This window comes from Centrocercus urophasianus, unplaced genomic scaffold, assembly GCF_019232065.1.
Source record: "Centrocercus urophasianus isolate 14NV4802_14NV808 unplaced genomic scaffold, USGS_Curo_1.0 seq_36, whole genome shotgun sequence".
NCBI lineage: Eukaryota > Metazoa > Chordata > Aves > Galliformes > Phasianidae > Centrocercus > Centrocercus urophasianus.
The window spans coordinates 28,179-97,204 of NW_024884933.1; the positions used below are offsets into that span (position 1 = coordinate 28,179).

General features: G+C 48.4%; 4 protein-coding genes and 1 long non-coding RNA gene across 8 annotated transcripts in view; all 5 read right to left on the reverse strand.

Moving 5' to 3' along the window:
• Positions 1-5,457: 5,457 nt before the first annotated feature.
• Positions 5,458-24,925, reverse strand: LOC122167166 (protein DDI1 homolog 2). 2 transcript variants are annotated; one of them, XM_042831560.1, is made up of 10 exons: positions 24,768-24,925; positions 20,780-20,909; positions 19,214-19,444; positions 16,765-16,891; positions 14,610-14,737; positions 13,872-14,000; positions 13,128-13,231; positions 12,521-12,710; positions 8,946-9,008; positions 7,460-7,546 (listed from the first exon to the last, which is right to left on the reverse strand). In XM_042831560.1, exons 1-9 carry the CDS (start codon positions 24,903-24,905, stop codon positions 8,992-8,994), a joined length of 1,194 nt encoding a protein of 397 aa, XP_042687494.1. In that variant the 5' UTR covers positions 24,906-24,925; the 3' UTR covers positions 7,460-7,546; positions 8,946-8,991. The 2 variants fall into 2 exon arrangements, with proteins under 2 accessions (XP_042687493.1, XP_042687494.1); XM_042831559.1 differs by lacking the exons at positions 12,521-12,710; positions 13,128-13,231; positions 13,872-14,000; ... (3 more) ...; positions 20,780-20,909; positions 24,768-24,925 and having other exon boundaries at positions 5,458-7,546.
• A 1,343-nt stretch (positions 24,926-26,268) lies between these two features.
• On the reverse strand, positions 26,269-33,163 carry DDOST (dolichyl-diphosphooligosaccharide--protein glycosyltransferase non-catalytic subunit). The gene is made up of 11 exons (XM_042831791.1): positions 33,007-33,163; positions 32,390-32,500; positions 32,182-32,268; positions 31,586-31,689; positions 30,620-30,714; positions 28,945-29,038; positions 28,338-28,486; positions 27,913-28,060; positions 27,470-27,590; positions 27,218-27,324; positions 26,269-26,750 (listed from the first exon to the last, which is right to left on the reverse strand). The coding sequence occupies exons 1-11, from the start codon at positions 33,161-33,163 to the stop codon at positions 26,601-26,603; spliced, it is 1,323 nt and encodes a 440-aa protein (XP_042687725.1). The 3' UTR covers positions 26,269-26,600.
• A 2,412-nt stretch (positions 33,164-35,575) lies between these two features.
• SH2D5 (SH2 domain containing 5) lies at positions 35,576-53,240 on the reverse strand. 3 transcript variants are annotated; one of them, XM_042831680.1, is made up of 9 exons: positions 53,154-53,240; positions 52,967-53,047; positions 52,797-52,871; positions 52,469-52,612; positions 52,187-52,381; positions 51,275-51,464; positions 49,356-49,458; positions 49,130-49,289; positions 48,385-48,543 (listed from the first exon to the last, which is right to left on the reverse strand). In XM_042831680.1, the coding sequence occupies exons 1-9, from the start codon at positions 53,238-53,240 to the stop codon at positions 48,385-48,387; spliced, it is 1,194 nt and encodes a 397-aa protein (XP_042687614.1). The 3 variants fall into 3 exon arrangements, 1 of the variants encoding a protein (XP_042687614.1); XR_006170990.1 differs by lacking the exons at positions 48,385-48,543; positions 49,356-49,458; positions 51,275-51,464; ... (3 more) ...; positions 52,967-53,047; positions 53,154-53,240 and adding exons at positions 35,576-38,499; positions 38,584-38,714; positions 40,554-40,638; positions 41,683-41,847 and having other exon boundaries at positions 49,130-49,194; XR_006170991.1 differs by lacking the exons at positions 48,385-48,543; positions 49,130-49,289; positions 49,356-49,458; ... (4 more) ...; positions 52,967-53,047; positions 53,154-53,240 and adding exons at positions 35,576-38,499; positions 38,584-38,714; positions 39,797-39,979.
• Positions 53,241-54,559: 1,319 nt separating this feature from the next.
• LOC122167172 lies at positions 54,560-55,997 on the reverse strand. Its single transcript, XR_006170977.1, has 3 exons — positions 55,881-55,997; positions 55,561-55,741; positions 54,560-54,623 (listed from the first exon to the last, which is right to left on the reverse strand). It is a non-coding gene; the product is annotated as an uncharacterized LOC122167172 (long non-coding RNA).
• A 45-nt stretch (positions 55,998-56,042) lies between these two features.
• Positions 56,043-69,026, reverse strand: part of HP1BP3 (heterochromatin protein 1 binding protein 3) — a 20,494-nt gene continuing 7,510 nt past the window's right edge. The window contains exons 4-14 of the mRNA XM_042831572.1: positions 68,487-68,640; positions 68,089-68,248; positions 66,554-66,697; positions 65,923-66,003; positions 64,190-64,344; positions 63,339-63,429; positions 62,507-62,666; positions 59,211-59,322; positions 58,329-58,466; positions 56,937-57,218; positions 56,043-56,582 (exon numbers count right to left, since the gene is read on the reverse strand). Coding sequence (XP_042687506.1) covers positions 56,543-56,582; positions 56,937-57,218; positions 58,329-58,466; positions 59,211-59,322; positions 62,507-62,666; positions 63,339-63,429; positions 64,190-64,344; positions 65,923-66,003; positions 66,554-66,697; positions 68,089-68,248; positions 68,487-68,640 — 1,517 coding nt within the window. The 3' untranslated portion in view covers positions 56,043-56,542. The remainder of the gene's footprint in view (positions 56,583-56,936; positions 57,219-58,328; positions 58,467-59,210; positions 59,323-62,506; positions 62,667-63,338; positions 63,430-64,189; positions 64,345-65,922; positions 66,004-66,553; positions 66,698-68,088; positions 68,249-68,486; positions 68,641-69,026) is intronic.

The following is a 69,026-nucleotide window of genomic DNA, read 5'->3' on the forward strand; positions in this document are numbered from 1 at the left end:
ATACCAGGCCTGGCAACGACAGCCTGGGCGCCTCTGGGCAGCTCAAGCAAAGGGGCTGAGAAGCAGTTTGCTGTTTGAGAACCAGTCTGAGGCTACAGAAGCAAAGGTCATCACCTTGGGAACAGAAAGATCCTCTTCCAAGGCATTTTCAACAGTTGTCCCACTGGGAAGCTGTCATAGGGATGGAGGAGTAGAATAGAGCTGGCAGCTCTTACAGGATGCCTTTCTGTTCCCACATATAAGAAACGAAGCAGAGGAGAGAGGAAACCAGCATGGCTGGTTTGACCTGCTGATCAAATGGGGGGAAGGAAGAAACATATCATCAGTGGAAACAGGGATGGATGGCCTGAGAAGAATATGGGGGTGCTATCTGGACATGTAGAGATGGGACCAGGAAAGCCAAGGCTGAAATGGAGCTGAACTCTGCGAGGGATGTGGATAATAACAAGAAGGGTTGCTTTAGATAGATTGATCAGAAGAGCCTGGCAAAGGAGGCTGGCAGATAGTGACAGCACAGGGAGGAGTGGCTGCAACTGAAAGAGGGGAGGTCTGGGTTAGAGGTTAGGATGAAATTCTTTAGTCAGAGGGCAGTGTCCCCTGGTGCTGCTGCCCAGAGCTGTGGGTGCTCCATCTCTGGGGGTGCCCAAGGCCATGGCTGGGGCCCTGGGCAGCCTGAGCTGGTGGGGGGCAGCAAGCCCACAGCAGAGCTTGGGACTGGTCCCTTCTAACCCAGCCATTCTATGGTTCTGTGTGGCCCTGCTGTCTGGCCATGGCATGGCATGCAGTGGGGGGGGGACAGGGGGAATGGCTGACTGGGAGCAGGGCAGCAGTCAGCTCTTGTCTGAAGGTGTGCAAGGGAAGGGGAGCAGGAAGGAGGGGGAAGGGGAATGTCCACACCTCTCCTGTTCTCCTTAAATCTGTCCCCTACTCTCTGGATGGAGTCACACTGTGCTCTGAGTGCCGCAAGGAATGCGTGCAGCTGTGAGGGGACGGAGTTGTGTGTGTGACAGGGAGTGCAGCTCCCAGAGCCAGGCTGGGGGGCAGCCCATGTCCCGTGGGGCAGCTCCTGAGGCTGCCGGGGGTCCTGGTGTCACTGGTTGGAGGGATAAAGCCCGTGCTCATCATCTGAGTCACAGAACACGCAGAGTTGGAAGTTAGGTCCACACGGATCCCTGAGCTCAACCCCTGGCTGCACACAACACTGCTCAACCCCAAACCTTATGGTTCCAGTGTGGGGCTGTGCTGTGCCTGCTGCCCTCTGGGGCACAGCCTGCCCCTAACCCCCCACCTCTCCCCCTCCTCACTCCTCCAAGCAGCCCCATGCAGTCCCCTCGGGCCCTGTTGTCGCTGCCAGCAGAGAGCAGAGCTCAGAACTGCCCCTCCACTCCTCCACTCCCTGTGAGGGGCAGTGGGACGGCATGGGGCTTCCCCTCACCCTCCTCTGCTCTGTGCCAAACCTCCCAAGGGACCTCAAGCTGCTCCTCACACCCTTTGCCAACTTACAGACCAATCAGACAACATTATCATAAAGTGTTTATTTTTTTAAATATCAAATTTATTTTACACATCAATTTTGTTGATAAACAGACCCTCAATATTTAAAAAAAAAAAAAAAAATCAAAAAAAGAATCAAGTGTGTATTACTTTGGGCAGAACCACATCCCATTTCTTGATGACACAAGCATGCTCCCCTTCAGCCACCTGCAAGGACAACTGCAGTACGTTCAGCCCAGAACAGTAAATGACACAAATGCAACCAGCTGTAGGATTCCTGAGAATTGATTCCCTCAAGTTCCTTACGTGAGTTTGTAAAAGTCTTAAGCTAAAAAGCATCAGTCAAGGAGTAACCCAAACCACTGTGCATTTGGATCACCAACTAAGCTACATCTACACAGTGCAGGAAGAAATCTGTTGAACAATGTACACCAAACTGACCCTATTTCCCAAGCTGGTCTCCAAGAGAGGATTGCAAAAGGCCTCTTTGAATTAATGTTCGATTTCTGTGGAGCCGTGTGGCAGTCAGTCCAAGTCTGGTGAAGAAACCCCGGGGATGTGTTCCTTCGTTTGATCATTAATGGCATAGTGTCTGAAAGAAAACTTAACCAAGTGAAATATTGCTACTTCTGAGGAAAGGAGACAGCAAGGGGTGAGGACAGAGGGAGAAAGAAGGAGCATCTCTTGGAGGCACAAGGTTAGCAGTCCTTGAGCCCAAGTGTCCACACAGAAAGTCAAGCACAACGAGCAACGCAGCAGAGATTGTCACAATAACAGCACAGCTCCACTCGGCCAGGAAACGTCCCCTCCTGCCAGACCGCTCCGTGCCCAGAGACTGCCAAGTATTATGTCAGTGCTCATCGCCTCTGAGCTTGCCTGCAGCCTCACGTACAGGAGTACGCACAAAGAGGCCCAGGAGATCCCCTCAGTCTCTCAGGAAATGGTTATCCTCTCAGCAATTGTTCAGTATGTAACCACAGGGCATGCAGGAAATACCCAGAACATGCTGCTCAGCGGACCCAGGGTGGTCACTGCTTCGTAGGGAAATCATTCTGCCAAGCTGAGGTGACAGCTTAGTGCAGAGCTCTGATGAATGAAGAGAGCGTAAAGAGCCCGATTTGAGCACAGAGTCCATTCACTTAGCTGCTCCGAAACCTGGGCAGCTCTTGGCATTACATCCTTACCCCTACTCCAGCCAAAAAGTGTTTGTGCCTACCACACAAATAAAGACGCACTCCCACTCTGCTGGCCAGAGGAGAGCCTGGTGAAGGTGTTGGTAAAGGCTGGGCCAAGGATGCGTGCACAAAGCAGGGGACACACACTGAAACAGAAGACAGCTTCTAGACAGCAATCGCTCTTGTATTTAATTTTAACTAAGATACTCAACTCCACCCAGATTTTCTCTAATGTAAATCCTGCTTCTGAAAAGCCAAAATCACTGTCTAATCCAGCAGCACACAGCCATTCGCTCAAAGCAAGGCTCTGTGGAATGCAAAGATTTAGATCACCGGGCTCAGAACAACTTGATAAAAGTATTCATCAGCTGGGGGGGGTCAGGTTTTGTTTCTAGCAGTTCAGAGAAAGTTACAGCAGAAATTCTAGCAGTATTGATAAGTGCTTCAGTACAGCTTTGGCAGGGCAGATTTCAAAACCTTTATTTGACAAAGAATAAAACTGAGCACTGAAGTGAGTTGGCCGATGCTCTAAAGCCTTTACAGCACAAATTCTGTATATGCAGTCTAAGTAAACATGGCCATAAAACTAGAGACTTTAACCAATTTGGTGCAAAGCAGCAGTTCTTCACCTAGCTATTAGCAATTGCTTCCAAAAACATAAACGTGTAAATACGAGCAGGGTGTAACATCGAATGGCTAACACTGATGCTTCAAGGAGCTGGCATCAAGTGAACCCGCAGGCATCCTGGAGGGCCAACCTGCAGCTGTGCTGGTGGTGCACAGCGCACACATCAGAGCTGGGGCTCACGCTGAGACCCACGGCACGAATCAGGAGCAGAAACACGGCTTCCAGGGAGGAGGCTCTGGAGCTGAGCTCCACTCACAGTTTTTGGTAGTGAATCAGATGTGAATAGGCCTAATATTGAAATCTTATTTCCTAAAGCTTCTGGAGAGATCTGATGACGCTGTCTGCACTCCTATAGCAGTCCAAGCATTACCCCATGCAGAACAAGATCTCGATTATTTGGGGCGCTCACTGCAGAGTACCAACAAGCTTCACCTGGGGCCAACTCTCACTACGGCACAGAGATCACACAGCTGTGATCCTGCCTCACTAACAGCTCCTGAAGGGAGCCTGCAGGAATTACCCAATGCTGCTCAGGAGAGGGGTTCCCAAAGAGCCAAACACTGCTCCCAGTGCAAGCGCAGAGCAGTGCCTGCTGCTGAGACCACCAGCAGTGGGATATAAGTGAAGTGTGTCTGGGGACAGCGAGCCTCACTGGTACACCCACAACTCAAGCAAAAGCTGCTTCCAACAGAGGAATGCCTTACAGCTCTTCAGAAAATAACAGATATCTTGGCTACCCAAGCACCTAAGAAGGATCTGATGACCACCACTCAGACACACAACTTTGCAGGCCCACAAATGAAACCAAATTTGTGCTGTTTTTAAACGCTACCCTATATGAAAGAAAAGCCTGGCATACACATAGGCGAACCTGCTAAGGAGCAGGGAAAACAAAACACCAGGGAGAGGTCTGGGACAACAACAACAACCGAACGACGGACAAGTCATGTTTCCAGCACTGCCCATCAGTCACTTCAGGTCAGCTCCAAAGCAGAAAGTTTAAGCTTTCACAGGGAGCCATTCCAGAGTTTCATGAGTGAGATTAAGTGAAAGTTCCTACTTAAAATTTGGTATCATATTTCAACATGCTTTCCTTTCCCAACCCCAGGAGTATTTTGAGGCTCTGCAAACCCCCCCGAAGTCGTTCACTTGAGAAAAAAGCATCTGGTAACGGCTTCCTACAGCACAGCCTCAGCACGTCCTGATCAGGCAGGCTGCTCCCCAGGGACCTCCTGGAAGGCCACGATGCTGTGACACGGGTGCCATGTCAGCGCGTGTTCCATAAGCCCCACCTGGGAGCCCTCGCTCTTTAGGAGGTATTCAATTAGCAGCCCATCAGGCACTGCAGACTTCTGCAGTTTCTGAGAGGCTGATCATCCCCAAACATCCAGATAAACTAGTGCAAAGCAGATTTCTTCATTCTGCTGATCACAACCCCGTGCAGCACACAGAGAAACCATTTTCCAAGGATAGATGCAATTAAAAGCCATGACATGCAGTTGCTTTGTTATGAGGTTTCATCATCAAGGTTTTGCCTCAAGTGGTTGAGCTCGTTCTTTTGTAGAGAGGAGCAGGATATGGGCAATGTTAAGGAAAAAAAAAGGGTAAAATACTCTTTTCCCCTTTCTACTTCCCCTCCCCACCTACAACTGATATCAGCACATCTTCAAGTAAGTCAGTACATCTCTTAGTTTTTCTAGAACCAAATTCTCTCCCTCCCCTTTTTCTCTCCATCCTCTCTCCCCACAATGTAAACTTAAACACAACAGCCCAGGAGCACAGAAGGGTTTGTCAAAAGCAGGCACCAGCTCTCCCCACGCAAACACAAACCCACGCTTCCAAAAACTCCTGACACCCTCCCATTCCTTCTGCAAAGTTTTACACACCAGTAGGATCTGCCACAATTGTTTCATTAGCATCACAGACATTTGGTTGTAAGGTGTAGGGGAGAGAAAACAGCACTAACCCCAAAAGCCCATTTAGAGCAGTTCTGCATCTGTGTCACAGCAGATTCAGTGCCTGCACAACTCCGTGTGCGCCTCGCCACCGCTGCACAGTACAACACTCAATTCACGTCACAATTCCTCTGTGCTGGGCAGGGCGGTGATCTCAATGGCTTCTGCCATTCTGTTATTCGTAACACTGGAGCTTATTCAAAAATTTTGCATTTAAATAAAACATGAATTTTAATCCAGTAAGTATAATTAAAAGCTGTCCCATCCACGCAATACGAGGACGTTTTCTTTCTTTCAAAAGGCCAAATCCAACAAGCGAAACAGAACAGACACGTTACTTTGGCTGTAAATAATTAAAAACTCTGGCTCAACATTCTGCTTGCACGTTACAATATGTAATTTAGATATGTCTTAAGACCCACTCTTCCACAGTTATGTAGGAACGACAATACTCTTGGCTAGCAAAATGAGAAGAGCAAGATCTGCATTCCCATCTGCTTGTTCCAGGGCCTCCAGAGCTTCTCGCGTGGTAAAGCCAGCACCAAGGATTCGATCAACATCAGCTGCAGGGAAAGCAGGAGGTGAAGCAACCAAGGGAAGTTCAGTGGACTCAGCAGGTGGACCAGGCAGTGGTTCCTCACAGCCACCCAATGGTGCTGGGCTGTCAGGAGCAGAACTGCTGCTTCTCTCAGGTGCTTTTGTGAGTGATGCCTGAGTATCTTGAGATGTACCTTCACCCAAAGCAGGCTTAGAGGAAACAGTGTTTTTTTCCAAAGTCGGACACTGGAACCATTCTGGCAAAACCTTTGCCTGCTCAGAGCTCTCCTGTTGGTCAGATGTCCCTGCAGTCGAATCATTATTAACTGAAAACTCTGGAATTTCTGAGGCGTCTTCTCCAGGAGCTGATTCCACGTGAGTGACAGACCCAACACTAACGTTTTCTGTGCCAGAATCACAAGGCTGGCTCCCCTCTGCTTTTCCACCTTCATATCTCACATTAAAGGAGGAACTACTCTGTTGCTGGCCATTTGGATCTGACACTATCCACTCATCTTCAGAAAACCCCTTCTGTTGTACTTGCTCTTTGTGAACCATTTCCAGCTGAGAGACTTGAGATGTAAGAAGTTTACATTCTCCTTTACAACTGATCAGGAGTTTGTGAAGCTCTTTCAAGGCTGATGCAAGAGAGAAACATGGCTCTTCTAAATGTCTACCCAGATCTGTGTCCTGTTGATGAATGATGGAGGGGGAAGAACTGTGTTCAGCTGTTAAACTGGACAACTCATTACACTTCGTGGGGATTCCACTGGTGCTTTTAGACTGCAACACATCAGAGGTGGAAACTGCATCACTCAGGGAAGTTGCAGACTTCAGTGACTGCACTTCCATAGAAGAGGCATCTGAGTTCAGGTCAGATGCCCTTCCATTTTTGGCTTGCCACTTCTGCTTGCTTGCTGAGATGTGCACGTCAGCTACAGAGTGCTCAGTTGTATCCACTTCCATGTGCACATGACAGGATGTTTGGATACACCCCTTCACACAGGAAAGATCTGCTTTCTCCAGTCTACCTTCTCTCATTTCTGCAGGAAGACTTCCTGGCTGACTGGCTGTATGGCCCTCTTCTTCCACAGCAGGTTTCTCAACCCCACCAATGTTGCCAGGATGTTCTGGGTCAGTTTTGTCAGTTTGTTTCTCCAGATGCTCAAACTTCTCTGGCTCTTTGCACATCTGATGGTTTATGGCAAACTCATTCTTCTGTTTTGGTTCCTTTAGTTCTGAAGGCAGAGATGCATCTTCTATTTGCCCAAGCTTAGTAGGGCTGTCAGTCAAACTATTTTCTTTTGTCACTTTCAAAAGAGGTTCTTCACCACAGCCCTGTTCTATAGTGTTACATTCCATTAGACTGTCAGCAAGAAATGTTTCTTCAAGTGTTTTCTTTGAAAGGCAAGCTGGACTGCAAGAATTCACCTCCTCTGTCTGGAGAGAGCGGTCATTATCTGCCAAGGAAGAGTTATTGGGAAGATGCTGTAACACAAGAGGATGATCTTTTTCTGGGGTGATCCAGCATTCAGTTGAAGACTCAACTGACTTGACGGCTCCAGGATCAGTGGGCTCTGTGAGGCTAGGTTTGGATAAGCAAGTTGAAGCAGGGGCAAAGACAGATCGATCAAGTAATTGATTTGTGGGATTACAGATCTTAGAACTTAGTCCTGAAGACTGGACTGGATTTTGAAACCCATCAGAAGCTGGTAATGAGGGCATTTCCAGTGAGGTAGTTTCTTTGTCACTATTCTCTATACATAGATAGGGAAAAAAAAGAAAAAGTAGTTAGGACACAGAAGCAGCACTATTTCCACAGAATCACAGAACTGTAAGGGTTGGAAGGGACCTCTAGAGATCATCAAGTCCAACCCCCTACAAAATAGGCTCCCTACAGCAGCTTTCACGTATCCATGCCTTTAGAATAGAAGCTAAAACAACAGTTTACGTATCAGCTTGGCATATTACCTCCACCTGGGCATCACTAACCAGAGCACCACTCTATTTATAACACTAGTTACTGCAAGAAGTTGTTGGACAGTCCCGAGTGCTCTGAGAATAAGCAAGTGTAAATCCAGAACTACATTCCAGCTGCAGACAATTCATTACTGACAACAAAAGACAAAAAGCCAGTTCTAGGGTAATTAGAGAGCTCACAATTAGGGGATATTTAAACTTCAAAGTGAGCAATTATATCACTGAGAAGATGATGAAATCCCAACATCCCTGTTTATTTTTCATAGCAGAGCAAGATCTAAATTCCTCTTTGCAATATAGAGAGCAGGCTTCAGTGGGATGCTTGTGCACAGTACTACATAGGGGTGCTTCATAGATGGCTTGCACAAGCTAAAAATAAGTTTAGGTTTTCTTTTAGCCTATTTCTATTAGCCATAACCTTCTCTTTAAATCAAGACCATAGGCTTAAAAACCTCATTACTTTTACATCTGCTTAATCAGTGCAGCTGCAACAATGGCAGCAAAAGGCATCCAGAGAAGCAGTTTTTCTTCTCCAGCATGTTAAGGCACATGATGATTAGAAAACAAGATATCCAGAGGTCAGCAAACATCGTTCGTATGATGTCAGCTTGAACTGAAACTGTGGATATGAAATTACCTGGGGAAGCTGTAACATAATGGCTGCATTCACCAGTATGCTGCTTCGAGAAAGCAGTACACAAATACCCATCTAACAGCATGGTGGTATTTAAGCTCATCAGATCCACTGCAAACTTATACTAGGACATAAGTTTTGGAGCAGGTTCCAGTGGTTTGTTTCTGTGTGTATGTGTGCACGTGTTGCGTATCAGTTCCCTGAACAGTCAAAGAATTCATTGCCTCTGCTCAACTGAGGCTGAGGCTGAGGCAACAGAAGTGTTTTAGGTAAGAAACAAACATTGCTTGGAAAGCACGGGATGGAAGGTCAGAGTCACAGGACTCTCCTTTGCATGAGCAGAGGGCCCCACCTTTCCTCATACATGCAACCCAGGTTTGCTGCCTTTGGCCAAGCAAAGCAGGATGTTCTCTCACACTCTTGAACAGGTTGGTAACTTCACATCACGTGGGTTTCACCCTAGGAGCTCAGAGGGAGGATGGTCTTGCTGCAAGTAGTGTGAACGTTGTAGTGAAAGCTTATGAACTGATGTCTATAAATACCTGGTCTGTGGCCCACTCCAGCTGCAGTAAACACACACTACATGCATCAAGGCTTCTGACGTTCTGTTTGGATTAGGAAACAAACACACCAAACTCGCGTTAGCATTCAAAGCACAAGACATGCATGGTTATAGTCCTACAACATTGCAGCTCCCCTCCCAACCATCCATGAAGACAGCACATGAGCAGCAGGGGCTCCTTACATTTCCCAGCTTCCAACAGCAGGTCTGCCCAGGCAATTCTCTATATCAAGTCAAAAACAGCCCTGCTGAAGAACAGTTGAAAGGTTGTTCTGCATTACGTACACTGCAGAGCGGTCTGCGAGCGACACGCACACCTGACAACATATTTGCAGCACAGGGAAGATGTCTAGTGTGCTTGTTTGTTCCCTGTACAGCCACATTCAGGAGACATGCTTCAGTGAAACAAGACATGAAATGGCATCTCAGACCACACTCCCAGCTGCTACTGCCTTGCAGGGGATCATGCCAGCACAGGCAAGAGAAGATGAGCAAACATCAGCTTGCTGCAAGTGGGAAACAAAGATCATAGGGCAGAAATGCCAAAAAGGAATTGCTTCCTGAGGCACTGAAGAACAAAGCAAAGAAATAGACAGCCAGAAGTCAAAAAGCTCACTGCTTCCTACTCCATATGGAGGACAGATTAATTGCAGACCGCTACAGACCACTACACACTGGGTCTAGGCATCAAGCTAGACTGAAGAAGTGAGCGTATCTTGCTAATGGTCTAGTCTTGCTAACATATCAGCTCTCATGTTGTTGTTAAATCACCAACTTGACCTTTGCTGAAAGAGCATCCGTTCTTCCATTAAAGTTCTACTCTGTTCTGTGTCGTATACTCAAACAGCTGTTCAGATTGTGCTGGATGATTTGTTGCATATGCTCCCCTTCCCTCCCAAAGGTCTCCAAACTCAAAGGTCCCAAGCATATACAACCGCTTAACCTCAAGTCCTTCTCTTTTTACAGATATCCAGGAGTACTGGAGAGCACTAACCCTGCTCACGTACAGCCAGGACATGCCTCCTGTTCCGTGTCACGGAAGAAGACAACCTTTTTCACCTCAGGTACTTGCTTCTTTTGTTCTCCATGGGATACAAACAGTGTACTGAATGCTGCGGTACCACACCTCCCATCAATACACGCTGTGCGCCTGCTGCTGCACTGTGTACCAGAGCAATCTTTTCTCTTGGTTGCACGTCTGACTTTAATGAAGCTACAACAACTTGACAATGTTGGCATATTTAAAATCCAGCATTATCCTGCACATTTTCAGACTGCTCGTCTTTGACATGGGTGGCAAAGAGGCTTGAGACACAGAATACAGATGAAAACAAGAGAGATCTTTTTCTATGCAGCAGTACTATGTTTGAGCTCTCTTCCAAGCCAGTACCTCAGAGAGGAAACAGAATGGTCTTTTCACTCTGTATTCAGGGTCATCAGGGAGTCACAGCCACTCTGATGGTAGAAGCAGCTGGTATGCTGCCAAGCACTTCTCAGCTCTTGCTGAGACTCACTGTCATCCTCTTCCCAAAGGAGCTGAATCCCAGCCTCACCAAGGATACCATCCAGCTAACACCAGGAACAAACTCCTCTCCACAAAGTGCATCATCAGGGATAGATTCCTCTCTGTATCAGGAAAAGTCTGAGTCGCACACGAAAGGCAATGCCTTTCTTACATCAAGGCTGCCTGGATGAGAAGCTGCACATGGGATAAGCTCTTGAGAACTCTGATCGCCTGCAGACATACAGAGTGATTTCTGTATCACTCGAGCTGCTATGGAAGATCACGGGCCTTGTGGGAAGCTGAGGTTCCTTGATGCTGCTCTCTTTCTCCCCCTCTCCTGTTTACAGGCCTTTCTCTCGCTTTTTTCTGGTGCCATCTAGCAGCAGTTAATAGTTTTGGAAGAGAGCAAGAGGGTCTGAGTTCACATTTTGACATCTCAGAATACAGCTAACAAGATTCCTGCAAACCAAAGGCTTGTAAGAGGACCAAGGCTTGCATATAGTCCATCTAAACAAGACCTACCTTAATTTTGTGCATTACTGTTCCACAGGTAAGTAAGCATACAAAATCAATTTCCTATTGTCATAAACCTTTTAAGTTTCTCCAGGGCTCTCTAGCAATGGAAATGGTAGACTGCTGATCAGCCTGAGCAAAAAGTCTTTGTTTTTAGAACTGTATTGGTATATAAGCAGCTTTAAGTCATTTTAGACACTTCTCATCTCAAAGCACTCGCCTAAAATGCTGTAATTACAGAGACACATTGTTTCAGATGAAGAGGTCTGCTTTCTGACTGATCCTTTCACCAGAGTACTAAGTCCAACCAACTACAATGCCTGCAATTTTAACTGGAGAAGAGCTGATCTCCACATTTTCCAGGTTATGTGAAGAGACATGAGCCCAATCCAACGAGCCTGACCTCTAGGGATGTCAAAACTCAGCAGAGAAAGGACAAATTTCTATTTATCCTCTCTACTTGCTGGAAGTTAAATTAATAAGCATTCAAAGACTGGCTTAGAAAGTCAAAACGTAACTCATTTCTTGCTGGTATACTCAAGTCTGGCCTTCCTCTGGAGCTTTTCTATCTGTGGGAAGCTTACATGCCTAAAATAGAAGAAAATAATTCAAAAGGATGTGTGCTCTTCTTATGTAAGCCAACTGGTTATTTGCAAAAAAAAAAGAAAACATCACTGATTACACTTTGGACAATCAAGCAGCAAGTGGTAAGCGGTAAAGAAAAAAAAAACAGTGCACTATAACTTTGTTATGTTTCTCTCACTATGTGCATGCACACACAGTTATCAGACTTTGATTTTTAATCATGCTACAGTTAAAAATTAGCAAGAAAATCATTCAGGAAACCAATTTTATCAGCTTAAGCATGGCAAAGTGTTTTGCATGTTTCTAAAAACTGCCGTGAACTTGTGCTGTCTTGGTGGGCATAAGCTGCAAGTTAACAGCACTGCCACGTTACAGCTCCTCAGCAGAGGGGCAGCAATCAGACACTGACGCAGTCTCAGACACTGCACACGTGAGACTCGAGTAATTGCTGAGACTGCTATTCCTCATGTACTAAGATCTGTACTTACTGCTAGGGCTCGTTTGTTTTTGTGTGCTGTATCTGTTAAGAATCAGATTGATGAAAGTCACCTCCGTACTGCCCTTATGCGAGGCTGCTAGAACAAACATAACTGAGTTGTGTACCTGCTGCACAGCAATTCAAACCAGGTGAATGGGTGCCAGAGACAACCACTTATCTTTGAAGACCAAGGTATCAGAGCTGCTAGAAATGTTGCAAGAAGAGCACAAACTCAACAGCAAGCATGCCCAAATGCCTTCGTGCAGACAGATTTTGCTATATAGAAAGGAAAAGATTGGTGCAGTTAGATGCAATAACCAGGAACAAGGCCCCTTTCTCTCCACCTTTTGCTCACTGATGCTGCATTAGAAACTGAGAAAAGGAGAAGGGATCTTCCAGTGACTGTCAACAGGCATTCTGACACACAACAAGAAGACCAAGCAGATTAATATTTCATCTGAGCTCATTACAATACCTGCTTCCTCTACAGACTTCTGTATTGCTTCTGCTAGTTCCTGGTCTGCAATCTCCTCTGGCCGCACATCTTCTCGCCCAGCCCCGTAAGCCAGCCTGGCACACTCCGGGAGCTCACCCTCTGGGAGGAAAGTGGTCTGTGAGCCAGTCGTGCCAATCACCAGCACATTCTTCTTGAGATCAATGGAACACTGCGAAAGAGACACTGAGACATCAGGGGCTTGCATAGAGCACATCAGTTCCCAGAAGAAGAGACAAGGCTGAACAAGCCATTTCCAATGGCAGCGGCTCATAGCATTATGCAAAATGGACAGAAAGCATCAGCTGTAAGCAGAGGCCTCCACTTGACTTGTTTTGTATTTAATCATTCAGTTGAAAAGCTCGAGTGTCTTTGATCTGAGCAAAAAAGTTCAGGGAGCAGCCAGACACCCTATACATACACCTGTGATGCACATCGCATAAATACTCCTTTCATGACTGGTTGAAAAATAATCCACTATTTTCTCTTCCCATAAAATCCTACACCATTCCCAGGTATGGTGCTTACACTGTGCTTAGTGCCTTAGGATTGAAAAACTGAATAACTATTTCAAAACTGGTTTGGCTACCTGATGCCTCTTAAGCATATCCAGTCCGAGAAGCATGTCCATGGGCTGCTCTTCGAGGATGGAGAAAGAGCATGCCAGGAAATCCCCTTCGATCTGAACCTGAGCTGGAACACAAGGGAGAAGAGTTATCACCTTGCAAGCTACAGTGCAACACATTATGTTCTGTTATTTAATCCCCTAGGAAAGGCTTGCACAATCACACTGGGGAGAGCTGATATCAGGACTCTGATATACAGCCTTGATCAAAAGCCCAGCTGTGAGCAAACACAGGGATGATCAGGCCTACATTGGTCTTGGGTAGTGAATTATCATCAAAGCTGTTCTGGCCTTAGAGCCTTAAGTACTGCTCATCTAAGCTTCCAAGCCAGAGCTAGAGGAGCTACACACAGTTCATTAGAGCACAAGCCTAAGAAGCAAGAACAGCAAAAAGAATCACCTTTTTCATACAATAGGGACAACCTTCTCTCATCTAGAAAACCTGCACACACATGCAGATTTCTCCTCCTGGAAGAGGATCAAATGCTCCACCAATTTAGAACTCTTCCTGTGCAACTCACACTGCCCAACAGTCACACCCCAGCAGGAAATTCCCTGCTGGGAATGAACCCAATCAACCCCACTTCTGCAGTTGGAGTGAACAGTTTCTCAACTGCAGGAGCTGCAGGTTCCCTCATCTGAAAGAATTACACGAGACAGAAGGCTCAAGTCAGAAGTGTTGCTAAAGCTAAGAATGGCAGTACTTACCTAAGTGCACTCTGCCAATTATCTTCTGAGTGCCTACACCTTTAGCAATGCCAGCCCACCGCCGATCCACCAGCCTCATTATGTTGCACCTTTCAGCACAAGCTTGGCTCATAATGGTCATCTGGGCACCTAACAGCAACAGAATTTGTGTGAAGTCTTGACAGGGCATCACAAATTAAAATACTCTCCTGGAAGGGCTTAAGATCTTGGACTCGGTAGCAGGGAAACCACATCACCTGCATGAGGCAACATGTCACTGCATAAAAGGCTTTTGTTTTTTTTTAATGAAACCCACAGCTTTGAATTTACGATGTATACACTCACAGATGAGCGTGGGCAGTAAGGTACATACTGCTGCAGAGCTGAGTACTTTAACGTGGTGGATGGGAGGTACAGCACTAAGGCTGGCAAAGTTCCCCTATCTGTAAACTGAGATAAGGCACACGCCCAGCAGTGACCATTTTGGCACTGCAGCCATGAGGCACCAGAGATCCTCACAGGAGCCTTGATCTGGGGTGTTCAGCCACTCATTTGTGCTGCTCCACAAACAGTCTCCACAATTGGCAGTTTGCCTTGAAGCCCAGATTGTTCTGAGATTTTAATTAGGTGCTTTAAAATCTTGTAAAACAGTGCTTTATTACAAACAGAAATATTTCAGGCAAAAATTTTGAGTGTTTATTCTCTCCCTCAATGAGGGAAATGAAAATGGAGAAAGAGATGAAAGCAGGAGTAATTCACCTGAGTCAACAAAAGCTTTCACTGGATGTCCATTGACTTTACAGTTAATATAAAGCATCACCACCTGGCCAAAGCTCTCGGGTGCCTCTTCCATTGCTATCGTCATATTTTCTTCAATATTTTGTTGCCTAAATTGAACAGAGAAAAAAGAGAAAAAAAATCAGACCTCTCTCATTAGCAAACCCTTCTGAGCATCCCTCTGATTTACAGACCTGACAACCCCACTTGCTGCAGTTTGCATTAGCTACAAACATCATTTCTAAACCACAACAAACACTGCTTAGCTAAACACAGCCTTCTCAGCAGAGGGATTGCTAGTAATGATCTTGGCTTAATTCACACATACCAAGCCACTTCCCTTGCAGCCAGGAGGACTGCTCTTCCCCACACCTTGCACAGCTCACACTGCAGCACACCTGCACGTGATGACCTGTCTGCAAGAAACCCATCATCACAGAGCTAACATGGAGAACTTGTAAGCAAACACCAGCAAGTTTATCAGTCACTCTGAAGGAAACAGGGCATGTGATGAAGATGCTGCCAGTAGCTACAACACTGGGATCCCACAGCGCAGCTCAACATTAAAATCCTCCAGCATTTCCCTGGTATTTTGCCTCTCTCAGGCAAAGGAAAGGAGGCTTATAACTGAAACTGCAGTGAGAACACTGCTACGAGCACATGCCTCGCTGCAAATTCAAGCCTACAGAAAAAAACACTGAGAATCTCATCGTGGCCCTGACAGCAACCTTGAAAGCAACAGGTATCCACACTGACTACATCTTAAACAGCTTTATCTAAGAAAGGACATGGGCTTCCCATTTTAATGCCATTTCACGTTTCCTCCTCAGACAGCAAAGATAAAACCAAGCTCCTCTCATGCATTTTCTGTAGCCTTCCCTCAGCAGGACGGGTAGATGTGTTTTTTTGGTGTGGGAGGAAAACAGCTAAGAGCAACTAACAGTGACCTGGCTCACGTGGAAGCTAAAGCCCCCTGCTACCCTGCTGCTAGTGGCCTGTGAAACAAAGAGCTTCACATTATGTTGTCTTTTGCTATTCCATTTAAATCAGATATAGCGCAGCTGATTTGCAGGTTCAGTTTTCTTGCTGAATCCATTATTCTGTTTTCTCCGTTCCTGATGTTCCACTGAAGGACAGATGTGTCTCAAGAAACTGTGGATGCCTGCAGGAACTCCCAATCAATCTCAGGCAGAGGACAGCTGATTAAGCAAGAATTCCAGTAACCTGAGATACTAAACAGGTTGTGAAACCTGGGGACTGCTAGATGCCCAAGTGTTACCCAATAGCTGCACAACCTTGGACATATTCCATTTATCTGCCCCAATTTTCCCTCATGTACTGAGCAAGGAAAGTGTTCCTTTGCCTCCAAGCAATGACTTACCAACAAATTCACGCACTGTATTTTTCAGCACTGCTATGCTAAGCCATTATCCAGTACCAACACCTTGTCAGTCATAATGCAAGAATGACTCTTCACAAATTAACTTTTGCTATTATCAACAGTAAGCCCATGTCAGAAGGACACTTCCTTAACAAGGACTAAACTGCAAGTCACATTCCAGCTCAAGGATTCATCATTCCATTTAAGAAATCATGCCTCACCCCCATGCAATTACACGTGGAAGACAGACAGAGGGAGCAAGGGCTCACGAGCAGAACATGTTTCTATAGACCTCTTCTGATAGCAGTGAGGTGCAGAGTCCGGCGTGGGAGGAGACACACCACTGCTGTGCAGAGAGCTCAGGTCAAAGACCAGCACAGGTCCTCAGGTTCAAGACACAACCAAGGCACATAAGTACCACCTCTGAAGGATGCAGCTATTCAGCAAAAAGCTGAATATGCTCACTGCTTTCCACAACTCTACTGGTTTCAGAGAGGCCCAACTTAGGCAGTTTTGAGACCTCACACACACAGCAGTGCTGCTGCTTCATCTGTGCACAACCACACGTCCCCAGTTCTCAATCCTACCACTTGCTAAGCTGGCTCAAAGCATAACCCCAAAGGCAGATTTCTCTATTAAGGCAGGATCTGCTTTCTGAACACACTCCTTGTAGCTTCCAAGTTGGAGGGAAGCACCCTCCGGAAAAAAAAACACCATGAAGATCTCCAAAGCCTGCTAGTGACTTTGGTTTGCTACCTTATGTCTTCTTCTATCTTGGCCTGTGCCTCAAGATCAAAAGGGTCAGCTGAATACAGTCGGATCCTCTCTTGTTCCCGTCGGGCTCGGTCCTGCTGTTGCTCCAGCAGTACCCTGGTAAATTTATCTGCAGTAATAAAGACATACAGGAATGCTTTTTACTGGTAATTACTCTTACAAATCATATTCTGCCACAGCAAACACTTATTTTTGTGTCAACGTGCAATCAAAGATAGAATCAGCTGCACAAGCACAAGAGGCTTCATCTGAAGGCAGCATGGATGGACCCCAAATGTTGGTGCCAAATCTGGGAATCTGCTGAGATGAAAAAGAACTGCACAGAGCCAGTCCTCCTTGTTCTGTTACCCAAACACTGCAATGCCAGTAGGGCACAAACAAACTCAATTCTCTTGTGCTCACTCTTCTGTAGGGAAAGAAAAAAAAAAAAAAAAAAAAAAGGGCAGTGGGTGCAGGGGGAAAAAAAGAGACAGTATTTAAAAGTAAGAGCTGCTATTTGAAACAGCAACTCATTGTTCTTTCGCAGGAAGGGTTGCCTACAAACTACTCCAAAAATCTGGAAAAAAACACCTGCAACAGATATCAGGAATACAGAACTCTCCCTCAAGCTTCTTCTTTGAATTGTGCATGTGTATTCTGAAGAATTCCCAACAGACAGAGAAGTGAGATTTCACTGCTCTGAACAAGACAGCCCATCTACAAGAACAGCTTGCAAAATCTACCACGTTTTCCACTCAGCAATCTGCTGAAAAATAAGTTTGTAAATTCAGCAAAGAGCAAACTCAAGATCCAAAGGCATAAAAAGGAACAGAACTTACTTTTAAGCCCAAGCAACAAAGGTATTATCATCCCTAAAGGTGAATGCCTACTCTGCAGTCAAGAGGTGCGAGGAGAGGCACTTGCTTAAGGAGGTTTAGCTGCATGTTTTTCAGATCTCCATTTTTCAGATGGCTTCTGACTATTCTTTACTGTTTAGATCAGATCAAGTATATGTCAAAGAGACCTGGTAATAAATTAAGTTCTGTAAACACAGAAGGTTGTGGTTTTGCTTCAAGAAATGCAATTCCCATCAAAAAACTTGCTGGCTCAGAGACAATTACGTGCTCAGGAAAGCATTTGGTGGCTGTTCTGGTGTTTTTTAATCTAATTAGTTTCCACAGAGCACGTGCTTTCTAATGTGCCCACAATGCACCCAGCACAGCCACATGGTACACATCTGTTCATACATTTGGACATCAGAATTAGAACAGAAACGCTCATAGCAGCAGTACAAAACAATGAGAGTACAACCAGATAAAAGCACTTCCCTCTGGCATCCCACTGCAGCGATTTGGAACTAAAGACGCACACCTGAGGTAAAGCCTTATGTGCACCACAGACAAAACAGGTCAGCAGGTGAGCCAGATGTGGGTGTCCTGGCTTGACATTGCATCTCATGCCAGCTGCAGCACATTCTTCTCCGGCTGATGAGAAAACTGCTCTGTACTACAGAGGCAACACTCAAAGGAGGCATAAAAAAAACATCAGAGAACAACACAACTAACAGGGATATGAGCAGAAGTCCGAAGTAAACAATGCAGTAGTCATCAACATCCACGTGAGCTCCCCTCTTTAACAGATAAATCACTAGCATGTAACCTTGAAAGGGAACAAGTCTGCTACATGGTTCTTCTCTTCAATCATTTCCCAAAGCTCAACCAGATTTATTTCCTATCTAAAGACTTGCAGAGGCTTAGAAGGACTTTATTCAATGCCCAAAACACCATTCTTTGTACTTAAAAGGGGACTAGAGATCAAAACTTTAATCAGACAAAGAATAAGACAATAAAATCAGCTGCAGAGAAAATGAGGGATGCTGTACTACGATTCATCTATGCTATGTAAAGTGCCCACTGCAAAACTACACTTCCAAGATTAAGAGAGATGTAAACATTTACGACTATTCCTAATGGGAACGCTCCCTAAAGACACCATCTACTGGTTCCTTTTTCACTCTCTCTTTGATGTCTGCTTCTTCAGCAGCTAACGCACTATAAGGAGAGATGGTCTCAGAGCACACTGCTCTCAGCTGAGCTCTCGCTGACCTCTGCAGTGCTGCAAACACAGCACAGCAGTGGAAGCAGTGCATTCAGAGACTCAGCATAAAAAAAAAATCAGGAGTTGAGCCACCTGCACTCACAGAAACTCAGCTAATCCATGCATGTACTTCAAAGCAGGGCAAACAGGCAGTTCAAAAACCCAACCTGGAGAAACACACCCAAACTGCTAGAAAGAGAGGAACTCTGCCAGCAGCGCTTCCAACCAGCGCCTTGCATGAACACCATCAATAAGCCAGCAGCGAGGACCCCAGGCAGCTGGGGTATGGTAACTGGCATTGGAACTGGGCGCAGACAGATTCTGAACCGCCTCTGCAGCGAAAAACCCGACCTACCGAGGTCTCCACTGAGCAGCGCCTCTGCCAAGGGCGGATTGCGCTCCTTCAGCAGGGACAGCTCGTGGGGATTGGCCAGCAGCATCTCCCGTAGCAATGCTGGGTTTTCCAAACCCTGAGGGAATGAAGGCGCATCGGGAGGCGACGGGCGAAGGCGCTGTGCTGGTGGCTGACGCTGCTGAGCCGACGTCCCAGGAACCGCAATGCTGCTGAAGTCGATCCTCGGCAGGGCTGGAGGGAAAAGAGAGCAAACACATCAGCACTTCTTATTTGCAGTTCTGCTCAAAAAAGTAAGTAAAATAACTATGGGAAGGATAGGTCGGTCTTAATGCTAGGCTCTTAGACCAGGTCCTTTCAACAGCAGTTTGCAACAGGTGCTGTATGGGAACTGTTGAATCACGGCCTGAACCTCTGATTGATCTGAGGCAAACAGAGTCAAGCCATGGGAGCACAGGTGAAGGCAATTCAGCTGTGTGACCAGAAGTGGTAGAGCCTGGCTGCACCTCTCCTGGACCCCATGTCAGGGCTGTCTGCCACTGAGGAAGGATCTCTTCCTGGACATAACTCCCTGCGGAGTTCTTCTGTGCGCCTAGGACGTGGTGAGCATTTTCATTTATTTTTGATTATCCCTCTCCACCATGATAATGTTTCTAGCTATAGGATCTGTAGATACCAACCTAACCACACCACTCTGTAGAGGTGCTGAGTACACAGGCATGCTGCCACACAGCCAGATTACTGGGTGAGGGAAGCTGGCATTTCCTTATGTAACTGGCCTGCTCTGCGTCCCCAGAAATACACTTTTTGAATCACACACTAGTTATTTCCAGCTTCACAAATGTGAACAGCACAGAAGGAACACGAGGCTAAACCCAGTGCCTAAGGCACTTCTCAATCTCTCTGACTGGAAATTAAAAAAAAAAAAAAAAAAAAAAAAAAAAAAAAAAACTCAAGCAAAAGAAAAAAAAAAAAAGCAACACTTCTGCAGGTGCATTGCAGGTAACCCTCCAGCCACAGCAGGAGGACAAGAACTTCACCCAAGACCTCCTCAGGCAGCAATCCTTTCAAGAAGTGGACTTGATAGGAATCGGTGCAGAAGGCAGGAGAGAGGTAAGACCAGGAGCACACTCACAGTATTCAAGGAGTCTCTTGCTTGTGTGCATGACTGCGTACCTGCATTTGTTAAGACGCAGTTTCTCTGTGTATCTGTCCGAATACAGATGGGAGCATGTACTGCAAGAGCCCCTTAATGCACCTGAGCCACTCTGAGCACACATTCCTGCACCACTGCACAGAACAGGAAAGGAGCAGCCATATATGAACAGTCACACACCTCTACACAAACGGCCGTTCTGAGCAAGCTACATGGATTTCTGAACTTTCCCCAGAATGGTGAAACATTCTTTGCTTTCTTAGAACCACCAAATGATGAGTCCTTCAGCTAATTCTGGAGGTCCCTCAGCCACAGCTTACCCTTCCTCTGAAGTTTTGCCTAGCAAGGTGTTAGAGACTAATGAGACAACAGCAAAGCCTTCAGATGCTCAGAGCAAATGCATCACTTCTCACCTGGGAAACGGATCGAGGGCCGTGGCTCTACGGTCTCTTTCTGTCGTAAAATCACCACGTCTCCATCTTTCAAGCCATAGGAGGCCAGGGATCTGTTGTTGTCAGTGAGAGGCCTCTCCGCATAGACAATCTGCTCATGGAGAAAACACAAGGAGAAAACAACAAGTGTGACCAAGCAGATCAGGATCTGACTTACTTTCTTTTTAGAAACATGTTTCAGCCACTCCTGTGGGCCCACCTCAAGCCTCAGAACAGGTGTGCAGCCCTGAGCACAGGCACAAGCCCTGCCCAAGCACCTGGATCTCAGGCACAGGCAGACCTCAACACGAAGCGGTTGGGCAGGTACCCAGCATCTCTCCTATCCAAAGCCAGCAACCACTTCTCAAAGCTCAGCATCTCAGAGAAAGGCTCGTCTCTTAATTAGAGACCAAGATCTTTGAAGGAAAGAACAGCTTACACCAGACCTGTTTGCCACACATTTCCAAAATCACATCTCTGTTATTACCCAGGTCGTGACTGCTTCCCATAGCGTTACCTTCACCCAGCTCTGCATTTGCTAACCAAAGACTCAGCTGTATACATGCAGGCAGCATCCATCAGGACAGATAGTGTATTGAATCATCTACAGAGCAACGATTTCTTCCATTACCCAGAACACAGCTCCCCACAACAACTGCTTTTCAGAGAGACTTCTGTGATTATCTCAGCCATTTTTGCTTTACTTCAGCGATATAAGTCCACTCAGACCCAAACCATCAGCCTCCAAACATCACTGCAACCAGTGGCAGGAATCAAGGAATCAATTTCTTCTGACTATAATACATAAAGTCACACCCTTTTCTATTATGATTTTCTAATCTAACTCAACAAATATAAAAACATACTGAGATAAAAAATGAATAACCATTGTTATGGAAACATAAAGATTTCTACTCGTTATGTAGGAACATTTCTACTAACACTAGATCCGTAATACCTACAGATGTCCTAAATTATGTCCATGCTTTCCTTGAAATTTCAACAGGCAATTACTGCAGATGTGCACCGTCACAAGACTTGCCTGTGACCAGAATGACATTCTGGGCTTCTGATTCCACAAAAGCTCTGCCATTCTCCTTAAAAGAACAGGAGTTCTGTTGAAGATGTGTCTTTGGCATCCCAGTAACCGTATCTGTTAAGCATTACGGCTTCTGTGCCAGAATTATCAGAACAGGAAAAACACACACCATTAGCAACAAAGATGAGGTTTCTACCCTCTCAGTAACTACAGCATCAACGGTACTGCACTCAACTGGCTTGTGAGTCCCCTTCAAAGTGAACACAGACCCACCTGCAAACTACACTAAGGCATGCAGACGCGTTACTGGCATTATTAAGGTTGGCTCGTGACGGGCACATCCTCTCACATGACCACACATACACACACGGCCTGACTCTGATCACTGCTGTCTGTGGAGAAAGCAAGCTTGCAGCAAATCCCAGCTGCACGCACAAATCTTAAATGACAGTTTCTCTGTGCAGACGCTCTAAGAGACATGAGCTAATCAGTTTAGGTGAGGTTTTACCCCTGTCGTCTTGCTAGGATTGGATTTACAAACATTCAGCCTTAACACCTCGGACAGTGCATTAAGTGCTCAGCACTCGCTCCACATCCATCAGCAGCAAGGCTTAAAGCACGTTTGACCCATTCCGCTTTGCTGCTAAAACGAACTGATTTCATTTCTCATTTCAGTCCAATTATGCAGTTTGCAGCATTCAGAGCTGTATGCCAGCCAGGCAGCCACAGCACGAGCTCATCCAGAGGTAACCCAGGCAGGAAGCAGGCAGCCACACCACATAGTGTGGATTCTCCACAGTGGCACCGGGGAGAACATCTTCATGAAGCAAGAAAGCGCAGTCATGAAATCAGTTGTCAGCAAAATAAAGCTCATACACCAGGAACATTCCTCTCTCAAAGAAGCCCACAGTGCTACAAATCGACCCAACGTACACATAGAGGGAGGAAGGATATACCACCACTGCCAGAACAACACAGAAAAGTCAGTTTTAACTCCAGGTTCCCTCTCTCTTTCTCCACAAAAGGCATCTGCTCGATGCGAGAGAGAAAACAGCGAGCCAAATTTCTTGCCCTCTGCTCTTCCTGCTACACCTCCCCTTATCAGCACAACCCAGCTGCAGCTCACACACTATCTTGTGCCACCCTCCAGTCCTCTACTCCTCAAAGCCATGGGCTTCAGCAGTCACCTCCACCCCAAACTACAGTGCCCGGAATGAATTTCACCAAATGATAAAGACTCAGACTCACTCTGTGGTTTACAGACCCTGCACGGTCCTCGCTACTAAAAGCATCTTCTTTTTTTTGCCAGGAAGCAGTAAGTGTTACCGTAAGGCAATGAGTGTTATGTGCAGTAAAACCAAATGTGATGGGTGCAACACAAGGACCCACACTGTCCCCTGGTTTTGGGGGTAGTTTAGGCATGCAAAATCTTTTGACAGAACTGCTTTGCTGATAATTTATGTTTTGTAGCCTTCTTTCTACTGAAGATCCAAAGAAGACTGCACAAACACAGACAGAAAGAGCAGGGGAAGGAACAATAAATTCACACTTGGAAAAAAATTTTTAAAAGGAAACAGAATAATGTATAAACAGACAGGTGAACAGAAAGCAAGCAGAAGCACTCCTGAAAAGCAGAGTTGACCCATGTTACCTGTAGTCCCTGTAATCACAAAGCTGCGGCAGTTTAATTGCAGCAGAGCAAAGATGCAAAGGGAACTCCCAGCAAAAGCATGCACAGAAGTACGTGAGCCCTTGCTATCCTGAAATAGATGCAAAGCTGACAGGTCACCGTGACGCAAGAGGGGCAGCTTTGCAAACAAGGTCACTGAGCTACCAAGCGCTCACAGCTTCCGGAGGGCAGAGAACGTCCCTGTCACATAGCAGGGGCTGGCCCTGTCACCTGCTGTAGGAGTCATCAGAGATGCTGGTGCCTCATCGGCTGTAACACAGCATTGCAAGCAAGCCCAGAAGGCAGGAGCCCTATATACACTGCTGTGGCTCCCTTTCTACTTCGCATAGACAAAGAGCTTTTTTCCTAATGCAAGATCCACATAATCTTGATTTTCTACTGCTCTGGAAAACAAGTTAGGCAATGGTTTCATTCTTGTGTTAAAGGTTACATCAACACCATCCCCTTACACTTTCTCAGGAGCGTCTCCCAACTCAAACCACTGTCTACAGCTGCTCCAGTGTTGAGCACAGGTTCTACTGCACAATAATCCCCACACACCGGCATGTCAATCTCAGAACCAGAGAGCATTGTGCCTTTCATCACTAAGCAGCAAAATCAGAGCTTCACGAGGGCAGAGGAAAGCAGTCTGAAGCCAGGTGAGGCACTGGGAACCTGCTCAGCAGGGCACGCAGCTTTCCTGTCTCACAGTCCTCCGTCGCTGACTAATATCCACTTGACTGGAAAAACACCTTCTTAATGTAGAGTGGGAAATGGCTCACAAAGCAAAAACTTCAGGAAACAAAACTTCACAAACTTTGCCAAGCACGCCGAGATAAAGCGACAGAGCTGACACTGCCTTGTCCAGCTGCACAACGCCTGCGAGCAAACTGTGACAAAAGGCAGAGAGCAGACTGAGAAACTCCCTCCGGGGTCCCCCCAGCACGCCGCAGCCCGGCTCCGGGCAGCTCTGTGAGCCCAGCACCGGGCGCGATGCGGCTCCCCGCGTGTGGGAGCAGCGCCGTGTCCACAGCCGCCTCCACAGCTCCCAGAAAACGGGGGAAAGCCTCAAAACGTTCTCTGGAGAGAGGGGAAGGAGGCGAGGAGCCCGCAGCCGGCCCTGCCTTCCTCACTCCCGGGATCCGAGGCCCCGAAGGACGCGCTCCTCCCCGCGGAACCGCCGCCCTCCAGAGGCAGGACGGGCCTCGGGCGGACGCCGCGCACCCCCGAGAGAGGGCGGCGCGAGGGAAGCGGGCCCCGACCTGACTCTCGGCTGCCGGGATGCCGGACTCGAGTTCGCAGAGGGCGCGGAAGTTCTGCAGCTCGAAATCGGCGTCCACCTGCAGGGAGAAGGTGAGCTCGCTGCGGTCGCGGCGCAGGCAGAACACGGTGAGAAGCATGGCCGCCCGCCGCCACAACCGCCGCCCGCCGCAAAGCGCCGCCGTCGCAACGCGCCCGCCGCAAAGCGCCGCCGTCGCGAAACGTCCCGCCCCCACCGCCGAGCGGAGCCGCGCCCGGCGGCACCCCGCCCATCCGCTTCGTTATGGGCGCTGCGCTGCTCTCGGGAGGTTTCCCTGAGCGCTCCCGTTTGCTTGTGAGGCATTCGGGGGATGCTCAGAGCCCATCGGAGCGCCGTTTGGTGCAGCCTTCAGTGCGGCGTACGTGGGACACCCCGCACTACTCTTCTGTACCCGTCTGTCAGCCCAGCTCCTTTGGGGCTCCAAGGACACCGCTTTGAGAGACCCAGAGCGTCCCGGGTTGGTTTCTGGGATATCCTCCACTTATCCATGTGCATTTAAGGTGTCCCAGAACACTCCAGATGCATTTTAGCAGCTCCTACAGCCCATGGGGGCAAGAGTCAGCTTGCACAGCTGCAATCCTGGTGCTTTTTCAGGTGCTTGCACGCTCCTCTGGCTGCCTTTTGAGGCATTCAAGAGCACAGCATAGGGTCAGCATTCAGGAAAAACGTACTTAAGGGCTGCCTGATGCCATCCTGGGGGGTGCTTTGGGAACATGGGAAGACACAAAGGCCCTGAATAGCTCAAGGCATCTGCCACTGTAACAGCTGAAGGAAAGGTGGGCAAGAGGTGAAATTTCACAACCAGAAAACACCAGGTCAGCCACAGCCACAAAACACATCAAAGGCACAATACTGCTCACAAAGCAGTTGTTTAGCCCTTAAGCCTAAATTCCATGGAGCCATGGGGAAAGAGCCCAAGCTCCAGGATGCAGCTAGGCAACAACAGGCATTCCCCCAGCACAATTTGATTTGCATTCCCCAGGTTTCTGTAGCTTACCAAGTTCAAACCTGCTCACACCTCCCAGAGGGCTGCAGGACCAGACAGAAAGGCTGACAGTCTATTGCTGCCAGGTCAAGTTGTTTCTCCAACCCCCAGAGTGTGAAATGTCAGTGTTAATTTCCTTGAGAGATGCACGGGAAGGCAAAGCTATTGCAGAGGAGTGTGCATGTGTCTGGGCATGAGGGCTGTGTGTTACAAAGGGCTGCTAACCTCAAGGGGTGGTGGTGAAATCCTCACCTGCCCTGCACATGCACCACTCCATGAGCAGAGTTGAGTCATGGAAAAACACCAGCCCCAAAAGCAAAGCAGTGGATGGAGTGATGGGCTCTGTGTGGTACGCCTCTCCCCACGGCACTCATTTTCCATACAGAAAGCATTCCCTTCTGATCCCCCCTATTGCTCCTCACCACACAAGGGGCCTCCAGCCAGAGCACCACAATAATCAGCTTGCTTCAATGCACAGTGAGAGGACTAAGACTTTATTTCAACAATGGAATTAATCTCAAACCAAAATAATTCCAACCAAGGGGCCAGGTAAACAAAACAGCAGCACTGAGCTAATCCAGGAATGACACATTTCCACATTTGCAAACATTCTGACTACAGATTCCCCGCAAATATCTGGTTCATTTTCTCTATTATTAGTCAACCCACATGATTAAAAAAAAAAAAAAAAAAGAAAAAAAAAAGATCAAACCAGGGCTGCACCTACCAGTCCTCAGTTACAGTAAGGCCCCTGAGAGCTGCCCATCTGTGCATGGCAACAGGGAAAAGGCTCTTCCTCCCATAGGGAGCTCAGTCGGATTTCTCCTTCTCTTTCATGTGCAGGAAGACAATGCTGAACATGAAGAGGCCCACCATCATGGAAAAGGCTCCGGCGTAGTACGGGTACGCCGAGGGGATGAAACGTTCGTACTGCGTGTGCTGGAGGGGACGCACAGACACCTAAGGAAGAAGCAGGCATTCTTTCTGAGTTTGGTGGTACACAAGGACAGATACAGTGTCCTGCATCCAGCTGACTCCCTCCAATCCCCAGAACCTGTTACATTATTGAAAAGGCAAGCGAACGATTCATTTCCAGGATGAAACCACATCCTCAGCCAAAACAGAAAACCATTCTCAGTGTCCCATGTACTTCCACAGCTCCAACCACATGCACAGATCAAGCCACTGTAACAGTAAGATTATTTCTATGTGGGCATTCACTGTAAATGTGTAACACCAGCTCAAGGAAGAAGAAACCACTACCAGTTTTTTGTGGAGCTCATTTCCAAATCTCAAAAAGCAAATCAAAAGATGAGAAAAAAAAAATCAGAAGTACTGAAATTCATTGTATGTTCAGATAAAACACAACTTAGCAGTAATAAAAAACCCATTCTTTTCTTACGTAATTAATTCCCGCCATTCCTTACCTGGGTAGAGGAGTACAGGTGAGTGTAACCCAGGCGATTATAGTCCACTTTAAACTGGAACACTCCATAGACATCTGGGAGCTTGAACTGCATGCTGTACTTGCCACCTATGGAAAAGATTGTGACAAAGCTGAGCTGACAGAAGCAATGGGAGAAGCTGCAAAAGCTTTCACAGGTCTTCCTGCTACAACGCCACCACACCAAGAGAGAAAGCATCCCACCACAAGGCATAAGAGGTGAGGGGGAGCCTACCATTTCTCTTCAAGAAAGTTCTCACAAATGGATCAATGCGGACGAACTCCAGCTGGATATCATCTCCATCAAAGGGGATCCACTTTCCGTTGGAAAGCTTTTCGATAACAATGCTGTATTCCTGGAACAAACCCACAACACATCAACAGGGTGCAGCAGGGATGGCTAAAAACAAAGCTCAAGCCCAGCATATGACTACAGCAGCTCAAAGAGACTAAGGAATTTTCCCAGTAAGTTAAGTTCCCCCTCTGGTAAACACATTCTGGTATCAGTAATCAAAGCAGCTCTCAGAAGTCAAAGAATAAGTATGTATGAATACTTATGTATGAAAAGTATGTATGAGTATGAAAATGGATCCAGCTGTACTTTTCAGCTCCATGTCGCCTCCTGCCCACACAACAGAAGAGCACATTCCAAGCAAGCCCCCCCAAGTGGAGCCTCACCACCAGATCGGTGACGGTGTAAGCATTAGGAGGTGCCAGCTCCCCCACACGGTGGTGAGACACGGCCCCAACGCGCAGCACGCCTTCTTCCTTGAACACCCAACGAGACAAGGCAACAGCCAGCTCGTAATTACCGGTCTGTGAATACCTGGAGACGAGGGAAGACAAAGAAAACATGAAAATCACTCTGAAAAAAAAAAAAACAAAAAACCTACATGCCAAAAGCAAAACCAGGACAAGAAAAAGCTATCCTGAGTTTAAGAGAATTTCTTTCCAAAGCACTTCAAGGCCAAAGGAACCCATCACACACTATTTGCATTCAAGCTTCTTGCTGTTTCAAATAGCATGAACATTTGTGGCCTATTTCCTTGATCACACAGCCCCCCAGGTACGCCTCACGAAGGGATGCCAGCAGGCTGGTGTACCGTTTGGAGCCAGGAGTAGCTTTCTGCACAGCAGAATTAAAGAAAACATCGCTGAAGAAATCCAGAGAGCCACTGAAAACAACGCGAGCGTTGTTCCTTGCTTGGAGCCCTGCGATCAGAAGGGTGTTCTTCCCAACTGCATGTGGATACTGAAAAGAAGCACATTTGAAAGAGCATTTAGTCAACTTAAAGGTAATTAAAGAAGAGTTCAGTCTCCAAGTTAATTGATTTCATTACTGCCACAAGTTTGCTTTAAGATGGAGAAGTCTGACCACATATAGCACACTTAGCAGTTCAACAGAAGCCAAGCACCTCAGCTAACTACTCAGAACAACCAGGAATGGAATTTACAATGTTTTGCATCTACACTCTCCTTGGGATGAAGTTGCTTAAAGGCAGTTTACTTTGAAAAAAGTATCAACCTATATCAAAGTATCACTCACACTGGACATTTTCCCACCAACAAAAAGCAAGGAGGAAGATTCTCGAGGAGACATCTGGAAGCCTGACTTTCAAAATCAACCAAGAGTTTAACCATGTAAATATCCATTTCTCAAAGTTGCTGGAATCTAAGGGACTTGACTAAGGAAGAGAAAAAGGAATGTACCTGAGTTATGGGTTTATCTGGGAAGAAGGAGTATGAGGTAGAAGAGCCAGTCAGGATATCCAGCACCAGCGGGTTGTCAGGATCAGCCACCATCCTTGTGGGGAGAGGCACAAAGAGTGGCATCAATAACCAGAGGGAGCTGCAGGCACTGACTGAGCTGCACAAACCTCCTTATCCTTGCAAGTGCTTATAAAGCTGCAGAATTTGCACAGAATCACAGAATCACCCGGGTTGGAAAGGACCTCAAGGATCATGTAGTTCCAACCCCCCTGCCTAGCAGGGCCACCAAACACACACATTCAGATCAGGTTGCCCAGAACCCCATCCAACCTGGCCTTGAACACGTCCAAGGACGGGGCATCCACAACCTCCCTGGGCAGCCCGTTCCAGGGCCTAACTACTCTCCTTGTAAAGAACTTCCCCCTAACATCCAACCTCAATCTTCCCTCCCTCAACTTGGATCCATTTCCCCTAGTCCTGCTGTTGTCAGCCCTTTTGAAGAGTTGACTCCCCTCCTGGGTGTAGGTTCCCTTCAGGTATTGATAGGCTGCAATGAGGTCACCCCGCAGCCTTCTCTTCTCCAGGCTGAACAAGCCCAACTCCCTCAGCCTGTCCTCATAGGGGAGGTGCTCCAGCCCCCTGATCATCTTAGTCGCCCTCCTCTGGACCCTTTCCAAAATCTCAATGTCTTTCTTGTACTGAGGGCTCCACACCTGGACACAGTACTCCAGATGGGGCCTCACAAGAGCCGAGTAGAGAGGGACAATCACCTCCCTGTCCCTGCTGACCACCCCTCTCCTGATGGAGCCCAGGATCCCATTTGCCTTTCGAGCTGCCAGAGCGCACTGCTGGCTCATGTTCAGTCTCTCGTCCATCAGGACCCCCAGGTCCTTCTCTGCCGAGCTGCTCTCAAGGACCACTCCTCCCAGCCTGTACGGGTGCCTGGGGTTCTTCCGGCCCAAATGCAAAACCTTGCACTTTGCCGTGTTGAACCTCATTAGGTTCACCCGAGCCCAGCTTTCCAGCCTGTCGAGGTCCCTCTGAATGGCATCCCTTCCTTCCACCGTATCAACCGCACCACTCAGCTTGGTGTCGTCAGCAAACTTGCTGAGGGTGCACTCAATTCCCTCATCGATGTCATTAATAAAGATGTTAAAGAGCACCGGTCCCAAGACAGACCCTTGGGGGACACCACTTGTTACCGGCCTCCACCTGGACATAGAGCCATTGACCACCACCCTCTGTCTGCGGCCTTTCAACCAACTGCTTATCCATCGGGTCGTCCACCCATCAAATCCACCTCCCTCCAATTTGGAGATGAGGATATGGTGGGGGACCATGTCAAAGGCCTTGCTCAGGTCCAGGTAAATGACATTGGTCGCCTTCCCTTCGTCCACCAATGCCATCACTCCATCATAGAAGGCCACAAGATTAGTTAGGCATGACCTTACACTTACAGAAATGAACTACTTTTTTGAGATACGCTGTCAAACTTCATTAATTTATATGAAGAAACATCATTGAGGCAAAACCTAAGTTGTTTTGGAAATTTTCTTTTGGTTCTATCCGAAATGAAGGCAGGTTGCTCACACTAGGCTAACCCAGCCCCTAGCTCACATCAGCACCGAGGTTTTTGCTTCCCCAAAAGCAGCCACCTGGCTGTGGCATGTCTTACCCAACTCCTCGGAAGAGAATGGGGTTCAGTGCCTTTTTCCCCACGATGGTGGGGGCCTTCAGGAGATTTTCAGCATCTGCTACTATGAGCGTGTGCTTGGAGGAAACAAGAGAGATCTGTGTAAATGTATTGCACAGGCAAATGTATTTACATACACTTCCAGTAATTGTCAGGTTTTAGAACAGCAAGCAATAGCTTCTCTTTCTATCTGAAAGTCAACTTTGTTTTTACAGGCCATCAAAACTGAACAGCCATTGTATAAATGTTACAACTTCATTAAAAAGAAAATCAGAAAAGCAGCTCTTTTGTTTAACTACAGTAAATCAAATATGAAGATACATCAGGAAATATAAAACTCCCTTTTGATAAAAACAGTAACACTACAGTAGTTGACTTATCTGAGTAGCTTTCACCTTTAAGATAGGACAGCATCCACATACAACTTAAACAGTTTCTTTTAAATAAGAACTATCAGAGTAAGTTCAGACCTAACAGAGGGTTTTCATGTTTAAGCACTCACTAACAAGAGGAAAGAAAACATGGAAACATATGCAATTCCACAAAGATCTCTCAATAGCACCCGGCACTAAAAGTTACCCTTCCTGCATCTCAAAGTGTCACCTGTAAAGTTCTTCTTCTCAACCTACCACAAACTAACCAGACAAACACTTCAGAGGATGAAACAGACGCAGTGACACTGACACTCCCCAGAGTAAGATCAAATCCAACAAATTCAGAAAGATGGACTCAGGGCAGAGACTCCCCACACAGAGCTGCAGTGCTGTGCCAGCACTCTGCCTGCTGCAACACTGAATGCTGTTGAACAGCAGTATGTACAACTTCATTGCGAACAGCAGAGAAGGGATGGAAGTAAGGAAGGAAAATAAGGACAGAAGATTCTTCTCTCAACCTTTACACACATGTTCTCATTAACAAAACCCCAAACCTGCAGATAAAGATGCTCACCTGGCCTGGGTCTGATATATCATAGCTGTGATGGTCAATGACAGCTGTCCTTTCTTCATCAAACTCTATCCCACACTCACTTCCCAACTCCCGCAGTGGGTCACCTGAAAGGAGAACAAGATTCCAGAATGCAGAGGGCTCAGAAGAATGCAACCCAGTCTCAACACTCAAAATGTGTTTAGCTGAGAGTGACACATTCAGCACTCTACCAGCCAAACTCTGAGCATTGCAACTTCCCTCTGCTAAATTCCCATTCAAAAATGGAAATAAAGGCTGGTTTCATTTCTCACCCCAGGCCAAGCATTCATCTTCTCAAAGCACAAATCTTGAGGTTCATAACTGCACACAAAGTGCATCTACTTAAGGCTCTCATCCACAAATAACCAGAAAAGACCTCTTCTCAAGCATTTCTCCAGCACATCTAGGAAGTGCAAAGCTGAAGGACACTGACCTACGAGCTAATTAGGTATTGTGTTTTTCCCACTGCATTTATTTTTCAGGAGCTCCAAGGAAGAGGATCTGTTTGCTGCAAGTATGTGTGACAGGGCTGACAGGAGTAGCGACGTTCTCCACAGCCCAACAGGCACCACACTCACCAATGTCTGAGCTGGCAGCCACCAGGACACTGCCACCACCGTCAATGAAAGCAGTAATGGTCTCCACATTGATGTTTCCTCCAAAATCTGCAAGTGCACATCAACAGCTCATGACTGTCCCATACCAGAGCCTTGTCTTTCACAACCACCCCCAAACGGCCCCAAGCCCCCCCCTGAATCACTGCTGAAGCACTTCCCCAGCTCATACCCTCAATGGATGGTGAGAAGATGACCAGGTTGTCATACAGGAACTCCCCATACTTGATCAAGGAGAGGCCAGCATCATCTGCGGTCCGGAAGGTGAGCTCAAAGCCCCTATCTGCAGCCATGACATACAGAATCATAAGTTTGGAAAACACTACCGAGATCATCCAGTCCTACAGCCAACCCACCCCCCACAACACCCACTATGTCCCCCAGTGCCACATCTTCACAGCTTCTGAACAGCTTCAAGGACTCCACCACTTCCCCGGGCAGCCTGTACCAAAGCATCACCACTCTTTCTAAAAAAAAAAAAGTTTTCTTTTATCAAACCAGAACCTCCCTGGAACAACCTGAGGCCATCACCTCCAGACCTATTCCTGTTAGTGGGCATAGAGGCCATCCCCACCTCACACAGCCTCCTTTCTGGGGTTACAGAAAGCAATGAGATCTCCCCTGAGCCTCCTCTTATCCAGACTGACCCATCCCAAATCCCTCAGCCGCTCCCCACAGCGCTGCGCTCCAGAGCCCTCACAGCTCCGTTCCCCTCTCCAGACCCGCTCCCGTGCCTCTCGCAGCGAAGGCCCCAACCCCGCACACAGCATTTGGGACACCCCACCCTACCCGCCAGGCTACGGAAAAAGAGCGAGTGCGTGTCCCGCAAGTTGCCGTTCTCCAGCAGCACCAGGGTGCGCGGCCCAGCCCCGGCCGCCGTCACCGCCGCCAGCAGCCACCACAGCCGCACCGCGGCCGCCGCCATTTTCTCGCCGGCGTGGGGCATCCTGGGAAACAGGCGGGGGCAAGGAATCAGCCAATGGGCTGCAAGTGCAGCGCCCCGGCCATCCAATCAGCGACGGCCAGCTCCCCGCTGGAAACGGGAAGGAACGAAGTTGTCACGTGATGCAGCCCGCACAGTGTTGGGGTGCTGCGGGAAATGGAGGCGGGCGCCCCGCAGCTCGCAGGCCCCCGAGCGTGCGATGAAAAGTACCGTGTCCTGGGCACAGCGCGATAGCAGCGTCCGCGTGGCAGGGATGTAGCTCAGCCCCGCTCGGGTAAAGCCCTCCTCAGCATCTGGGAATAATGTAAACTTACAGCAATAAAAATCATTCTGCTACCTGGAAGGAACCGAATAGCCTAAAATGAGCGATTTTAGGAAGTCTAAAAGGCGGCAGCTCCTGCTCGACGTAGGTCTTCGGGGCTCCTCTGCTAAAGCTGCCGGCTGGCACCAGCGGAGCACACACCCGAGCAGCCTGCACACAGCGCCCAGCCCTGACCCTGCCACGTCCCAGTGCTCAGAGCCCTGGCAGGACGGGCACAGCTCAGGGCTGCTTCTTCGCACTCAGCCAAAAGAGCTTTCTGGCAGGGTTGCGCTGTGGCAGGGCTGGAACTGCCAAGAGAAGAAACAGCATTAAAGGGCTGTCCTCTTTGCAGTAGTAACGTGTTCCCCAATCCCAACAAGTCACTAATGATTGGGCTGACAGGAGCCTTGGGGAGCTGTGCAGTGATTTGCCTCCAGCAGCTGAGGATGTGGATCAGACAGCGGTCACAAGAGCCCTTGAGAGTCTTGTCTTACAGGAAGGCAATGTGTCTCTCGGGCAGAGGCAGCTCCAGATGATGAGAATCACACAGGGACCCAAAATCCAATCAAAGCTTGGTGTGAGGCCTCAGGAAAGCCCACCCAAGTCTAGATGCTGCCTTGCCTTAATTTCTCAAGCTTTTAAACAAGCCCTGTAATATCTCCTTTGTAGGGCTTTTTCATTAACATCAAAGTGATCTGAGATCCTAGGAGAAACAGCTTTAGAAAGGGCATCTGATTTATTTAAACACTAACAGCAAATTCACTCTCTAGTGAAGGCACACAGAAAACTGACAGCTTAGCAGGGAATCCTGTGCCAGCTCCCCAGTTTGTATCACCTACTCGCCCAAATTTTTGTGTAGATCCAGCGAGTTTTGTCCTCATTAAGTTGTTATTTAGACTTGGTGGAAAGGCAGAAGCCTCCACTGTACACAGATGACACAAGTGAGTGCGGTCCAATTGCCATTTAATGACCTGCTGATGAGCCCAGGAGAAGCCATGGGATGGCACTGTGGCCCCGACACTCCTCTTACCTGCAGGCAGGCGTTTTTTTTGCAATGTCAGGCTCTGACAGAATTTTCCAGCAGCCAGACTCCTCATCCCAGACAGACTTGCACTTGATCTTCCCCCACATTGCTGCAGTTGCAGTCTCGCTGGATGAGGGACTGCACCTGATCCAGCAGCTGCTGGGAGAGCCTCATGTCTTGCTCCAGACTGTGGTTGCTGCTGAGATAACTGATCTTCTCCAGCTCAAACTGACTGCAGATCTTTGATTTCTGTCCCACCAGCTCGCAGCTGCGTCATAAAAACAACAAAATGACTAGCTGGGATTATGGCAGAGAGAGAAGTGGAGGTTACTACAAGCACAGACATTGGTTAGACGCGGAAACAGGAATTAGTCAGAGGGTTTATTCAGAGGTATGTGATAAAACCAAAGCTTGGCCAAAGTAAATCAGCAGCTTACACTTTCATTGTCCGCTGCGCGAGAGTGAGAAGGTGCTTATAGAAGAGCAATGGTGGCAAACCAAGAACACCAAAGGGGTTCCGTGATCTGGATTTACACTCAATCGAAGCCAACAATTTAGCAAAATTCAAACATGAAGAAGTTAATAAGCACCTACTGTTAGCGCCCACTCTTAAAAACAAAAGCTTCAGTGCTTTCTAACTTATAATTAATAATTGGGATGAGATTTTATCTGGAAAGAGAATTCCACATTTGTTTAAATGGAAGACTTGACACATCATCCCATGAATTACTGAGGCTTCAAATGCGCTTAAATTTTCACCATGTGTTCCCTGTCCCAAGCTAACAAAGTCACGGGATTCCTATTTTAGATGAAAAAGGTGCCATACTTCTTTGGTAACCTAAATTAAGCAAGTTCTTAACGTGCAGATTTCTGAGGCATAGGCACGTTTTCAAAACTCCTCTGATTCTGCCTCATGTAATCAGAGCAAAACTGATTTTCAAGCATGCCTAAGATGTAAGGGTGCTGCTTATGTATATAAAAACAATATGCGTTTATATATAGATTTTTATATTTTTTAATATATTTGCACAGCTCATTTTCTTGGGTGATCAGAACGGGTGCTGCCGAGGATGCAGTGAGCAGTGTCAGTCAGTGGAGGGAGTCGCATCCTCTCCCATAACAGACAAGCTCCTCTCGGTGTCCTGCTACACAACAAGGCAGCCAGCTTTTAAAACCCTTGGGGACGGGGGGGAGTTTGAGAACGCTGGAGTCGTGGAGCAAGTTTGTTCCAGCAGTTCCTAAAAATGCGTGCAGTGGAGCTGGACTCGGTGATCCCTGTGGGTCCCTTCCCACTCCAGAAATTCTCTGGGTCTAATCAACATCGTAGGTACTAACGCATGCACACATGGCATGTTAGACACAGGTGCCATCATTCTGTAAATATACTACCCTAAGGTATCTCATTAACATTAAAAAACGGATAAGCAGAGAAGGGAAAATGGTTGAGGAAGTGTGGAACTAAGGAGTGAAAAAGCCATCCTGAGAATAATCCCAGTGAATGCTCCCCGAATTGGAAACAGGGAACTGTTTTTGCAGGCTCACCTTCTTCTGCATCTTCTGCAGAAGTTTGCTCTAGGCTCAAACCTCCTCCTGGACATTAAGAAGAACCAAATCACTGCTGTCATCATCAAATTTCTGCAGCATAGCCGCATCCTCTGCTCATCTGCAAACTTTTTCCAATGTTACGCTTCTCCTTGAGGTCCTTGTTTTCAGCCTCTTCCCCCCTTACCACTTGTTCTGGTGCTTCTGTTTGCTGAGCATTACAAGGAAGCATTTGTGTAGCTGTGAAGGATGAACTTCTGTACCTGAACGATGCTTGAGACAACACCATACAGAAATAGCGACTCCTTGGGAGATTTGCTGTCCCGAGTAATCCTGGCAAATTCCACGTGTCATAACAGTTTGCTATATATGAACTCCGTGTGAGTATACATGTCAGAAACATGACGACAAAGGTGATCAGAATAACAAGTGCAACTGAGAGTGTGTCTACATGCACAGAATTGCTTTTTTATTTAAAAAAAAACCCAATGTTTTTAATAAACTCCAATATATAAATTCCAATGTGGAATTTATATTTCAATTATTATTTCTCGTTTGGAAAGGCTCTCAGAGCAAGCACAGGAGGTGCTGAAATGATGCAAATATATTTCAAATGGCAGATGTTGCAGTGGTAAGGCTGTAAGCGATAATATAGTTTCTTCTTTGGAGCAGTACTATCAGATGGATTAAATGATGTGGGCTACCTCAGCATAGCCACCTGTGTGCAGGCACAGGCCCATGTTTTAAACCAAGCTTATCTCACACTCACACTGCACAGCCCCACACACTGACATGGGTGTGAAGCAAGCCCTGCAGGAGTCAGGACTGCTGTTCTCACAGCACTGTGACTATCCAAGCAGGCAAGGGGTTTGTAGGTAGCCTGAGGCACAATGGAACACTGCAGACTCTTCGACAAACATAGCAGTGTTCCCTTTATGCCAGTCTGGGTGTGCACCAGCCTGACTTCTTAAGGGCAAAAGTGATTTAGTCCTGGCAATCTTACACCAGCAGTAAAACTCCTGGAAGGGAGATAAATATTCAACAGAGTGCTGAGTGCAGGCGTTCTGCTAATCTCTGGTGTGAATTCAGATCCCAGGCTGCTCGCCCCTTGTGCCACTGCACTGGTGTGGCAAACAACTCCAGGCACCCCTTCCTGGTGCAGCTGATGCCTCTTCAGACAAGGCACACTGAACTCCTGAGCTGCTAGCTGCTCTCTTTGTCTGCACTGACATCTGTATCAAGGCAAACAGGTCAGGCTCACCAGCACCGACTCAGATTGGAGAAAATCCTACTGCTGATAAAGCCTGTACTGATAATAGCCTCTTAATGATCTTCAAACCCATCAGAAAGAACTCATTCTCCACCAGAGATGACCTGCTATTCTACTTCCCTGCAGTTGCCAAAGCTTTCAGTTTTGTTTGCTTAATGCAGGACTGAATCCTGCTCTGCTGACTCTCAGCCACCCTGTGGTATAAAGCATTTAAAAGGTGACATTGAAAATTCCACACCTGTGGAATCAAACCCTCCTGCCTAATCTGCAGCCAACTCTGATTTTAACAATGCAGTTGGCATTTTTCCTCCCTTATCACAGGAAGAAAAACTTCAGGCACTAAGACTATTAAAATTTGATATACCGTCAAAACAAATGGTTTCTTTGGAGCCATCTCCATCAACAGACACAACTCCTCACAAATTGCAGACAGTGCTATCCTAGATTTGTTAATAGCTCCTTTTGCAGTGGGAGAGGCCCATCACAGTGAGCGTGTCTCATGGGAGCTGACAGAGATCAGCGACATGGAGATGTGACCCTGCACCCCTCACACCCCAGCCATGAGATTCAGGCCCCGGGTCTAATGCTGCCAATAACATTTTGTTCCCAGGCAATTTTAATGCCAGCTCTGGCTGAAGTCTTGCAGGTACTCTCAGATGCATGAATTAAAGGCAGAAGTGATAGTGATCTCAGTGACAATGGAGAGTCTCTCAGGAGAACTCTCAATGAGAGTTCATCATTATGGCATTAGGCATCAGAGTACTGCACCTAGCAGCTATTTGTCTGCTCCAAATGGACACAGTTAATTTGGGGATAAAGAATGTGCATCTGCTTGATTTTGCACTGCACAGAACACATAGCTGAAGTTGAGCAGTCATGCTGCTGTGCAAGCAGGATTCAGGACAGCCAGCAGTGACTGCTGGCAGGGTCCAGCAAGATGGAAAGACAAAAGTAGGGAACCTGCTTTGGCAGGGGGGTTGGACTCGATGATCTCTGGAGGACTCTTCCAACCCCTACAATTCTGTGATTCTGTGATTGCTTGTTGCCTGTGTGCAACAGGAGGCAGTTATCAGAAGCAGCCACTGAGCTGGCAAGCACCTGCTGCTGCTCCACAGGGGCTGAAGTCCCTTCTGGTATGACAGCTCCTCCACTCCGGCGTTCCCATCGCCAGCACCTCGCACAGCTTGAGGCACTGCTGAGTCCTGAGGACAAGAAGAAACAAAAGGCTGCATCTCTGAAAAGATGCAGGGTGAATCCTGGAAGAGTCGAAGAGTGACACTGCCCACCTGGGTCTCTTCAGCCTGGGAGGGAGAAGTGGACTGCAGGGAACCTTGACTGATGTCAGTTCTTCATCTGCTGCAGCAGGAGTCTTCAGGCAAAGGTGTCTCAGTAGGATTAGTCTCAGAATTCACAGCAGCTGAAGAATAAAAGAGCAAATACCTGCAATGTAAATAGTGAGCTCTGCATAGAATATAAATCTGTGAAAACATCACCAAACCTTCCGCAAAAGCTGAAAGCTGTTTGTTTGGCTGGGAGAAGTCTGTTTGTTATTTACCTTCTTAGGTTGGTAAGTAAAAACCATCAGAAACCTAGAGGGCAAGTCAGGCAAGGAATACAGATCTTACAGGGCTGGGAAAACCCTGAACCTCACATTCACATAGAAACCTATTTCAGAAGTGCAGGGGGTACATGCTTGTAGTCAGAGGGAAAACAATAAACCTTTCACCTTAGAAAGTGGTAGCATCAAGAATTTAGAATATGGTTGCAAGGATTAATATTGGACAAAACGTGCTGTGTAAGCACATTACAAAACATGCTCTGAGGCACCGCGGGAGTATAAATGAAAAATGATAATGAATTGGATAGCTGGCAACTCTTTATAGGTGCATGACAGGAATACCTGCCCTGCAGCAAAGCGATGGTGTTGATAATCCACCAGGAAACCAAGAGCTGCATCAGATTTGTATGCGACGGAAGATACTGCTGCAGCCTGCTTGTCTGGGGCATGTGGGTTGTGGGAAGCCAATCAGATCAAGGCTGCTGCCTGCTGAGACAGCTCTGCAGCATAAACCTCTGTTCAAGAGGAATGCTGATCTAAGGCAGAGAGAACTCACAGCTGCATGGGCAAAATTCCATTTTGTTGCCTTAGGGCTTGCAGGGCAGGGCCAGGCTGGTCTTGACATGGAAAAGAGCTCAGGGAAATAGGGAAGCTGGGACAGAGTCTCGCAAATGGCTCAGAAGGCAGTCACACTCCTGCTGTCAATACGAGAGAGGTAGAGCAGGGGCTGCGACGCTTGCTGCAGCAGTTGTCAGTGCCTCTTCAGAGGCTGCAGTGGCTGCCACAAATCAGAGTGTGCAAGAAACCTTCTGTTTCAGCTCATTCCCAAAGGCAACCCCGCAGTGTCTGAACAGCACCAGGGCACCATGGCTCTGTGCTGTGCACCCTGTGTGTCTGAACAGCACCATCACTCTGCGCTCTGCACCCTGCCTAATCCACACCTGCTTCCTTCCTGAGGTTCTCCTCGAGGGCAGACAGCTTGAGACCACAGCAGATCCTTAGGTTATGATGCCTTATTCAAGGCAGGCACGGGACTTCTGCTTCACTTCATGCTGGCCTTTAGCTGGGCCAGCATCTCTTCCTTCTCCTGGGCACAGCAGAGCCTGGTGCAGCAGCACTGCTCCTGCCTGTACACAAGGTCACAGCTTACATCCACCCCAGTAAAACTGTACTCATTGACATTTTCCTGTGGCTGAAATGGATGCAGCATTGATGAAAGGTGACAGGCTAGCCCTACAAACTGCTTTTTGGGCAGATGTGGTGCCCTGGAAAGGGCTTTGTAACAAGTGAGGACAAAGTTCACTTCCTTCTGGTCCCTCTACTTCTATCTTCTCTACCAACTCCTCATTCTTCCACTTGGCTCCATCTCTCCTCCTCATCCTTCTGTTCCTAATGTCTTTCCCCCCTCCATTGATGGAACAAATTTAAACATCACATGTAATTCACTCTTGTTACATGTGCTTCAAGGAAATCCTGGAAAGCCCCACTCGTCTGGAGATGAAGTGGAGTGAACAATAATGAGAGGAAATGATATTGTAAATAAGGCCATAAGAAACAAGCCAAGGACAAAAAAAAAAAATGTGATGACAAATATACTGGAAAAGCTTACGTCCTATTTGCAGTAAGGACTATAAAAATCCACAAACTTCAGTCAAAGACAGTAGGACATATCATACGATTGAATCCCTGCTGCCTTACTTCTCTGATCAGCTGCTTCTCTGCTTCAACATCAGGAGGAGAGCTGGCTTCCCTTCCAAGTGAGCAGCCTCGGCAGGTGGAAGCCCTGCAAAGCAAAGCAGCAATAAAATCATGCACAGTTACTGGGTGGGACTGCCTGTGGAGTGCCTGGAAACAGAACAAAGGAGCTCGTTGCCAGCAAAGAATATCGCCATCCATGTGCTCCTTTGCACTGCACTCATGTGCCAGAATCTGTGCTGCTAAAATGCCCACTGGCCACCAGCTCCAGAGGTGTGGGGAGAGGAATCAGCGCCGAGCAGAGCAGGAGCTTCAGGTATATGAAAGCAAATATGTCTGATCTCTGTCAGAATAACAGGAGATCTGTTTCCCAAACCATGTTAACAGATTTGGAAGATAAAATATACTGGGAAGGAGATTAAAAAGTGCAGGGAAATTCCTCCTGTCTTCTCAGCTGTTTTTGAAAGGCAGCAGAAAGGGGAAAAGAGAAAAATCCTTCAGCCTCTCATAACAGTTGACCTTTGTCACAACTCTCAAGAGATGATCAGGTCCCAAAAGATTGCTCCCAGGTTTCCTATTCCTGCTGCCCAGCACAGTGGGTCTGCTGAGGGTGAATCCTTGACGAGAGGACAGAGCATTCTGTAAGGAATGCTGTTAGCGAGGCAAAAACTTCCTGTAGTGCCAAAAGTTCACAGTTCAGGATAACAGGAGCTAATGCTAATTAATACTAATTAAACAGAATGCTAATTAAAAAAAAAAAAAAAAGTATAATTGTATTTAATTGTATTTAATTTTACATTGTTATTTCTCCACCATCTTTGCTCTGCCAGCTGAAATCCCTTTTCTGTCGACCAAATTCTACCCACACTAACCAAAAAGAATCAAGGATTTGAATCCTATCAGCATTTTCTAACAAAATTAGTCATTATTGAAAACTAGAGAAACTATTAGAGAATTAAGATGTTCTTTACTGCTGGAATAAGGTCATTTTGACAATACTAAAAGAAGAGCACATTACCAGAATGGACACCTCTTCCTGCAATGGATGAGGTGAGATCTGGTGAGCATTTTACTTGCAAAACCACTTTTTTTGGTCAAAGATAAAACAGCTCTAAGGCTGAGGTTTTCTTACCTGACAAATTATTCACATTCATTTCTTCAGCTAGAATGGCCTTCAGCTTCTTAATCTCCTCCTGATATCCCTCAGCAGAGCATCCGTGATACAGGACTTGTTCTTGATGTTTTTCACTCGATTTGCATAGCACAGGACTGAGGCGTTCATCATAGCTGTTGTCAGCTGGAGATAAGCATGCTACCATCAGGGCCTCATATTCCCTCCCAGGGAGCCATGCAGCAGCCTGGTCAGCTTTGAGTTGTGGTGGGGATGTGTCTGCACCTGCCATCAATGAGGACTGAGAGCACAGAGGGAGGGAAGGGCTGATTTTAGTGGCCTCTTTGCTCTGCTCTCCTGTAGTTCCAGTTTCTGACTGTCTCCTGCTTCCTGCCTGGTTCACTACATTAAGATTTGCGGCCCTAAGGTGGGCCTGCCCTCTCTCATCTGCAAGAAAATCATTCCAAGTTAGGCGCTACTCAGGAAGCAGCATCTCAATGGTCAGGAACCAGAACAGGCACTTAATCACAGAATCACAGAAACACCAAGGTTGGAAAAGACCTACAGGATCATCCAGTCCAACCATCCACCCATCACCAGTAGTTCTCACTACACCTCAACACAAAATCCAAATTAGTTCCTTGAACTAACGTGATGCCACAAGTCTCCTGTTAGTAAGGCAGACACTTTAGGAACCCTGCAATTTCACCAGCTCCTTACCACACTCAGCTTCATACCCATCTTTCGTCAAATCAGGCATATTGTCCACAGCACTCAGATCCCTGTGCCCCTATCATCCCTCATGATTGCATCCCGAGTTCAAGGGAATTGCTCCTTCGGCGCTCCGAGCTCCAATTTGCACCAGGGAACAGTTTGACCCATGTCTGCTCACTTCTAGGCAAACTTCTACAAAACCTCACCTTGAATTTAATCAGGAATTAAACCTTATGGATGTGGATGTGGAGGATACCTAAACAATGAATAATCTGATGCACGGGGGAAAGGTTTGTAATGAGAAATAAAGGCATGAGAAACAAAGGAAACCCACTGCCCTGGGGTATTTCACTTACAGCAGTGGGTTATTAACTGCAGAGCTTACCATTTGCAGCAGAGCACTGCCTCACAGCACACGCTCTGACATGTCTGGACATGGAAGAATAGGGGAAAAAAGAAAGAAGAAAAAACAAACAAACAACAATAGAGCTTAAACAGAGCACCCTCTCACCATTCTTTCTGATTGCTGGGGTTAAGGGACTGTTACAAAACATAGGTTTTTGAACTCTTTCCTTCCCTGTCCCAGCTTATGTAGACAACAAATAAGTCACTGTGGTCATTGTCAGAGTCCTTTTACCCAAGGAGGCTGTTTGCTTCCATTGCAGAGCTTTGTGGTTTGGTTTCCACCTTGTAACAAGGTCCCCAGACTCACTGAAATTCCTGCAGGTGTTGCCTGTCTCGTCCACACGCAGCCCATCAGCTGCTCCTGGTGGCAGAAGCACCAGCTCGATCTAAAACATCTTCCTGCTGAGCAAATCAATCCCTAAACACAACATAAAGGGGTAAAATAGCTGCTACTCCAAACGCCCTCAACATCAGGTGGTGCCTTGCGTGTTTTGCACATCTGCAGTCAGAGCCCCGTGCTCACCAACATCCTGTTTCTGAACTTTTGTTTGGAAATAAAGCTCACATAGTTGTGAGGAGCTTCTTTAAAACATTAAGCACCTGCAAATTATAACATCCTACATGTGCAACTGGAAAATAAGTTGCAACTTACTCACACACTTCTTTGAGAAGCCTAAAGATGGTAACATAAATACCTGTTCATTTAGGAGCCCTGCACCCAACACAAAACAGGAGTGTAAACGCTTCATTTTCCTTGTCAGGCTTAAAGTTGGGGCTTGACATAACCACATAATGCAGGGATCAGCATCCACCAGCTGTGCTAATTGAGACATTCCATGAACCCAACACACATCACTTTGGGCAGATGTAAATGAGATACTCTCATTAACAGCTGGAACTACCATTTAGAAAGACATTATGCAACTTTCCTGATGGCTGAAACACCTGTGGAAGAGAACACAACCAAGCTGTTCAGGGCCCAGCTGGGGTCAAGGATGAGACAGAATACAGGAGATTAATTTCTTTCTTAGTCCCTGAGGAAACCTTTCAAGGTCCTTGTCCAGATGCAGTAGGCAGCTTTGTCAGCTAAAGAAATGACAGCTGAAATGAGATACTTGGGAAAGGAAAATTAGTCACTAAAACATCATTAAGGGACTCTTTTATTCTATCTTTAAACCCAGATTAGTTGTTTGCTTAAAAGACGTGCCCCATAATTCAGCTAAATGAAGGAATCCTTGTAAGAGAGGTCAGACGAGGGAGAGAAGGATACAAGTTTCTCAAGGCTTTGCAATGTCTGAGCTCCAAGGCAGTGTATTGGCTGTGAGTCCTAGTGGCCTTTGCTAGAAATAAAGGCTTTAGAAGATAAAAGAAGGAGAACAAAACATGTTTCCAGATTGAGTGCAAGACATTTCAGCCCGAAGGGGAACTGAGGAGGAAAGATTTTGAATATTCAGCCATCTCACTCTACAAAGCATCCCAGTGTCAGGGCACCATGCTGATTTCTATGGACCAAAGTCACGTATGCTCCAACTTCTGCCTGGGGGCTGAATGGTTGGATCCCTCTGGTTGCGTGGATGCAGCACATCCAGCTCCTACCTATGGTGCAGACTTCTATATGGATGGTAAAGATGGAGCAGGAAGAGCCCTTGTTCATCACAGCGTTCCTCTGGTCTGCCTCCACAATCTGCTCACTCTGCACCACGCTGTGCGCAGGCTGCAGGGAAAGCCCCTCCACGCACAGCACCTTTCCAGGTGTGCCTTCAGCTGCAAGCAGGGACAGCACAACACAGGACAGGAGGGGGAGCAAGGCTGCAGAAGGGTGTGCAGAGGGCTGCCCACCAGCTTTCAGACCACACAAAAAGAGGGAACCACCTTTACAGCCAAAAAGAGTGAAGGTTATGAACTTGCTGATGGATTCAGCCATCTCCCAGGACACAAGCAACCCAACTTCTCTGCACTGAGCTGCCTTCTACCTCCTCTATTATTAAGCAGCATATTTTAAGATGAACAGAAATGTTTTTCACCTATTATGGCAAAGTCTCTAATATATATCATCAGTCATAGGGAGCTTTTTAAAACCAAAGCACCGATTCAGTAATCAGATATTGTTACTGGTGCTGTACTGAACCCCTCCGTTCTGAGAGGGCGCCTGATTCGCACCAACGCAGTTCCCCAAATCACACCATCGCACACAGGCAGACTATGTATTTTTTTTCCTCCAGATGAGTTCATTTATCCGATGCTCTAAAATCACATCCAGGCACCTGGGCAGTGTTAAATGACTAATGGCATCTTTTCAAAACCATCAAAGGAATCACTAAATCGTGCAGAAGAAAACACGCAGCACACTGAGAAATGATTGAGGTGTTCAAAGTATCGAACAGTCCATCAAACCTACATTTAAAAAAAACCAAAAACACAAAATAACTGAGAACAGTGCACTCCCACATGAGCTCCTTCTGAAAATCCATCCACGCTGGGAATTTTAAATGAGAGGAATTCATTTGCACCAGCTGTGTTACACCCCACATCCGCTGAGCTCATAACCAAAACCTGATGGTGCCAGCAGGGATCATCAGGGATGCGATAGATCATAGCATGGTTTGAGTTGGAAGGGACCTGTAAAGGCCACCTGGCCCAACTCCCCAGCAGCAATCAGGGACACCCACAGCTCCTTTGGGTGCTCAGAGCACAGATACTGCCTTTGGGTGTGTGAGCTCCGAACACCTCGAGATGTTTTGGTGACGCTACAGGAAGGGATGTAAAAAAAAAATCGAGGCAAAATGGAGCAAATCCTTCTGAAAACTGAACTCAGCAGGATGTTATCCTTGTTTATGTCACTGCAAAGCTGTGCCTGCCCTGAATTAACCCAGTTCAGAACCACAGCCAGGTTGGTTGCACACCATGACTTCTGACTGCACTACAGGAGAACTGGCACAGCTGCACTCCAGGGTGCCACAGAGGCCTTTCCAGGGCTGTCTACAGCCTGGCCACGCTGTGCTCCTACCAGAGCTCCTACTACCTGCTCTTCTGTCAAAGGACTTCGTTCCACAGCTGGCAGCTGAGTCTCGGGGCTTCAGACTGTACAAAATCACTGATGTTAAAAGGCAAGGGAACAAAGACACAGGATTTCAGAGGAGATTAGCAGGCTCTGGGGCTCAGAAGAAAGCTGTGGGTCAGCCCAGGCCTTCTGCCTCCACAGGACACGGCTGGACTCCTTGCTAGAGGAAGCAGTGAGGCTGGTGGCTGTCCCCATAGCGCTGGTGTTTCCCTGGAAACCGCTGTGCCCGAGTCCTGCCCTCCTGGTGCCAACTGCAGTCGTCATGGAAACCTGTGTCACTGCTAATGGGGAACAAAGAATGGGGATTTGCAGCAAGCGTGGTCTAAATCAGCACTGAGCCCCTTTTCTGCCTTCTCTCTCCCAATGTAAGCACGCTCGGAAAGCAAAGCAGGGCGCTGCCTGCAAGAGGATTTGGCTTCATGAAGGCAGGAGCCCATGTAGCACCGCCTCCAGGCTGCAGGCACTGCTGGTCCCTTCCAGTGCAGCGCTTCCATGCCCCACATGTGCTGCCGCTGCGGCTTTCCCTCGCAGGTGGGCCTGCAGGGGAGCAAACTGGGGCAGAAGATTTGCAGGTGCCCCCAGGAATACATGCAAAAAGATCTGCGAAGACTCTAAGAGGGGCATTTTGTAGGGTCATTTCTGCCACTTGGTTGGGATTTCAGTGCATTTTTTCCTCTGGCCTTCCTGGCTTCAGCTCCAACATGTGCTTGATATCGGCTCCTAGAAGGTCTCTTATGTCCTCACTGTAAATCTCCAGGCAGGAAGTTCTCACCAAGAATCTGATGGTTTCAGCACGCTGTACAAAACAGGAATGAATTCAGGAGGAGGTTCACAGCATGAAGGCAAGCAGGCAGCCCGCAGAGTGCCAGCTGGGCACCCACCTCCCTGCTGCACCTCCTCACACCTCCCATGGCATTTCATGCTCGGGTATGACTACCAAACACATTTGCTTCCAGGCCTTAAATATCTCAGGCATGCAGGACTGTATTTCTGTAGGGTTCTATGACAGAGCCAGTACTGAGGTGACTGAAATGCTGCGCTCAGTTAAATCAGCACCCTGCTCCGAGTACAGACATCATGGTACTTTGCAACACCTGACACTGCAGCTCTGCTGGAACCAAATCTGCCCTGATGGTCACACAGCACAGTTTTACCAGCAGTGCAGCTGAGATGGGAGAAGTTACTTCCAGAAGTGAAAAACAGACAAATGGCAGCAATTCACTGAGAATCCAAAGTCTGTCCCCATCCTCTCTCCCAAGTGCACTCCTTCTTTGGGGTGTTCCGTCTGCCTGCTGCTCCCCTGACGTGTTTAGGGTTAAAAACAGTGCTTTGGTTAAAGCACTGAACTGAAATGATAATATCATCACAGCTCTCTGACAACTGCAATTTTGGGAGAAAAGAAGAACAGAACAGTGTGGATATTACTCCTCCATTTCCCAGAAGGGCTGCCAGCATAAATGCTTCAATTCCTACAGATCAGGGAGCATTATGCTGTAGAAGGTGCAGAAATTGTCTTTGTAGGTACCGCACGACATTACAACAGGATCTCTTCCACATTATCACACACCTGTGTGCTCTCAAAAACGCGTTCCAGTGAGAAAAATAAAATAAACCAACCACAGAACGGCCTGCAGGTGGGTGGTGAAAACTGCAGGGGCAGCTGACAGTGCTGAAGGCCGGGACTGTTTTGCCATAGGGCAGGAAATCTTCAGGAATATGGATTCAAGCAGGATGCCAGCTGAGTGCAAGGCCAGCAGCAAGCAGGCATCACTGCCATTCATTCCTGTTTTGGAGAGCCACGGCAGGAACAGAAGGCATCTGGGACTTCCATCTTACACCTATCACTGGCCATTCTGTCCTTGTAGCTTCTGCTAACAGCAGAAGTTGGGTTGACCTGTTGGTTTTCAGTGGTTGTGTTTGGTTGGGGTTTTCTGGGCTGCTTTTCCCCTCCCAGCCGCTCACCTGCTGACACACCAGCAGGCACCGCGCATCCCCTCGCAGCTTCTGCTTCGCTTCTCCAGCAGGAAGAGATTTCCCACCTCCTCCAAGGCGTCCCGCTGGGCCGCACGAACAGCCCGACGCCCTCAGCAGCGCTGCGGGTCACCCTTCTCCTCAACCTCGTTCCCGTGCCGGAAAAGCAGAGCCCTGCCGGCCCCATCTCTCGGCTCTCCGTCCCGGCTCAGCCCTGCACCGCTACAGCCCAACCCCCTCTCTACTTAATCCCCCGTGGTTTCCGACGCCGCTACCCACGGCCCGCCGAGGCCGAGGCCCGGTCAGCAGGACCGCCGCTTGAGGCCCCGCCTCGCGGGTCACGTGCCGCAGAGGGCGCGCGCGGGAAGACGGGCGAACGTGCGGCGTGGTGTGCGCGTGCGTGGAGCCGCGCGGGGGGGAAGGGGTGGAAGGGGCTGTGCGCGGTGTGGTCGCGTGAGCGTGGGGCTGCAGCTGGACGGATGCAAGAAGGAGTCCGGAGCAGCGCGGTTGCGCAAAGCTGTTTATTCGCGGTGTGGCCGTGGGGCTCCGTGCGGTCGGAGCTGCGGTCCGCTCTAACCGCGCTCGTGCTGCACCAGGGCCGGGCTGTCTTCGTCCCGCTGCTCGTAGCCGGGGTTGCGGCGCCCCACGCTCAGGCGGCAGAAGCAGCCCCTGGGTACTGCCGAGTAGTGCGCGAGCAGCGCCGGCATGGAGCGGAATTCGGCGTGGGAGTGCTGCAGGAGAGAGGCGCCGGTGTGCCGGTGCACCGATGCGTGCTTGCACTGTGCAACCAGGAAGGGAATCACCAGTGCTCCGTGCACTCATGCTCTAAAGAAATGCGCTGAAGCACAGTGTGCCCCTGCGTTCACGCACCCCGATGCCCTGAAGGACCAGCGAACCACGCACCCACCCATCTTGCACCAGTCCAGCTTGGAACCAAAAGCGCTCGTGCACGTACGTGTGAATTCCTCATGCAAGCGCACCCTCGTGCACCCACACACCGGTGTGACGCAGCACACTGCATTGGTGCATCCATGCAGTTGGTGCACAGGTGGGTGCAGGTGCACAACAACGTGTTCACACCGGTGCATGTATGTGCGCAGGGAGCTGGTGGAGTCTCCTCTGGAGATGTTCCACACCCGCCCGGACGCCTGCTTGTGCGACCTGCTGTGGGGAACTGCTTTGGCAGGGAGCTGGACTCGACGATCTCTGGAGGCCCCTACGGTTCCGTGGTCCCTATGCACACACGCACCCGTCCACGAACGCATCCGTGCGTGCATCCCCGACCCGCACACCGACAGCACGCAGCCCCCCGCTCACCTCCACGCAGAAGCGGCCCTGCCGCGTCCGCAGCACGCAGTACGGCACGACTCCGCAGGGCGCGCGCACCCACAGGCACCAGCGCGGGGCGCCGCCGGGCTCGCCGCGCAGCAGGAAGGCTCCCGGCGCGTCTCCGTGCAGCAGCGCCACGCCGCCGGCCCTGCGGGGACGCGCGGATGGGTGCGGGGCCGGCCGGGGGCTGCGGGGCGGGGAGGCGAGCGCTCACCTGGCGATGCCGGCGAAGGCCCACACGCTCTCGGCGAGGGCGGCCTCGGTGTCAGGGAGCAGCGCCAGGCCCCGCGCGCTTCTGCTCTCCCATCCCGATGGGGCTGGGGGAGGTGGGGTGGGTGCCCGGCCCCAAACCCCCTCCTCACCCCCCAGGATTTCTCTTTGAGCCCAAATCCCATCCCTGGCCCCTCACTGACACCAAATGTGACCCCAGATCCCGTCCTTCCCACCGAAGCCTCTCCTGATCCCAAATATCCTCCTTGACCTTGAAACCTTCCTGTGACGCCCAAATCCTCTCCTCGATCTCAAATCCCCTCCTTGACCCCAAATTCCCCTTGACGACCTCATATCCCTTCATCGATCCCCAAATCCTCTCTTTACTCCAAAATCCTATCCCCAAATCCTCACCCCAAATCCCCTTACCAGCCCCAAATCCCCTCCTTGGCCCCAAAATCCTCTCTTTGAGTCCCAAATTCTATTCCTACACCCCAAATCCCCTCATCCCCCCAAGTTTCTTCTTCAGCCCTAAATCCTCTCCCTCACCCCCAAAATACTCTCTTCAACCCCAGATCTCTTTGACCCCCAAATCGCATCCTTGACATCACATCCTCTCCTTGATCCCAGATCTCCTACGTGACATCAAAACCTTTCTCTGACCCCAAAATCATTTCCTCTTTGAACCCGAAATCCCCTCCTTGGCACCCAAATCCTCACAGTAATCCCTATTTCCTATCATTCACACCAAATCCCCTCCTTGTCTCCCTCTTTTTGACCTTAAATCCCCTGCTTGACCCCCAAATCCTCTCATTAAACCCCAAATCCTATCCTTCATGCCAAATCCTCGCGTTGGCTCCAAAACCCTCTTTGACCCCAAATCCTTTCTGACTTCAAAATCCTATTCTCATCCCAAATCGCCTCTTCTTGATCCCAAATCTCATCTTTGACCCTGAATTCCCTCAACAACCCCAAATCCCCTTGTTGACACCCAAATCCTCTCAATGACCCCAAATCCCCTTGTTGGCCTCCAAATCCTCTATCTGATCCCCAAAATCCTCAACCTCTGACCCCTTCTGACCCCAGAATCCCCTCAAATGACTCCAGATCCTCAACCCGCAACCCCAAATCCCTTCTCTGACTCCAAAATCCCCTCCTTGATCCCAAATCCTCTCCTGAACCCCAAAATCCCCTTCCTGATCCGCCAGAATCCCACCTTGACCCCAAACCCCCTCAGTGGCCCCACAATACCCTCCTTGAGCCCCAAATCCCCATCTTGACCCCTAATGCCCTCAATGGCCCCACAATCCCCTCCTTAACCTCCAAATCCTCTCTTTGACCCCCTAAATCCTCTCCTCAATCTCAAGTCCCCTCTCTGACCCTGAAATCCCCATCTTGACCCCAAATTCCCTCAATGGCTCCACAATCTCCTCCCTGACCCCCAAGTCCCCTCAAATGTCCCGAATCCCCTCATTAGCCCCCCAGTCCTCTCTTTGATCCCCCAAATCTTCAACTTCTAACCCCTCTCTGACGCTAGAATCCCCTCAAACATCCTCAAATCCTCTTCTCAAGCCACAGTTCCCTCTCTGACCCCAAATCCCTTCACTGACCCCAAGGTTTCCTCCTCGACCCCCAAATCATCCCTTTGACTCCCAAAGTCCTCTCCTCCACCCAAATTCCTTCTCTGACCCTAAATCCCCTCAATGGCCCCGCAATCCCCTCTTTGACCCCCCAAATCCTCTCCTCAGTCCCAAATACCCAGTCTGACCCCAAGATCCCTTCCTTGATGCCAAATCCCCTCCTTGACCCCAGATCATCTCTTTGACGCCCCCGAGGCGCGGGCTGCCACCCAGGCCCCCCTCTGGGCCGCAAAGTGCCCTTTGACCCCGGCCCCCTCCCCGTCCCCACGCCCCCCCCACTCACCACCCTCTCTGTGCTGCAGTTGACTCTCAGCCCCGCAGTCTCGGTAGGCACCCGAGCGCAGCACTTTGCTGCGGATCGCCTTTTTGCGCACCAGCACTGGGGAGCAGTACGGGTTCCCTGGGTGCCAACCCGCAGCGCGGCCCTCGGCCTCCACCCGTCTCTCTTGGAGCAGATGCTGTGCAAAGACGTGCTGTGGAAATAGGCTGAGAGTTAAAGATGGAGCAAGGAAAGGCCGTGTGAGGAAGGGCCATGGAGTGTGCTGTGCAAAAGTGCTGTTCAAGAAGTGCTGTGCAAAAGTGCTGTGCAAAAGTGCTGTGCAAAAAGTGCTGTGCAAAACGCCATGAGATAAAGCCAGGCGGGGTGGGCTGTGCAAAATGCTCTGTGCAAAGATGTGCTGCGTACAACTGCGTGCTGGAAAAGGCCACGCAAAGAGGGGCTGTGCAAAACGCAGCACTGAAAACAGCAGGGGAAGCGCTGTGAAAGCAGCCTGCAAAAAGAGGCTTTGCTGACGTGCTGTGCAAAGTATGTGAAGCACCGTGGGAAGGAAGTTCACCTGGTGCAAAATCTGTGCAAGGAAAGGCTGTGCAAGACATGATGGAGAAATGCTGTGCAAAGATGCACCATGCAAGGATGCGCCGTGCAAAAATGGACTGTGCAAAGAATGTGCTGTGCAAAAATGCAGCATGCGAAAAAATGAGTCATGCAAAAATATGTTGTGCAAAAATGCATTGTGCAAAAGATCCGCTGTGGAAAGGTGCACCATGGGGAAAAAATGCACAATGAAAGAAACGCTCCTTGCAAAGGTGTGTCGTGCAAAGACGCTCTGCGCAAAGATGCACCACGCAGGCATTTCCCATGCAGTGTGCTGTGCAGCGATCCGTGCAGTGCTGCGCTGCAAAGGTCTGCACCCACCCCTGCACCCAGAGGTCCGAGGGCAGGCAGGCGCCGCAGGGACAGCAGCGCGTTGACGTTGCGCGACACCTCCTCGGGGTTGAGGGGCTCCCGCAGCAGCGGGGGGGGGTCGGGCTCAGCCGCCTGCAGCTCAGGGTGCGCCTGCAGGTAACAGAGCTGGAAGGAGCGGCACAGCAGCAGGTGCAGCACGTGCACCTGCAGGGAGAGAGGGGAGAGAGTCAGATTGATAACGCAGAAGTGATTGAAGCGTTCAGGGGTGGGAGGGTGGGAGCAGGCAGGCACCTCGCCTGGGGGGCCCACAAAGAGGTGGCAGAACAGTGAGCTGGGGGGGCTGCGAGGGTTGCGGGCCACGAAGGCGAACTGGCGCTCGGCGTGCAGGCAGGTGCTGTACAGGATGCGGCGCAGCGCGTGCGCCATCAGCAGCGTCTGCAGCGACAGCGGGGCCTGGCTGGGACCATGGTGTGAGCAGAGCCCGGCCCGAGCCTGGCTGCAAATGCTCGTCTGCAAAGCGGGCAGCTGCGCTCTGAGTGCTGCAGATCCCCCAGAGCACATCTTCAAAGTGGCATCCGGCACCCTGTGCATCACATCGCACATTGCACCCAGCACCCACCTCCCCGTCGGCTCCGTAGACCTTCAGTCCCTGCAAGCTGAACCTGAGCACCACAGGCTTCCTCCTGGGGCAATCCTGGCAGGGACACGGGGTGGTGGTGGGGTCCCCCTGCTGCCATCTGGCATCCCCCCACCAGCCGTGGGGATTTGAGGGCAATGGGGATGGCCCACCTGCAGCGCCCGCAGCTGCTCCTCCAGCTGCCCTGCGTGCTGCTGCAGCTCCAGCTCCTCCAGCATGAAGGAACCCACGTACTGGGGGGGGCGACAATCCCATCCTGCTTCAGCAGCCCCCCATGGGATTCCCCAACGACAAGGGGATGCGGCACTGTGGGTCACACCTGCACCCCAATGGCCTCACCTCTGCTGCCTTGGCGATGCCCCGGCTACGAGGGGGTGGTGGTGCCGGATCCGGCCCCCTCCCGTTGGCTGTCATCTTCTTCTTCATGGCAGCAGCTTCCTAAATCCTTACCGCAATGCAGAGGTCCCAAAATCCTCACCCCGATGCAGAAGTTCCCAAATCCTGACCCCATCACAGAAGTTCCCAGATCTTTACCCCAGTAAAGGCTCCTGGCTCCCAACCGCAACCTCACCCCAAGCACCATGCGAGGGTCCCCACGGCCCAGCCTCAGTGCAAGGGTTGGGATCCAGGAGCGTTGTGCAAGTGTCCCCAAATCCAGACCCTGCCCCCCAGTGCAAAGTCCCCATGTCCCAAACTCATCACCACATCACCATAACAGGGTTTTCTCATCCTCTGCCCCTAAGCTCCGTGCAGGGCTCCCACGTCCCAAGCATGATGCAGGCACCCACATCCTGATCCACCTGTGATGTCAGGGGTCCCCACACCCTGACTCCAAATAAGGTGCATGCGGCCCAAATGAGACCCAAGCAAGATCCACAGGTACCCAAATCCTGAACCCAGGCTGGGGTCCCTGCACCCTGGGGGTGGCAGCATCTCGTGGCAGGGGAAGGGGAGAGGTTAGCGGTAAGGATGGGCCTCAAAGGGGCTTCGGGGCTGAGACCCGTGCAACTCGTGACACCGCTGGCTGCAAAAAACACGGGTTGGGGGTCCAGGCACATCCCGGGTGGGCGCGGGCTCAGGGCTGCCCCATCTATTCCGGCACCGTTCGGGGGTCTTTCCCCCACCCCCAGCCAATCCGCAGGCAGGCAGCCCCCAAGCCCCGCCCCCTTTTTCCCACGCTCCATTTCTCAATGGGGCCCCCCAGCCCACCGCCACCGCCACCCCGCAGCTCCCCCAGGGAAGGATGCTGACCCCGAGAGGAGCTCGCCCACCACAGCGGGCCCCGTTCCCCCGCTCACGGGCAGCTCCAGAGAAACGCAGGCGAAATCCTCCGGTTCTCGGCCTCAGTCCGGCGCTTTCGTTCCCTGGGGGCTCCGCCGGGCGCGACGCAGGGATGCTCCGCAGGGATGCTCTGCAGGGATGCTCTGCCCTGCTGTCAGGCCCCCGCTGCACGCCAGGCCCCGCCAAGCGCGAGCCCACGGCGGGCACGGGGCAGGCAGCGAACTCCCATTTCCTGCCTCCGATCTGCCCGCGATGAATCACTGCAATTTACCTCCCCGTTTTCTCCGTCTCTTGGAAGCGACGGCGAGCAGAAAGGCTCGGGCTTTTTGGAAAACGCAGCTGCAACCCGTTGCTTTTTTTTTTTTTTTCCTTCTTTCCTTTGAGAAGCCGAGCCCTCTCCCCACTGCACACACGTGGCTGCACGCTCACCACCCCTGCCCTCCTCACCCCAATTCCCACCTTGCCCCCTGTCATCCGTCCACTCTGCTTTTGGTCACGTAGTCATATAGAAACAACGGAGGATGGCTCCTGCAAAGAAAGGGATGCAGCCATATGTAAAGCCAACGCCACATCCCAAAAACTCCAAGTTGTGCCCCAAAACCTCAGTGTTGCACCCCCGCATACCAACATTACGTCCCCCGAACCCAAAGACACATGCTCAAATCCTAACATTGTGCCAGGAAAACCCAAAAACGCTCTGACTGGGAGCACACAGCAGCTGCCCACAGCCAGAGACACTTGTGAAGGGAAGGCAACGCACTGGGGAGAAGGCGCAGCCCCAGCCTTTGGAGGCGCCTCTAAAAACCCCAGCGCCAGCCTTGGTGCACCCAAGGGTGTAAGGAAAAGGGCTGCCACCAATGCTGAGTGCTTTGAGACACCACAGAGTGCCCTGGTGGAGCCAGCAGCATTGAAACAGAGGAAAGAAAGGAAAAGAAGGACAGATGGGAGCGAGGGAACAACACAACAGAGCCCGTCTGGGCAGGAAGCAGGCTAGGGACACGCAGCAGAGCTGGCACAAAGCTTCCCAAAGAGAGCTGCTGCTTTCTCCTGGTGCCCCACTATGCTGTGCTGCAGGCTGAGCTCCCCATCCAGCCCCAGTGGAAAGCAGTTGCTGCTCCAGGCTGCCCTGGGAAGGCAGGTGGCCCAACCAGCAAAAAAAGCCACAACTAAAGAGTTTGGAGGTGACCAATGGCAGCTTTTAGCACAACCTTGGCAGCAAAATTAAATTGCACTCGGGTGCAAAGGATCAGAGCTGTGCAGGTGATTCAGCAGGTATTTTTTGGGTTGCTGGGGTGGAAACGTTACCCCAAAGAGGGAGTAGAGAGGTGCTGCAGGACAGCAGCTGGGAGGAGGACCCCATAGCCCCACAAGCATCCTAGAGAGAAGGTTTTATTCAGATCTGCCTTGGAGGAAACCACCACCAAAACCCCCTGTTTCAGTATGCAGCAGCAGGAGAGTCACTGACCAAAGTTAAGTGCTTTACAGCTCCCTGGGTCACTTGAGTGCCTTCCCTCTGTTTCATGTCAGCCACAGCTTTCATGAGCCTGCTCTCTGCATCCTTGCTCCAGGGCTGCGAGCAATGGAGGACATTTCTGTAAGAGCTTTTTAAACTCCCTGTTATTGGAGGCAGCACACTGAGGCCGCACCTGAAAAGGGTGAACAGAGTAAGGAGGCTTTTCCATTTTGCACTCATTTCTGAAGGCACTTCCACTGCCCCCAGCGTGGCAGATGCAAAGCTCTTCCCAAAAGCACGTTAAGCAAAGAGCTCATGCTTGAATCACTCACGTTGCCCCATTCAAGGGAAGTCCAGGATGCTCTGCTGCCAGCAGCGTACTCCTAACAAAGGCTTGCCTCTGCAGAGCACACTCACTGCAATTCTCTCCTCCCTGGGCTTCCAGGAGAAAGCTGTGGCGAGGAAGGTAAAGGACACACAGAGCAGGCCCGGAATCTAGTTTCATTTTATTTTAGCAAACTGCATGTTCTTCACTTATCAACATCTCTACATTAGCAACTGTATAGCTTTCCAACTTTTCTTTTTAAAAAAGGGTAAACAAGAAGTGACAAAACTTAGGCTCTTCATCTCTTAAAAACATTTGAAAGTTGGATTCAAGAAGAATTTTATATATTTTGGTTTCAAGGTAACAGAAGTAGCATGGAAACACTAATTCAAATCACCCGCCCAAGAACCACCCCTTCTAGAGCCCCTCTGGTGTCAGATGCTCGGTAACACGGCAGCCTCTGCTGACTGAAGACCTGGACCCACTCTCCCACTTACTGAAAAAGCCACACACCCCCCCTCGACCTGCCAGCATCACAGCTGAGCAAAAGGAGCACCTCCAGGGCTCAGTGCAAGTGCTGTATAGATACACTGCTCCTTCACAGAAGCAGGAAGGACCTCATCATGCAGGGGATCTAAGGAGGACTCCAGTGCCGTCGTACCTTCTCAATTAAGAACCATACTTCCCCCAATCACCATGTTCCTGCTGCCTGGAAATACAAATAACTTCTTTGAAGAATTTTTAAACGCTGCCCTCCCCTCAAACCCAAGAAAAACACCATAAAATGTACAGATTACAGGTCCTAGAAAAGTCTTAAGATTATTGTAGAAACTAAAGATGACTTGTTCCAGGGGAGGGGTAGGCACAAGGCACAGCACTGAGATCTAACAAATGCTTAGGTTGTTTGATTTAGTTTTCAGCTTTTTCCCCCATCATTCAAGAAGAAAAAAAAAAAAAAAAAAAAAGTGTTTAAGCATCAGAACTAAAATACAAATGCACGTTGACTTTATAAAACAAGATTGTGGATTTGATCGTGGGATCCCCTGACAGTGGAAATATTTACTTTTTTGCCCGGAGAGATTTCCTCATGGCAGATTTGCCCTTGGCAGAAGGTTTCACCTCCTTCCTCCCGCTAGCTGCTGGTTTCTTGGAAGAGCTGCCACCAGAGGGTTTCTTGATGACAGGGGCTGCTGGTTTGGCTTTCTTTGCAGGGGTTTTCACCTTGGGTGGGGGCTTCGCTTTCCCCCGGCGGGCTGCAGGGGTCTTTCTGGGCTTGGGCTTGGATTCTCTTCGCTTCATCGGAGGAGCCCTGCTCCGTGACTTTGGAGGAGGTCTCTTCTGAATCCTGTCAGAAAGGCGGCACAAGATCTCAGCAGAGGCGCAAACGCGACTCAGAGCAGAGCTGCTGTCATCAATTTACATAAATGAAACAGATCTTGGCATCTCTGCTCTTTACCACGGATGTTCCTTCATGCAGCAGTACATTTCATTAGCCAAATCGCAGAGCAAGGAGCCCTGCGGTGGACCTTGCCGCGTGTATGGGAACTGCTGAGTCACGGCCTGAACCTCTGATTGATCACCTGAGGTGAGCCATGAGTCAGCCAGAGGAGCACAGGTGAAGGTGGACCTATTTAAGAGCTGGCTACCAGAGGGGAAGGATCTCTTCTGAAGATCCCCTCTTTTGGTATCTTCTGGTGAGCTCAACCCAAGGGTAAGCTCTTCCACTTATTCTCTTTTGTGATCATTGTCTGTTTTGCCTTACTCTCTTGATTATATTGCAATTATAACATCTTGATCTCTATTGATTATACACAATTATATTGTGACTATAACATCTTGGTTATACACCGCGCCACGCGCTTCTCCATCCCCCAAGATCTCAGTGGCAGAGCACTGGCTCCTCTGTGAGACTGCTTGCCATTATTTGTCTGTTTCCATGCCTAAGTCGATTGCCAGAACAATCCAGCGAGCTGACAGTGATTTTATTAGTGATTTTATTATTATTCAAACACTCATCTTAAACCCACATTCTGAGTGAGACAGGTTTCCTGTCCGGCTACACAACTGCAGACGATACCATAGGAAAAAGTTTTCCTGAGGAAACAACAAGTCCAAGCAGGGCCACACGGAGCGCCGCTCTTTTGTAGAGCACAAAAGGCACCAAGGAGATTAAAGGCACCACAGAGAACAAGTATTTCTCTCATCTAGAGGAATTCCAGCTATGGAGTGACAGATTATCATCTGTGGAGCAGAGCATTGCTTCTGCAGACACATCCTGGAGAAGTCCTGATCCTAACAGCTCCCCCAGGAGTTCAGAAAACTACTGGAAAATAAAGTTCCTAATATCTCCTGAGTGGCAGCTTGTGGGTCAGCAGCCACAGCAAAACACTCTACAGCTCCAACTGTCACTTCTAATTCATCCAAAGGAGCCCATTTCTCTCTTTTGCTACCATACCTCTTCTTTGGTGGTGGCTCTTCCTCCTCAGACTCCTCATCTTCAGATTCTTCTTCCTCCTCAGATTCCTCCTCTTCCTCCTCATCAGATTCTTCAGAGTCCTCATCCTGCTGCTTCTCTGGGTAGAGCACATCTGGGCTACAAGAGAATTCTTGTCAGAGCACAACTTAATTCTAAGGCCTTGGCCAACCCTAATTGCTCCTTCTGTACAAACAATGGAAGAACAAGATCAGACTCCAGTGCTCTGAATGCAGGCCAGAGCTACTGAGGACTTCACACATACACGACAGAAGAAGGTGGTAAGCAGAAGCATTAATTACTGCGTTGCCATGTGGCTCTTAGTGGGACACGAAGTCACCATCCCGGGACTCCCTGCGGCCCAGCACAACATACACTCACAGCAGCAGAGAAAAGGCTGCTTTCAGTCTCATGGTGGTCAACCTAGGCCAGCTTCCCTCCTCCCACCTCTCCTCCACATCAGCACCACGAAAAGACCAGGCCCTCTCGTTATCAGCACCCCTGCATTAAACACAACACTCTCCACCTGCTCACGCAAATTTGTTTTAGCATGGGAACACTTCAATAGCTACTATCTTGGAAAAAAACAAAGCACAGAACCATCATGACAGAGTACGTGAGAGCATTTAGCCTAGTATTTTCACTGCCCTTAAGTCTCCCTTCTAATGAAGTCAGCTTTATGTCCACTCACAGTCAGAAACCAAGTAATGTCATCACCTAAAGCAAGACAGGTGACAATGCTGTGGTTTTTCAGTTATTAAACCCTCCAAAGACTTCCCTATAAGCAGGAGGTTGGCCTACGAACTTCAGCAATGCTCTCTGGCTGACCCATCTTTGACATCATTTCACAGCCAAGCCCTTTACCTAGGGTAATAAGGGAAGCAAAGCTGAAAGGTTCCACTGAAGCCCTTTCCAGAAATCTGCTCCAACCAGCCGTTCTTCTCACATCTCTGCAGGGTTCTCTTCAGTAGATGCACTGTAGGGAAAAAATAAAAATTAAAAAAAAAAAAAAAAAAAAAAAATCAGAGAAAGGCCTAATTACTATCGTAGCCCACTGGTCTGATCTTACTGCTCTTGCAGCGCCTTCTGAAATAAGAGACAGGGAGCCAGTATGAAATCTTCTTTCCCAGGATACCTGAAGGGAAGTGAAACTGCACCAGAGCTGAAACTCATGAGGACATCACTGCATGCTTCTTCCTACACTCACCAATGATCTGCTGCTTCGTGAAGCACCCAGCAAGAACACTGAACTTCAAAGCTTCCCCTTTCAATACAACATAATAATCACTTCATAATTAATTTTCTCAAAGATTCAAACAATTGATAGGATTCAAGTGTTGGCTCGTGAACATTAGGCAAGTGAGGCTTTAAATTCACTGAAGGAAGAAGTCAAGAACAGCGCAGGTTTTTGACGTCATGATTAGGGCATCATTCTTTCAGAATGCATTCGATAGCAGTGCTTAACTACTTCTGCCCAACAAACTCAAGTCTCAGCTCCTCAGAGAATGTTCTCCAAAGTGTCTGTTAAAATAAGCTAATAAAATAACTCTGTTTCATAAACAGGAGCAACACAAACTATTCCTACCCGGGGCACCGAAGATCAATAGCAGCATGTGAAGGATCTGACTGGAGTTATAAGTGTGAGGGAAGAATCACAGAATCCTAGAATCACAGGGTTGGAAAGGACCTGCAAGATCGAGTCCAACAGTCCCATCACCACTGCCACCACAAGCACTAACCCACATCTCACAGCTCTTCATCCAGGCGCCTCTTGAACACTGCCAGGGATGGCAACTGCACCACCTCCCTGGGCAGCCACTCCTTGCCTGACCACTGAAAGAAAAAGTTCTTCCTTACGTCTAACCTAAACCTCCTCTGCTACAACTTGGGGCCATTTCCTTGGGTCCTGTTTGTTTCTCGGCCTGGGAGAAGAGGCCCCTCCTCATCACAACCTCCCTTCAGGAATCTGTAGAGTGCAGTGAGGCCTCCCCTGAGCCTCCTCTTCTCCACACTGAACAATCCCAGCTCCCTCAGCCACTGTTCATAAGACTCATGCTCCAGACCCCTCACCAGTTTCGCTGCCCTCCTCTGGACACGCTCCAGGGCCTCAATATCTTTCTTGTACCCAAAACTGAACACAGCACTTGAGGTGCAGCCTCACCAGTGCTGAGTACAGGGGATGGTGACCTCCCTCTCCTGCTGGCCACACCATTTCTAACGCAGGATGCAGTTGACCCTCCTGGCCCCACTGCTGGCTCATGTTCAGCTGAGCATCAGCCAACACCCCCTTCGTCTTCAGTCTTCCCCCTTCATCCCCAAGCCTGCAGCGCTGCATGGGGTTGTTGTAGCCGAAGTCCAGCATCTGACACTTGGCCCTGTTGAGCCTCATCCCATTCACCTTAGCCCAGCCATCCAGCTTATCCAGATCCCGCTGCAGGGCCTCCCTGCCCTCAGGCAGATCAACACCACCTCCCAACATGGTGTCATCTGCAAACTTACTGAGGGTGCATTCAATGCCCTCATCCAGGTCATCAATAAAGATATTAAACAAGAAGGGTCCCAGTTCCGAGCCCTGGGGGACACCACTTGAAGCGGGTCGCCAGCTGGACTCCACTCCATTACCACAACCTGTGGGCACGGCCCTCAGCCAGTTCCTTACCCAAACCTGTCCAGGCCATGGGCAGGCAGTCTCCCCAGGAGAATCCTGTGAGACACCGTGCCAAAGGCTTTGTAGTCTACCTAGACTTTAGCATTAACAGCCTTTCCCTCATCTACCAGTCTGGTCACCCAGACAAAGAAGGAGATGAGGTTGGTTAAGCACAACCTGCCTTTCATGAAGCCGTGCTGTCTGGGCCTGATGCCCCAGATGCCACACACACACACACAGTGTGATCTCATCCAAGATCCATAACTGATTGAGCTCCACGTAACATGATGTGGAGCACTGGCTGCATAGCATGCACCTGCCTGCCAGATCCTCCTCTGGTTGCTCCTAAAAACAGAGCAGAGAGCAGTAAAACTAATTTTAAGTAATGGAAGGAGAAAGACAACAACACATTGCTAGTTGAGATTTCCTTATCTGACTTGCAAGACTGACATGCACTTGAGACCAGCTGAACATGGGCCTCTAAGGCCATGACAGCTTCCAGCGGTCCTGAAGACAAACAAGCAAGCCTGGAAACTCTCTTCCCTACCCCAAGATTAACAAGTGAAACTTGGCATCCACCTCTCACTGGCAAAAGGCCACAGGCAACTTCTTCAGCCTGAACTGCTGGGAGGGAGGCTGCACTCCTCCACACTTTGTTCAACCCTGCCTAAGAGTGTGGATGCTGAGCTTCAGCTCCAGGTGATGACTGTAACATCAGCAACCTCCTCTCTGGCCTCAGCTCTAGAGGAATTGCTCCAGCATCACAAAGCCATGGCAGCAAGATTATCTACCTTTAGGTCTGATACTACTAGAAACTGTGGCAAGCTCACACTGCTTTGAATGACCTTCAGCCTACATTAAACAACTGCTTAAGGGCTCAGACCGAAAAAAAAAAAAAACCAAAAAAAAAACAAGGAAGACAGGAGAAAAATCTACTGTTATTATTGCTTCTGTTCACACAACAATCAAAATATACACTACTGTTACTACTGGGAATGAAGATATGCCAAATATTATTCCAAACACAACTGGATTCGTCTCTTCCCTCCTCACTCGCTTGACTTTTCAAAATGAGAGCCAGAGGAGGTCCTCAAACAAAACACTAAGAGGGATGTTTACAGGTTTTTATTCTCGTTTTTTTTTCGAGTTACATTGTGAAACTTCTCTACATAAAAAGCAAGCAGGAATTGTGTTTACGTCAAGCTGCAGCTTTTCAATACAGAGAAAAATACTGTTGGCAGTTCGAGAACAAAAAAGTAGTTGAATACAGCTCTCCCCTCCCAGGAAAGTGTCACAGACAAGAGAAACACGCATTACATCTCAGAAAGTAGTCAGATTTGAAAAGAACTTACGGGAATTAAAAACACTTAGCATCTCTGCACAAAGAGCAGCTCTCTATTCCCTAGCAAGCTCAACCAAGTAGTTTAAATCTGCCCCAGCATCTGCAGCTGCTGGGCTCTCCTTCAGAGTTTGGGGAAAAAAAACCAAACCAACCAGTGTCCTGGGACTTCACCTTGGAAGTTGGAGTTGGTCCCTGGGTGGTTTTCCAGGATATACTTCTTCAGTGCTGTGGTGGAGCAGGTCTTCGGTTCGTTCATGGCCGCAATAGCAGACAGGATGGCATCTTCCATCAGAGTCCCACCCAACAGGGGCTTCTCCCCTGACTTCTTCAGCTATTTTCCAAGGAGGAAGAGAAAAGCATCAAGACAAAATTCTCCCAAACCAGGTCAGGACAAGCTCCTCTGCACCAGGTGGGTCGGCGCTCCTGCATTAGCACAGATATGTTTTACATTAAAACACTGCAGAGGAACGCTTTCTCCCAGCCTTAACGGTAGGACAGGCCTACTGAGTCAGCTGGCCTGGAGTGCTTTTCATTGGTAACACACTGCCCAGTCCCAAAGCACACTGCAAGTCTGTGGCAATCTAAGGGCCTGTTGCTCAGGAAAGGAAATAAATCACACCTTCCTCCATCCCACAGACCAGATGTACCCAAGAGACAGATATGGCAGAGACACAAGGAAGAACACTGCAGACACCTGGGGTACCCACTGCACTTACAATTAGCAATGGAAAGCTTACCCCACCATCTCCCCTACTGTGCTAATGACTCAGAGCTGAAGCAGTGTGCAGAGCATGCTAAGCAAGGAAGGCAGGGGGTCTGGTTCCACAAATTCAGACCAAGAAGAGAAAGAGTCCTACTGCTTCATAGTTTAACAACTGCTGAACATGACAGGCTGCTAAAGAAAGGGGCACCCAATAAAGCTGGGGTGGGGAGGGCACGTTAACTTATATCCAAGGCTCCTGGTTATTACAGACAACAAAAGAAGACGAACTCCGGCTCTGACCTGGAATGTCCCAGATGCTCCTTTCCCTGTGATCTGCTCTAGCTGGCCCTTTTCTACTGCTCTCTGCAGGGCATTCTTCAACAGCTGGGGTCTGAAATACAGGAGGATAAAGCTTTACTGACACACACCGACAGCGTGAAAAACAAACAGAGAAACAATTCTCTACAGAGAACGTGAGAGAAGCTGTAGTTACAGGAGGCATCTGCCTACATACAGACGTTTTAAATGGAGATCTGTCAGCAAGTGCTGGTTACATGAGATGAGCAGAAATTCTACTGCAGTGCTTTTTGGGTGTCACTGCATATCCAGAAACAAACAAGCTTCATTTGGAAGGATTTATTCATTTCAAAATACACGTCTGTTGATGGGACTCGGTGGGCAATGAATCAGTCAGCTCACAGCCAACGAAGGGCTGAGCACAAGTCCCACTAAGAGGCGATGCACGGAGCTTTACCAGGTTAGCTTCCTTCCCAACCCTTGATACATTCCATTTATACAAACTCTCAGATTATTTTAAGTGTGTGCCAGTTAAAGCGCTCAAAACCACGCAGGAAAAAATCCTGAGGACAGGCCTTCATATCCACACATCTATGAACCATCTCTGGTTCCTGCTAAGGGCAGAGATGCATACAGCACCGCTGATGTCAGCATCGAGAACAAAGCTGGCGCGTGGAGGGACGCAGCAAAGAGGCACGGCTCTTCTCAAGCCTTCCTTCAGGCTGCACGGTGCAGAGCACCACCTGCCTGCCGCCCGATGCAATACTGAATGGCATTACTGCAGAGGGAGGCGAAGCCAGAGGAAGACAGCATTTCAGGGACGCTCTGCTTCAAGAGCTGACCCCTGCACCCACCTGATGTCTACTTTGAGTTTGGGATAATACTGAGACACGTATTTCTTGATCAGGCTGTAAGAAGCTTCTTTTGGCTCACAAAGACGGGTGAAAGCCAGTGGCAGGATGTCTTCCAGCTTCACCTGTTGCTCTGGAGTCGAAACGGAAGTGCTTTTCTGAAATACATACACCTTCATGCATCAGTGGGGCCTAGACCTGCTTTCTTCTGAACCAGCAGTGCACAGGTAAGCAGTGCTCCTGACACTGCCACAGATCTGGAAAATCAAGTTCTGTAAGGCAGCTCTTGGAATTCAGACAATTTAGCAGTTTAAGTAAAATCTAGCAAATCTGTTGGAATTCTCATGGGAGTCTAGCAAAGTCTAGTAAACATAATTATACTGAGCACTTAGCAACATCTATTTCCTTTTTTTTTTTTTTTTTTTTTTTTAATTATCATTATTATTTTTAAGTAAACACTTTCCTTCTCTTTATTTTTTTAAGAGGCTTTTTCTCTGTTACTTTTCAATGACAGAGTCAGGTGAAAATGATTCATGCTGACAAAAAAACAAAAACCATCAAGATAAGACCTGTTCACACAGGTCCAATTTTCCCAACAATAAACAGCACTTCTGTTCAACTGACAGCATGGAGTTTTGCTTTTCTCCTGAATTCTCCTCCATTGCTTTATTGCTATCAGGAGGGGATGATTCGCTTTATGTAAAGAACACAGCCAGGAAATCTGCTGAAGTCTAACAGTTTTGATACTGAACAGGAGCTTTGCAAATGGTCAAACAGGTGAGGGTGCTGCTCACCTGCCAGCTGAATTCACCCAAACCAAAAGCCATCCATTTGTTTTGCTGTGACATGGAAAAAGTGACTAAAAACAAATACACAAATATGCTGCAGACAAGAAAAGTGATGTGTTAATAGTTATCAGGTGCCTTACTCAAACTTGCCATGGAGCCCACAGTTCTATCTAAAAAGAAGTTACACCTAATTAGTTTCTTAGTGTCCTGGTATCGAATGTGTCCCTATCACCACCAAGTTTAGGCCCTGGGGTCTGCCCCACAGCCAAGAGGTAAGCACGAAGTGCTAGAAAACTCTCCAGGATCACCTGTCTAAGCCAGCAACTCCAGCTACACATTTTGAAATTGCAGCATTAGAAATGTTTGTCACACATCCAGTGCTGCAGGGAGCAAAGAACAGCAGTGCTGGAACACAACTAATTGTGCCAGGACTCAGACATGACAGTACCTCAGAACAATACACACCCAACTCCTGCAGCTCCCCTCCAGAAGCCTTAGGACATTCACTACTTCTTCCCTCTGTCCTCTCAGCTAATGGAAAACATTTGTCTGACAGATAGTGCTGAAGATTGAAGTCTTCCATTTATCCACGCAACAGATAAAACAGAAACAGCAGTTGCAGAAAGTTCTCTTACAATACCTGAGAGGCATCTCTCTCTACCAGGTAAAGACAGAAGAGGAACTTCAGGGTTATTCAGTTTTCTGCCTCAGAACCAAAGCCTAGGGGTTTAATGTAAACATTTTAAAACTAAGATTTTTATTATTCTACTTAATTTCTCATACTAGCTTTCTGATTCTGATTTCAGTGATAGAGATGTTTTAATTACTGTACTGGGGGAGGAAGGTACAGCAAGGAGGACGAAATTGTTCTAGTTGGCGCTAAGCTGCATTTCATAAGATGCATTAAATAAGAAGTTTCAGAGTCATGTTTGAAGCACTTCGCCTTACCTTTCTGTCTCTGGCTTTTTGAACAGTTTTTCCCGCATTAGACACCACCACAAAGCTTCCAGAAGCTCCCTTCCCTTTCACCTAGTTAAAAATAAAGCCTGTGTCAGCCTTTAGCAAAGTAACAGAGGATAATAACTGTGAAGGAGACTAAGCAACACTTTTTAACAGATTCTGAATGAATGCTCATCCTGGTGATTAATTGCAAGGGGCAGAAGTGGGATTTGAATCCACTTCAGTACACCAGAAGCCATGGCTAGACATAACAAACATACCCTCCTGCCCCGACCAGGAGATCCTAACAACATTGGCATCACAGCTGTAAGCTGCAGGCAACACGCTACTGCAGAAGGGATGTTGCTAGACTCAGGTTGAAGATGCATCGTACAGCAACACAGCAGCAATTTCCCACCATGGAACAGCCACCTCCCAGGGCACAAACAAAAACAGTGCACTGCGTGTGACTGGCAGAATCATGCAGAAATTCTATCAGTGTCTAAACGAATGGACACAGAGATTGAAGAACCTCCAAAAGGAAGAACATGATCTCCCCATAGGCCTGCTAATTGTTTCCTAAATTCCTGCATGACTCAGTAGCACCACCGGCAGCACCGTTCTGCAGAGTGACCCTTACCTGCCTGATGATTCCCCTCTCCAGCTCCCTTTTCAAGGCCTGCTTTAGAAGATAGCCTCTTCTCTCCAGCTCCAGGGAAGGGTATTTGTGGATGATGTATTTACGTATCGCAACAACTGATGCGCCACTCTTCTGAAAGCACGCCTACAACAGGATCAAAAGTTGGTAAAGAATATCTGGACTGAAACTACTTTGCTACGGGACCAGAAGAAGAGAGAATGAGCTGATGATGCATACAGGCCAGCACAGGATGACCTTTTCCTACAATGACTCAGGAGTAGAAAATTTGAGTAAGAAAATACATGGCTTTCTCTTTCAGAGCAGCTGAAGAGCAGACAAACAAGAGCAGAACAGCAAGCATGTCAACTGCTCTCCTATTCTGAAGCACTTAAAAGCAATGGAATATACACTATGTGCTATTACAAAAAATAGTTACATTTGGGCAAGCCAGCACTGCCCAACCAGCAAGTCATTAGTAATTCATTATAATGATGGCAGATAGACAGTCATTAACAGATTAATCAGAACAAGTTGTTGATTGTTTGAAGGAGATAAAGGACTTGCATTAGCAAACTAGCAGAACAAACGAACACCAATTTGAAGTCCATAATCTTGACTCTTCGAAGACAGTAATTGTCATGTCAGCCAGCCTGTAGCACTAGAGTCCTCCAGCCAGGGATCAGAGTGGGACAAAACAGTTGTGTTTTAAACTTTAGAGAGCTGACATACTATAGAAAATCCCAGCTGTGACTTGATAAAGCCCCCTCTGTTTAAGCAAGTTACCAGACCTAGATGGCTTCAGAAAGCATAGTACAGGATAAAGCTTACTTATGCACAGTATAAGAAAGCACTGAACTCCATTACGTGCCCTGGTAACACTACTATATTGCCAGAAATGGCATAGCTTCTCTCAGTCTAACAGATTTGGATGCACGACAGCATGCTTCAGGGGCTCAAAAGGCCATCTTGTAATTAAAGCTAGTGGAGCTCAGGTATCTGGGAAAGGCAATCTGCATGAAACAAGTCTCAAGGTGAGGACAGCAGAGTTGCAGAGCGACTACAACAGTACAAGTCTCTCCTTACAAGCAGAAGGAAGCATACAGCCAACTAAAACCAACACCACTCAGAATGCTAGCTTAAAGTACTGCCATCTGCTCTTAATTACAATAAGATGCTGGAAAAGATAAGCATCAAATAGACAGACTAATCAAGGTAAACCAAGTTAACTATGGCTAGGAGACACATCAAATTAAAGGACACCAGTAATGAACCAGGTTACATCATCAGAGCCATTTCTAATATTTTAACCCAGGGAGGGAAACAAATTCAAAACAAAGAAAAGCTCCAGAGCCCCTCCATCATCATCACATGTAAGCTCCATGGGTTTCCAGACAGAAGCACACATGCCTCACAGTCAGGTTTCCTGCTAAGCGGCAGCAGTATCACTTGTACCACCAGAAAGCTGAAACCATAAACTGTAGTTCGTGCTTCTGCTTTGTGACAGGCGAACAGAAAAACACTTGACTCCTACTTACCTTAATGGCCTCAGTTAAAATGGCATCCATCTTCGGACGTGAAGTGGCAGCCATCTGAGTTTGTTTCTGTGCCCTAGCCAGCTGGCTAGCAGAAAGAGTTGCCCAAGCAGGAATGGTCTTCTTCACCTTCTTCTCCTTTTCCTTAGACTGATCTTTATCGCTTGGGAAAATGCAAAGCAGTATTGAGAAGGGAGAATGTAAAACAAGCCAACAAGCACAACAGCAACAAAAAAATATGCCTAGAACATTTAACACTGGAAATACTTCTTCCTGTGAAAAGCGGGCACCTCTTTTAGGGACACACCCTATTTTCTCCATCTCTCCCATAATCTTTTTCATCTACAGAACCAGTCTTTCTCCTACCCAAATTCCTAAGTTCAGCACTAAGCAAGCCTTACTCCTTTTTGGTTTCTTCTGAGGACTTGGTTTCCCCCTTCTCTTCATTCTCAGGTTCCTTTGGCTGTTCTGCTTCACTAGGTGCAGCAGCAGGCAGGGTTTCATTCTCTTGTTCTTCTCCAGCAGAAGCAGATTCCTCAGAAGTGGCTTCTGCATCTGGAAGATGTAAAGATGCATCAGCTTACTATTCAAAACTGGCCCCTGCTCTTAGTGAAGGTGGAGGATTTAAAAAAAAAAAAAAAAAAAAAAAATAAAAAAAAAAAGTACTAACAAACCCTGAAAATTATTTCCAACCTGTTTCTTTACTCTAATTTTAAGGGATGATTTGAATTTAAGTAAGAAAGTGAACATAGGTACTGAAAGAGCTTCAGTATGGTGCAGTGAATCATCAAATGCCAGAATCACACATCACACAGTATTTTCACAAGAGCTAACTCCCCACCCTTCTCTTAACTCCTGAAGTTACTGTTGCAATCACAATCACTGCCCATCACAATGCCTAGGAGTCAGGAAGGGAGGAAGAAGAAAAAACAAAATTACTA

Bases quoted from the DNA above. Each gene is read 5' to 3' on its own strand.
- SH2D5 (XM_042831680.1), bottom strand. From the start codon at position 53,240: ATGAAGAAGAAGATGACAGCCAACGGGAGGGGGCCGGATCCGGCACCA. The intron at 52,872-52,966 runs GTGGGCCATCCC...TGTCCCTGCCAG, and splicing joins AGCAGCTGCGGGCGCTGCAG to GATTGCCCCAGGAGGAAGCC. The intron at 49,459-51,274 runs GTGAGTGGGGGG...CACCTCCCCCAG, and splicing joins ACTGCAGCACAGAGAGGGTG to CCCCATCGGGATGGGAGAGC.
- DDOST (XM_042831791.1), bottom strand. From the start codon at position 33,163: ATGCCCCACGCCGGCGAGAAAATGGCGGCGGCCGCGGTGCGGCTGTGG. The intron at 31,690-32,181 runs GTGAGTGTGGTG...TTCTCCTTTCAG, and splicing joins GGCTGCCAGCTCAGACATTG to GTGACCCACTGCGGGAGTTG. The intron at 27,325-27,469 runs GTAGGCTCCCCC...TCTTTTCCATAG, and splicing joins AACTTTCTTGAAGAGAAATG to GTGGCAAGTACAGCATGCAG.
- LOC122167166 (XM_042831559.1), bottom strand. From the start codon at position 7,514: ATGCCCTCATTACCAGCTTCTGATGGGTTTCAAAATCCAGTCCAGTCT.